We start from the raw sequence: 60,218 nt of genomic DNA, 5'->3' as shown, positions 1-60,218 counted from the left end.
GAATGGCTACTTCATTGTTCATCGCTTTGTTGAGAAGGGAAGTTCTGTAATCATCTGGAAGGAATTTAGTTTTGCTCAAGGGAAAGACTTGCATGTCTGTCTCTTTCAGAAACTAGTGATGCCTTTAGGCCATGGTGCTTGCTTGCCTAAGAGAACACAGATTTGTTTCTTTCTCCTTTCTTTTGATGGTGCTGACCACATACTGCTCACTTGGGGAGGGAGGAGGATTTTGTTTTAGCTGGTTTTCTCAGAAGAGCAGTTGAAGGAAAGGGGTTTTGCCTTCTGTTTTGATAAAGCTAAGCTTTTTGTTGTCCTCATCCATTGTGGAAATGGTCTCTGAATTTTTTTGTGTCCATCGTGGAAAAAAGCATTTGAACATGTAACTTGAAACTAATGGTTCTGTCACTTTAGAAAAGCAGTTTGTCCTGCAGGTAAGCCATTTCCAATGAAGAGTTCTAAAGATTAGGATGGGAGTGTTGAATTTGACCTGTTATTTAATGGAGAGTTAGCCAAAGGAAAACAAAGTAAGAGGAGATATGCTGAGTGACTGTGGCTGCTGAACATCTGCCTTGTCTTTCAGTCTGATTGGAGCCTTGAAGTCGTAGTGTGTTCAGTTATCTGCTCCATTTGAAGCCATGAGGCCTAAAGGTGAAAAAACTTGTGATCGCTGTGGTTAAGTCCAACTGTGGAAGGAATGGGACCCTCTGAGCTGCTCTGGCTTTCTGAGTGTTTGGGAAGAATGATGAATTCAGATGAATACCAAAATAGGTAATCTAATGTTCTGCAGGGAGATTATATTTGATACGGGTGATACTTGAATGGTGGTGAGGTTTTTTAACAACTCTTCTTTTTCACCAGAGCCAGCTTAGAACTGCTAGGGTTCAGCCAGCTGTTTAGTATCTACATGCAAATCTTACTTGCATCTTGGATACCTAGGAAATAGCTCTAGTATTTGATAGCAGAGGGGGATGTTAGCATACATAGCTTACATCCCAGTACATAAGCCACTCTATTTAATTTCTCCCAGTGGTTTTGTGGAGAGGAAGAGCAGGACGTTTTATGATTTTCTGAAAAGAGCTCTGAAACCAGCTCAGTGTAATCTCCATAACCCCTGTGAGGTGTTTATGGCAGTAACATCCCCAGTCAGGAGGAATCCTGCTTCTTGGCAGTTCCTGCATGGACTTGGAGGCAATTCTTGTCAAACCTCTTATTTGGCTTCCTGAGGAATTGGGAGGTTATGTTACAGATGGTAAGTAAAGAGGAGTTGAATAAATGGAGAGCCAGATATGGTGTGCTTCAAAGGAGACCCTTCTCAAAAGAGCTTTAAAAGGGAATATATCACAACTGAAAAACAGCAAAGAATTTAAGTTTGTTCTTATCCTACAAACCCAGATTGTTAGGAACAGCTTTGTAGCATGTGACTACGGAATATTCTTATACTTTATTCCTTAGCCTTCAGGTATGAGACTGAATATCTTGTGCTGGTTACTACTGCTTCGTTTGTCTCTATCACAAAAATTACTGTGAAAGAAGCTGCTCCTTTTGTGGCAGCCAAGTAAAAGATCAGAAGATACAAACGGGTACAGATAGTGAAATCTTTGTACTAAAAGTGTTTTCCTTTGTGGTTCATGATTATTCACATCAACAGGAACTTATTCTGTCAGAGGAGAGAAGAGGTTTCATTTTGCCAGTGCTGCTGGTTTGGGACTTTTATGGGAACCAAATGTATCTTAAGGAAATATCTGAGAGTTTCCCACAAAATTCATAAAGTCTTATTACACTTGCTTACATTAAAAGATCCAAATTCAGTTTTTTCACATGACGTTATCTGGTCTCACACAAAATGACTGCTATGTGACCTTTTAAATTAAAGTAGTATGTAATTGTGGACAGGTTAACCCAATAGACAAAATAGTAATAGTTACTTTACTGAGTAATTAAAGCCCCAAAAAGAGGAAAAATATATCTGTTTAGGTATTACCCAGCCAAAGAAAATAAGGACTGAGACCTCAACAGTAGCTGAGATTTATGGGATTCTGATGCTCACTGAAGAAAAGGGCTTATATCAACTATATACTAGCTTAAAATTAATTCAGCATTTGTGATTTTACATCTATATTGTAACTGTATTTATGTGCTTAAGCATGTTAATGTAAGACAGCTGCTGCAGCTTTGTACAGAGATGAAGACCACATGAGCTGGTTTTGCATGCAAGAGAGAGGATCTAGTACTATTCATACTTGAAAGTGTTGTAGAAAAATGCTGTTTCACCCACAGAACCTTGTCTTGGCACTAGGCAAGAAGTAAGTTGTATCTCACTGCAAGCTTTTTTTATTTCCACTGGTTTAAAGTTTGAAACTGTGGATGCTTATTACCTGCAAATTAGCAGAAACTGTTTACTTGCCTAACTGCAACTGGTAACACATGTGAAGATGAGAAGCTTATAAAGATTACCAAGGTGTCTATCAATGTATGCCCATGAATGAAGTCACATGGTCTTTGGAGTGGTAGTACAAATTCCTCAAGACTGCTGAGGAGCTGCCTGTAAACTAAAGCAGGCAGACATACTGCAAATGCATTCATTACAGGATTTGTTCACTAAAGACTGTGCTTTTCTACGCTTGATCTTTTGAGTTGTGTCATTTGCTGTCATGTAATACTTGCTTTCTGAATTCATGAGTTTGTTTTCATGGTGACAGACTTGTGTATGTGATGATCAGGTATTCATTAAGGATTTAATTCGGCTGAGTTCTGTGCTAATTTTGCTTGCTTTGAAGAGGCTTTTAACCACTGTGTTTTGCAAGAGATATTTGTCATGTCACTCATGAAACTGTCCCATTTGGTACTGGCATGCCCTCTTTGCTTTTACTGATGAAGTCCATAAATAAATAACCATAGAATTGACTGTTAGAAGGGGAGTTTTTACACTTAATGAATGAATCCTACACCATGTTTAATTCCTGAAATGCATTTATTTTTTTCTGCTGTTGCATTTGATATTTGGGCATTGGTAGCCTGAGCTGTGGGCTCTTTGTTTATAGTATTATCATCTGTAGTAGCAGTCATGTCTGCTTGCAGCTGCCTGGAAGCAGAGGGCTTTCTTGAAGTTGCAGTCCAAAACACCTCATTGTTTCAGGCTTCCCATAATTTGTCTTTAGCTCTTCATTTATTTTGCAAAACAGTATCAATATTTACTTAGTAATTTATTTTCATTGTCTTTGGGAAAGTTATCTTGGTGCTATTGGTTTGGGTACGGATGTCAGATGAACACATGCCAGCATGACTGCTCACATTTTATCACTGATACTATTGCTGTGGAATGATGTTATTTTCTATACTAGGTGTGAAATGAGCCTTGAAAAAGGCACAAAGTTGGCATTCCTTTTCCTTTAAATGCCAAGGTGATGACATGATAAAGCTAATGATAATTTGTCTGAAATTTCCCAGTCTATTGCTAGAATATTAAAATAGAGTATAATTCTTTGCAAGGAGAAAGATTAATAAAGAAGGGTAAATATACCATGGCACAGTTTGCTTTGTATTTGGTATTAAATATATTTTTATTAATTTCATAAATGAGAAATTGTGTAAGAGTGCTTATTTGTGAAAAATTTTAGTTTAAGAATTTGGAAATGCTGAAGATGCAATTCCTCTGTAATTAAAGGAGTCATTGAGACTGGAGGGAAGCTAGCGCAACTAGTAGTTATTTTTCATCATGTTGTAGATGTTACAGACTAAACGCGAGGACAGAAAGCAGACACTTGCTGGGAGGATTATAATGCTGAGAAAGAGACCTTTTTCTGCATGCTGGCCTGCATGAAGAGTTTTTCTTTTGTTTGGAACCCGCAGGTGGTGACAGTGGGGTTAGTTTCAAAATGTGTTGGAGTGCAGTCATGGTCAGTTCAAATCAGTCCCTCAGGATTTCATGCCATAATAGAGAATACTGCCTATGCTGGGAAATGGATTTTGACATACATTTTGCAAATGCCTTTGTGTGCTACTGTGATAGTGTTACTAAACTCCTGGATACCTCATGTTGCAGAACAGTAGGAATTCACAGCAATGTTGCTGTAAGTTTTTCTCTTCGGCACAGAAACTATCATGTTATTTTATAATTTTTATCTCTGTAGTATAATTTTATATTAATTCTATAGTGGAATTTTGTAACTTCTTTCCTGCCCTTTCTTTGAATTGGGTGAAAAAAAACCCACCTTAAATGTTTTTTCTATCATCTCCTGTCTCATGGCTTTAGAAATTGTTTTTATTTTTCTTCTTCAGAGGGTTTCTACAGTTTTCTTTTTGTCCTTTCTTTGGTCTCAGCTGAGGCTAGGAAGCACCTAGAGCTTTCGCCTAGTTGTGCTGGGAACACACAATTACAGCTAACGGAAACTGACTGCATCAACTCCTGCAAGCTATTTAAGCCATCTCCAGTAAAGCCAAAGGAGACAGATTAGTTAAACATAACTAATCCTTAAAAGACCCTTCACATCATCTCCTGGTTATTCTGTCACTTGTCCAATGCTAATACCATGATCTCATTTCTTGCATCCTTCTCCCTTTCACCCACTCTTCCTCTGCAGGATTCTGTTTGCTTTTCAATGGTTACCCACACAGGTTAAAGAGTAAAGGTTTGCAACACTGGCTGAGCAGCTCCTTTGGAAGCTGCCTCTCTGGCAGATGGAGAATGCATTGTAACTTCAAAAAAGTTTTGCCTCTTAATAAGAACACAAAGTATCATTTTGTCGTTGTTTCATTGTTGGTTTTTTTTTTTTCTATAGATCTCTTTACCTTGCTTACAAGTATTTCGGAGCATATTGCACAGCCTAGCAGGTAATTATTGTAATCAAGTACTTGGCAAACATCCTTTGCTGTCTGACAGCCCTGCCAGTTTCTTTTTTCCATGTAGGCTATTTATGAGTGTGTGTTAATGGTAAAGTAGCTCTACAAAAATTATTAAGGACAGGTCACTGTTCATGAGTTTGGGTGTTACTGACATGGTCACTGTGTTCAGTTATTTCTAGATGTACTTGAATCCATTCTGCATTCACTTCAAAACACACTCGTTTTATGTCATCCCACCTGTGCTCCTGGTGCATGACACTACCAAGTGTATGTTCAGGCAGGGCTGCTGGAGCATTAGATTACAGATGTGAAAGCAGCTCCAATGACAGAGTTGTGAGTCTTAATGGTGCACAGAGCATGGTGGCTATGTGGGGATCATGTTTCTGTTTCCTGTCACGAAAAAACGTGTCTGCAAAACACAGCAGTTCACTGGTAAAGTGTGCGGGCTTCTCTAAGTGTGCATGTGTAGAAGAGCTGCTGGGCCAGACGGACTATGCTAACTTTGTGGTAGAGCAGGTGCCTTCTCACCAAACCCCATCCCTATCAGCATAACTAATTCTTTCATAAATTTTTGAAGTGTCTTTTTTAACACGTCATATGAAGAATCACATTTAAAAATGTTATTGTCCTTCTTTTTTTCCTGTTAAGATTGGTCTCCTTTCTTTTAATTTTTAGTTTTCACCTCTTTCTGCAAAGTCTAGTGCCATGATGGGCTTTAGTTTTGTTGTTGTTTGTTTTTGCGCCTTCCCTCCCCCTGAACTGATGTTTTTAAAATGTCAATTTTTAATTTTAACTTTTGCAGTTAAGGCACTGTGTTTCCTCCAACTGCATTTCCCCCCTGCATCACTTCTCTTCTGGAGTTAATTTGAGCTGCACAGGTGCTTGGTTTAGGCCACATGTGCTCTTCCATTATTCCCTATTGCCAATTTGTATTCTTTAGCCTTTCTATCAGTTGATTTCAGTCCTGCTCTGTGCACCATTATTGCATCCTACCTTTACACCTGCACACTGAATGTGTCTAGCGTTACAGGAAGTGGTGTATTTCCAAATTTGAAATATCTGTCAATTAAGCGAGTTCCATACTTTATGGTGAAGTGAATCTCGATGTCAGAATTTGTAGTGGAGGTATGTCACAGTGGTATGTGTTGATGGCAGTTTCCACAATGATGAAAGTCTGATGAAGACATACCAACCAGCTCCATGTTCTTTCTTGTCGGAGGACTCTGGCACATTCGTTGGGGTCATTTTTAAGAGATCACCTGATACCTTTTCACCTTTTGTAAGTAAGTGATCATTATCAATGATTAGTTGTTAGTCATCCCCAGTGTTCCCACTAGCTCAAGAGACCTCAATTCCTGTGGACAGAAGTATGGATGGACATCAAGGATTAGTAAATCCTCATCAGTGGAGACAGATCTTTACCGGCACTGCTCCACCATTTTCTAGGACATTGTCAGAGGCTGTTTTCCCTTTACTACAGTGCTGACCAATACTAGCTTCATGCTCAGTCAAGGGGATGGGGCTTTTTTACTGCTGAATGATGGGAGTCTGCAGATCTGTTAGCCCAGCTTCACAATGCAAGCTGTGACTCATGTCAAATGCTTCTCATTTGCGAAATGGGAAATAGACAAGAAAGATTGGTATTGTTTCTCTTGGCCAGAAAATTAACAAAGGGACACATTAATTATAAAATAATGAATAGTTCAGACTAGATATCAGGAGTTTTTCACTCCTTGTCTAACAACATAAAATAATCAAATTGAAAAGGCATAAATTAAAAAAAAATGAGATAAAATTCTTACTGAGTAGGGAATTTGTAGCCATGACTTGTCTTGGTTATTAGCCTATTTAACTATTATACTATGTTGAATCCTTTTGGAAGGAGGGGGAAGGAGAAAAAAGGAGAGAGGTAAAGAGTAGTTTTATTGGTTGTGGGGTTCTTGCATCTCACTCTTTAGGCTCTGGCACTGGCCATTGTCCAGGACTAAAGACTCAGTTGTTCTGCTACAGTCTGGAAGTTTTACATTTTTATAATGTTCCTTCAAAAGCTACAGTTTCACTTGGGAAAGAAGGAAAGAGGAGAAATAAATGAGGTTTTAATGTGGCAGGACAAACTAGAAAACAAGCTCTGATTCTGTACAGTGGAACAAGATCTTGAGAATAAAATCTGCTGGTGTATTTACAAGCAAAGTGGAAGTCAGTGGTTGAAAGTGGAAAGAGCACATACTGTAGCCCAGATATCCCCATCTCTCTACTGAACACTCTCCAGTGTCTCTTGTGTGGCTGAATTATAATAGCTCTGTTGCGAAATCTTAGCTGCTGCGATTCCCGTTTGTGTAGTGTAACAGCAGCCAGGTCTCTTTAAGAAACTGTTTGTTTAAAAAGTTAAATGAAAAGACTGTTGCTATGTGTTTGCGCTATAGCTGCTGGTGAGGGGGAGCTGCCCCTCTCTGGAGATATGGGAAGGATGGGACCAGGGCTAGGAATGGAACAATTGGGAAAAACAAGCTATTTTTTTGGCCAGATGGTGAAAAGCTCTAATAAAGGCAGCTGAGACTAACTAACATCATGGACAGGTACCAATAATACACATGAGAGATGAAAGCAACTGAGAGCAGAATCTTGGTATTCAGCAGTTCCCTATTCTAATACATCTTTTTAGTTTCTGCAGAAGATGGAGGAACACTACACAACAATGAAAATTAGAGCTACAAATTTAGCACATAGATGTGACAAAACTGCAGGGATCCTTTTGGCTTAATAAGAATATCTGGTCTGTTTATAGTTTAAATACCATGCTACAAATGGTCTCGTACATTAGTTTGAGAAAAATGTAATGAGGAAATAGGGAGTGGATTGTCTAAAAGTAGCACATGTGATAAAGTGATTTAGTATTAGAGACATACTGTCTGAATATTCAGGGAGGCCTCAATCCTCCCTAAACATATGGATATACAAATTCTACATACACCAAGTTGGACATACACTTCTTTTTGGGGTAGCTATGTTTTCAATTTTTGGTTCTGCAGAGCAGATACTGAAGGATGCCTGTACTTGCCAGCACCATCTTGCTCTTCTGATCATTGAAGCTGAAATTCATTCCAGTTAACTGTTTTGATCACTGAAGGGGTTACATCCAACATGTTCAGAACTAGTCCCCAGAACACAGTATTTCCTTTTCCTAAGAGAAAACAAAAGACTTCAGAGAATTCTGGAGCTGAGCAAATGGACCAAGCCATCTGATTTTCATCATCTCCCACTTCAAAACAGCTCTGACTAACGCTCTGCAAGAAGTATAGGAACAGTGGACTCCAGTGTCCTGTTTGTGGGAGAATTCCTTATCAGTAAAAAAGGAATGCTTCCGTCTGTATCACTGATGTGGCCAATTTATACCCTGTCAGCCCTTCTCATTTCCTTCCTGGAACTTAATCCATCTGTTGCTTTTACTAATTAAAATTTGCTGCTAGTACACAGTGAGCTTTCCTTGGATGTTATCCTATAAAATTTAGCCTCATTCTGTACTCATAGATGTGCTTGAGCTACTCCCACGTACGATGCCCTTTTGTTACATGATATATTTTGCAAAGGCTTAAGGTTCTTCAGGTATTAGATCATGCTATTTAAAAGCTCTCAACACATACAACAAAAGGTATTGTTGAATAAAGTGTATGGAGTTTATAATATGTCAGATGTAATAAGTCATGATCCACTTGTACTGCAGGTTCATGGCTATAGTACTGGTTATTCTCTCCCTTTTCTCTTTGATTTGACTGTTAGTTGGCTCTGGATTGTTCTGGCCTGCAAACTTCTGTAACTTGGCAATTCTCAGTTTCTCAGCTGTGAAGCAGGACAGTCTGCTCCTGGGTCCCCATCCAATGAAGGTGCATCCATCATATTGTCAAATGAAACATGTATGTAATGCACCATCTGGTTGTGTATCCTGACTTGTGTGCATGTGATATGCTGGTTTTGTGGTCGTCATGTAATTGGGGTTGTGCACAGAAGCTGTATGAACAGAGACGGATAGAGGGAGAAGGAAGGTTGGTGCACCTCAGTTTCATTGAGACATCTAGCCTGGTCTGCAAAGGGGATGGAGGTACTTCTAGCCCCATAATTCTGAGAGGGTGTAGTTAATGGTATAGATGTTACTGTGTTCATTTGAAGATCTGTAGCATTTGAAAGGGTGTGTACACACAATCATTTTCATTATTGATAGGTATGGCTTAGTTGGCATGATGTGTGTTGGGTAAATTTTACTAACTTCACTGAATGGAGTTTTTGTTGTATACGTAAGTGTAGTTCTTGTAATACTAATTAGGATTCGTAGTTTGGGAGCAAGAAGTTATTTATGGTAAGCTCTGGTTTAGATACCGAGAGTATTTTTAGAACAGCTTGTGTTAACTTTAGAGTGGTGGTGACTGTGGTGCTTCTGCATATCATTGCTTAGACATCATGGCTTATAGGTGATATGCTTTAAATTTTTGGGAGTGGCTCTGCCACCTGCACATACCCAAAACTGGGCCATCTGAACTGTATTTGTAAAATTTATAGCTAACTTGAATTGAAAAATTTGCTGGTGTAGTTACACACATTTATTGTGCACTCGGTGGGTTTTGCATTTCAGATCAAATAAGGTACTAAAGGAATATTCTTTTGTTAGATTTTGCTTCATGTCATGCAGTTGAAGTTAAGATCTCGCATGTTCTGTGTCTTTTGATCTTTCTGATGACTGCTTATTTTTGCACATTGTAGTCTGCTGGCCTCTAAATTGTGAGTGGAGACTTGTATAGAGGAAAAATAGATAGAAACATAGACGTGCAGTGTTGGAGAGTAAGGAAACAAAATTGGTGTGTATATGAACAATTCATTTAGAAGGAAGGGAGACATGTCTCTACACTTTGTGTCAGGCTTCGTTTCTGCACCAGTTATTAGGAGATAATGCTCATGTTTTTGTCTACGATGAACAAAATACAAATGATTTTTTTTTTTTTTTCAAGTGCTATGAATAAATTATTCAAGTTGCGAGTTTGGCCATGTTTTAGATTTTCCATCAACGCAGAAATGAGCTAAGAGAGCCCTTATCTGCTTAGTTCCAATTATATATTGGCTATGATTTATAAGACTTCAGTTACACAAAATACATGCTTTCCTTAGGAGAGAGTTTATTCTTCTTTTTAACGCATAGGGACACAACTTTTACAGGAATAACTGAAAGTAGTGCAGCATGTAAATGAGCAGTGTCTGAAGACTGGAAGGCATATAATATTTATTAATATTTGACTGTTTGAGCATTCAGATTCAGAGTGTTAGAGGTGCAAAGTGATAGAAACCTTTGCCTAACTATGTTGACGTGACCTGTAAAGCCTGTCTTGAATTAGTGCTGTTGAACCTCACTTTGCTGGCCAAAGCAAAATGAGACAAACCAGAATGTTGATAGTGATATTGCTATTACCTGACCTACATTAGTACCATGGGCTACAGTCGTTACAAAATCTGATTTTTAACAGATGTGATAAAAATACCTGTTGTATGTGTGTGTGGGTGAGAGCAGGTAAATTAAACAAATCCATTGTCACTTAGCACTCTGACTCAGGCAGCAGTCAAAAGGACAAATACCTGTAAAAGAAGTATGGCTCGAAGGAAGCCCACCACTAATTGAGGAAATTGAGGAAATGGCAGGTCAAAATCTCATGTCATAAAGAATGCAGAAGAACCTGTTCAGCTTTGATCAACTTGCTTGTTTTGGTTTTATTTTGAGGAGGACTCCTTCCTGATTTATGGAAAGGTGGTGATCGGTCAACTCGCTGCTTCGGCAAGCACCCAGGTGCAATGCATAGATTTGCCACAGCTGTAATACAGGCATGGGAAGGATTGGGCTCTGGGTGGACCCTCTCTGAGGCTTCTCTGGGCTTTTGCAAAGCTATACGGTTTGAGGTAACCTGCTAGGGCTTTTTGGGCCAGTAATAATAACTCAAAGGTTGCTTCTCCAGTTGGCCTGCCATACTACCCTTTCCCCTATGTTAAACCACCGCATTTACCCAATGAGTGCAGCAATTTACAAGTGTATTTTTAAGTGCCAATTTAGGCAGCCCACCCATCATCTTTGTTTACTATAAAGGTGCATTAACAAACCTTTTTATTCTGACAGCAAAATCAATTTAAGAGATTTGTACCCTGGCTGCTCATTGATCCTTGCTAGTCTGACCCTCAAGTAAACTAGGAAAAGAATTCTTTTAGATAATCTGACTATAGGCAAATAAAGCTTCTTGGGTTTTATTCTGTTTTCTGTTTCTTTAAATGGGGGGATTAAGCTCTGCTCTTAGTTATCTTGTTCACAATGTGGTTCCGTAAATAGTTGTATCAGTCTAGCCAGAAGCACTGGCTGGAGTATTGTGGTTCATGAGCCGGAATTAGCAGATCAGATTGGTTTGGAGGCTTGGTAAAACATTTGCACAGACATGTATAAGTGTGCAATTTCAGCCTGTCTTAATTCCATGCCACTGCAAGATCATTAAAATAACATGTTCTATACAGAATATTTTTGTGTGATAGATATTCTAGATTATTAAACCCATCACTACTTGCTTTGTGCAATTAGCACAGAATAATTTTTGTGCTCTGCTGTTGCTTGGCAGGGATAGTCAGTCTTGGAGTTCTGTAGCTTACTCAAGTTAATGAATAAAAATGGATTTGTACTTAAAACTCTTCACAGTGCATTGCAAGATTGTAGCATGTTATAAAATCTAAAATTATAGCAGAGTATGCGAGCAGCATTAATGAATGGATGGAGCTGCTTTTACTGGAAAGTAGGGTCTTAACTTTGATGATAAAATAAAGCTTTAGTCCTGCAAATATTTGCTAGTTGCTACAGAAATCAGTTTTCCTTCTTCAAAAATACGTTCTCTTTTAATTTCTGTTCTTCCAGTTTATGTAGGCAGTAAAAACAAATGATGCTCTGTTTGGTTATATTTGCATGGTAAGAAGGAAGGCGATGTAGACCATATAGACTGACAGAGTAATTGGTCCTTTTAGTAGACATTTTTGATACTGGAATCTAAGTTTCCTGCTCCCAAAGCACATTTTATAGCCACCGCTCTACCATATAATAAGTAGGCATCAGCAGCACTGCTGCAGACATCAACAACTGTTAGTTACTTTGTAGTGGTCCAGATCCTGTTGGTGTCTTAAGAGTGATAAGGACATGCCTTCCAGATTGGACCTGCCTCCTACACTTCTGGATCCTGGCTAGCATCAAGGGGATTTAGCTGCTCATGCTGTTTTGAAGGAGGCATAGCAACAAAACTGAAGGCATGTCAGGAACTTTTGGGTTAAATAGGAGCGAATTCAGGCTCTGGATAGCATCAGAGCAGGAATTACAGATTACTATAAAGACTGGATTACCCAGTTCTTCCTGGATCTGGGCTTGGCTTGCAGGGTGATATCTGGTTTTCAGAATGAAAACATAATGCTGTTTTCTCCTCTGGTGATTTTAATCTTTCTTTCTAGAGACTAACTGAAAGCAGTAAATCAAAGATATGTCAATATTTCTGTTGGCAGGTTTGTTTATTGTCATCAGCTATATACACAGAAGAGCAGAGAAGGCTAAAAGCTAAAATCTTATAATCATTCATCAAGTAAAATATGTTTACTTTCAGTTACTTGTCTCTGGAAAGATACAGAATGTTATAAAAAAATCAATGTGTTATTAAAAAGATAAAAATCAGTGTGATCTTTTATGAGAGATTCATATGTCAAATGGGATTATTCTTACCTCATTTTAAAACCTTGTAGTTTATTGGGAATTTCTGTACAACTAATGGGTAGCAAAAATGCATTTGCTGAACGATTTCATAACTATTTGAAAGGCCAAAACCAAAGCCTTATCGTAATTAGGAAATTTGATGCTTACCTGAGGTTACAGTGAAATCGCATGTTCCACATGCTGTCACTGAGTACAGAGAGTGTCTGCCCTCTTTTTCTGCTTGAGTTTTGGCTTCTTTACTTTCATTTTAAAGGCTGTTGAGATATAGGTGGGACTTGACTGAGGAGCTTATAAGCACCTTTGGAAAACTGACAATGATTCTGGATTGACCTGAGGGAATTGGCATCTGCTGCAGGAGAGGTCAGTAAGGTCGTGTATATGTTATGCTTACTGTCAGTGGTTCAGCTGTGCTAGTCTCCATGCTGTAGTAGATCAAAAGAATGCAGAAAGATTGACATTAGTCAAGTGGAGATATTTTGCTTCAGAGCAAAGACAAAGGCTAACAATTTTACTGTTTTTTTTTCTGGCGTATGTGGTACCTGTGGTGCGTGGAAAAATGATCAACAATGCCAGTTGAATGTTCAGCTGAAATTCCAGATATTATTTTGGTTTGTGGCTTTCCACATGGGGCCCAGTTTGAGGATGAGGAGTGGGGCATTTTCCTGTTGTCAGTGCAAGTTCTTGTTCCAATACAAGCTGTTAAGTCCTCAGACAAACAGTTCCTGTTCTTGAAGTCAAGGCTCATGCCCTTAGGGCTTCAGCAAGTAGATCTGAAGCTTTATTCCTGTTTCTGTGCATTAAACCTACCAAATGAGGTAGATGGGGACTGAGCATACATGTTGAGACAGACAGATAAAAATCCAGAGAAGTAATGTATTTAGTAAAACTCTTCAGGTTTGGTGTCAGCATTTTTGTCCTTGCTGCCTCAGGCAGCTAGGAGGTAAAGATCATTGAATTGTATTTTATATATTATTTTCTTGCCAAACAGGGCTATAAGTGGGAACACTGAATTGAAGACATCTGATGATGTGTGCTTCTGGCAGCTCATGTGCTAATCTCACAGGTGCAGTTACCCCGAATGACTCTGAGGAATATCAACTACCAGTGTTTTTACTGTCAGTATTTCTGCAGTCTCATTTTACTGACAACATGCCACAGAAGCAGGCTGTTCCCCTCTGTGGCCATGGACTTTGCATGAAGATCTGGCATAGCAGATAATTCCGCAATACGGTGGGCAGCCATTTGGGTTGTGTTTGGATTAGCTGCACGTGGAATTGCAGGGCTCATCTGGTAAGGGTCTGCCATCAGGTGTGATTGTATTGCCATGAACAGGCCTGCTGTCCTTTGACCCTTTAATTGGAAGGATGTTGGATTTTGTGTTGGTCATATCTGTGGGACAGGACTATGCTTACACCATTCATCAGCAACATAACTCTATCACTGAAGAGTCTCCTTTCAGTTGCCTGGTAGTTTTCCTATGTCTGCATCCATGTATTTTGTCCTTTCTTACATTTTGATGATGAATATTTTGGAGTAGAGGAGTATGCTTTTATTTACCCTACATTCTAATTTTCTTTGAAACTGAGTGCTGGAGATTAACTTGTTTTTCATTATATCGGTAGAACTGAAAGAATTAAACACGCTTTTTATGCACAAAATAGAAGTCTGTCTTATGCTCTGACACTGAGTCCCTCCAAACAGATTTTATGAGCTATAAAAGCTGCATATTGGTTAGCTGAAATTAAATGGAGTAAACTTGACAAAAATGTGTTATGGGAGCAATTCTTAAACCATAAAAAATTGATTTAATATTTTTTTAGTCTCATTTAATTGCTGTCTGAGATGACCACTGTCATGAGTTATTTGACGAACTGTCTGCTCTTTCCCATCATAGTTGAATTTTATGCTGTTTATCTGAAAGCCATAAAATTAATTCTGGTCACTCACATGTGAAATTCAGCCTTGCAGAGCAGTCATCTTTCAGGCTGCATACTCTGAATTCTAGAAATGGTCTGTGTATAGAACCTTGATTTTTGATCTGCACAGTTAATAAGATTGTATTTTCTGATGTGGTTTTGTGTGCACAAGTGTTTTCTCCATTTTGCATATAATACGAAATTTTCCTCTGCTTTTAAGTGTATACTCAGTTAATATAAACCAGGAAATAATGCCTAGGAAAGAAAGTAAGGAGAGTTAAATCTGTAGACAGGAACTTTATCTTAATCTGTTAAAACTGAAGTGATCCAGTTAAGTATATGCTTGAGGATTTTGAAACAGTGGAAATGAAAAATAAATTAAAAAGGAGACAAGAACTTTGTTTTAAACTCTAAACCATTTTAAGAGCATCTGGGATTTAGGAGCTGATATAATTCTCTATAATCTTGTTTACTAATCATTTATTGGTAACACCGTTTCATGCATGTAAAATATGAGGACATATTGCCCGTTGCTCTGAGTTGTCATTGTTCTGCTGAAGTGAATGGGACTAGCTGAGGATCTGCCAAATGTTTGCTTTCTATAAGCTCTGTAAGTCTCTCCTTCCTCAGCATAGCACTGTCCTCAGCATATTTCTGTCCCTTCATATTTAAATGTATTGTCAGCATTTTATTCACCATTCAAACCTGTACAAGTATTATAGGATTAAAATGTACATTTAGGTGTCCTTAATTACAGAGAGATTCCTTTTATTTTCTTTTCTCTGAGATCAACCCCTTTTCCCATATGCAAATGGAAGGATCCATATTTCTGCACTTCCAACACTGTCTGATTTTCTTTCTCTCCTTATCTTCTTACACCCTTTGGTGTCTACAGGTTTCCACCATTTATTCTTCTCATACACTGGTTTGTTTGGGCGTCACATAGATAGATCAGCTTTTTTAAATTGTTTTCTGTAACATTTCTCTAGGTCCCCCTTTTTCCTTCTCCTGGGAGGATGTCTGCATTGTGGCCATTTATTACTTTATTGGTAGTGCCAACAGGACAGCAGAAACTTCCTTTTTCTCTAACAGATTGCAGTCTAGACAGTGTAAAAACTGTCTAAAGGATGTAGGCTACCAAAATCATGACTGACAGAAGCCCAGCCAGTAGCTATCCATACCATGACTTTTGTTGGCTTTTAAAAATTATTCTTGGGGAAGTACTTTGTCCTATAGTTACTTATTCCTAAGTTTACACTCTTTAGTAATATCATCTTCAACTTGGTGTATTGAAACTTGGTGTATTGAAACTTGGTGTATTGAAACTTGGTGTATTGAAAACATATTTAGTGAAACAATGAGAAAGGTCCTATGAGCATAGGCCTTCCTTTTACCCCCTTTCTTTTCTCCTAGATCTCAATCTCATATTCAGCCTGTCAGAACAGAGGTGTTACAGATTTGGTACTCTCTTGCCTCCCACATCTCCAAGGCATATAAATCCTTTCAGCTCTATCACCTCTGTGATATTGCTGACATACAACACCCTTGATCAATCCACCATGAAAATTCCTGCTTCTTCCTTCATTTCTTCCTGTTTAGACTGCTACAATTCGCAGCTTTCTGGCATTTAACTGCTGTGATACCCCGTCGGATTGATACTTAGTGCAGTATGCTATGATAACCTGATGTGTTTTAAACAGTGACTACTGTGTGCTATGATTTCTAAAATCTGTGTCTCAGCTGTATCAGAAAACTTGAATTCGTTACACATTTTCACCTTCTAAATCAGCTTTGATGATCTTGAGGGTCTTTTCCACCTAGATGATTCTATGATTCAATGATAATAGTTAATTACTCCCCTGACCTCAGGTGTAGTGCCATTCAACATCAGCTCTGTCTGCTAAGGTAAATTTTTCATTCACTTTTAATTCCAGATTCTTCCTTCTTCAGATCAAAGGTTCCATGGTGAGAGATCAAAAAAGGACTATTAAGTGGGCAGAAATTGAATGGACGTGAGGGACTTTTACGGGGAGAAAGATCATATTTTTATAATACAAAAATTGATGCCACTTTGTTCTGCTGCCTGAGAGCTAATTAAAGTAATTGAAGTTGATCACAATTAGACCTTCAAATTTGTATTGCTTTGAACTGAAACATTTTTATTTAAATTTGTTATTCATTATGCCTTTGCATGTTCTGTGCAAAGTCTGAGCACTGCATAATTTACAAGAAAAAAAAAAGTTGATGGGCTAAACTTCTAACAATACCCTTGAATTTCACACCTGTAATTAATCACTCATGCTCAATTGCAGGCATAAATGTTAGTGTATGTAACTGTGTGCAGGCACAGGGAGACAGAACCTTTCAGTATTGTCACCCACATTAGATTTCAGGCACAAGAAATAAATTGAAGTACTTTTCTTATAAGGGCCAAGTGGCAGAGTACCAAGAGCACACTAGCCTTATATTTTATTATTTTTTATGATAGAAATAACAAACTACAAGGCTGGTGAAATGTGTGTTGTAGACTTGATTTATATACAGCTGTAAAGCATTCTTAGGGACAAATCTTTGTTCCACTGAAGTCGAGTGTGAGTTCTGCTTTTAACTTACACAGAACAAGTGGCTGGACTGGGGTCAGGAGTGGCTGCACATTGCACCCTGTGCTGAAGCCATGGGAGGCAAGCTGCAAGGGTGTGAAAGGGGCATGAAGGGCTCTGCAAGCTCAGGGCTCCCCTGGAGACGCTTCCTATTTACAGCATCAGAAACTCTGCTGTAATGGTCTTCAGTGCTGTGTGAAAATGTTTTTTTTTTGGGTGGGAAGGATGCATTGGAGTATGTGGTGCAATTACAGTCACAATGATACCTCTTCTGAAATACAGCAAATCTCAAGCATCCCATGCAGAAGTGGAGAAGTCCATGGGGTGCTTAAAAATAAACAGTAAACCACAACAAGCAAAAGAATAAATGAAATAACATGTGCATCTTTGGGGCTAGCTGTCGTTTTTAATTTCTGATTGAAGTAACTGGTCTAGAGTAAGATTTAGCTTTGTAATTTGCCTTGGCACTGTTTTATATGGTTTCCCTTTTCCCACTTCTATGATTTTCAGACTTCCCAAGGCGTGTTTCCTTCATTTGGTTTTAATTCAGGCCCAGTTCAGTATCTTAGTGCCAAAACAATTCCTTTGTGGGCAAAAAAGTGAGTGTGCACTGAAGGCACTGACTGCTCTTTAAGGCCATGTTTGTACTAAGTAGAAGAAGCAGACAAAGGCTGTTCTGGGGCACTAAGGCCAGATGACCCGGCACAGCTTGTGTTCATGCATCTAAATTGATTTACATCCCAAAACAGGATGACCTCATCCAAACTTATTGCTAGCAATAGTCCCTAGCCTGTCCTGCTTGGTCTTTTTTGAAACTGTGCCAGACACTTATCTGTATGGGCAGTCATGTGCAGACCTCCACCTTTGCCCTGCCTGTGGTGGATGGCTGTGAGTCCCACCTTACCAGATCATGTGCAGGCAATGGCTGGCACAGACCTCCTCTGTAAACTCCCAGCACTCCTAACTCTTGGGCTTTGCGACAGTAAGGTATCCAAAGCTGTCTTAAGGTCTTCAGGCATTGTACTTCAGTAAATTGTACAAGTAGGCTGATGGAAAAAACACAGGATTTATCTTCAGAGAATAAGTAGAAAACAAAACTGAGAAGGAGACAGCCTTTAAGTACCTCCAAATCACAGTACTAAAAATACTGTCTCAATGTATACATGTTTTTATAAATTATTTACTTCCAAGTTGCTTGTAAATGTAAGTGAAAGTTTTCACAATAGAACATGCCAGAGAAGAGCTAAACCTAGGACAAAATGTTTCATTATCAGAGACCTTAGAGTCATAAAAGTGAAGGCACAATATACAAAACTATTCTGTTTATCAAGTACATATTTAACCAATCCACTCCTGGGTCAACGAGCAAGAGTTTCACACTCAAGCGTCCTGTTGACTTGACTTTTGGTGACTGGTGAAGCAGCACCATTGTGTTGCGGTGCTAGTACAGCCATTTATGATGCAGCATTTTATTCCTTTGCCCTGCTGGGGATGAAGGAGTCAGTGGGTGGTCTCTGCTGCAGCCTTGGCTGCTCAGGGCTGCATCCACTTGAGTCTCAAAACTCCAAGGATGGAGATTCCAGCCCCTTTGGGCAGGGAGCCTTTTCTAGTTCTGAATCATCTTCACATTAAACATTATCTTAGGTCTAGCTGGTACCTCTCCATCTTAGGGTTGTGACCACTGTTTCCCTCATCTTCTGCCCAGTCCCTGAGGACAGAGCCTGCTGTTGTCTTTATGGTAACCTCCTCTTGGGCACGGGAGGGCAGCTATCAAATCCTTCACCCCCTCTCCCCCAAACCTTTTCCAGCCTGAATAAGGCCCAATCTCTCAGCCTCTCCTTATGCAGGGCACATGTATATGGTATTGGCAAAACATAGTGCTACATAAACATTTATTAAAGTACTTCAGAGGTATATTGATTTCTGTCTCCCCCCATGTGTGTAAAAGAAAAATATTTGTGTTAGAAAAAAACCTTCCGGGTATGTTCTATATTAAAATTTATAATCATCTGATGGTTTTAAATTGCTGGTGTTTTGTCGTTTCTAGACTAGTCAGTGCCTTAATCATTCATTCAGTTAAAGAGCATGACCTTGTACTGTTCATGTAACGCTGTATGAATCTTTCAAAACTCATCCGAAGGAAGGTGATGCAGCATTTTGAAGGTGACCCTGAGTTTTCATGTCTTGTTAGGGGTTGACAGCAGAATTCACATACTTAGTATAGCTGAAAAGAAAAGGTGTTAGGCTTGTTTGTCAGTCAGCAGGTACAGCTACATGCAAGACTATGCTGGCAAGGTAATTAAGTCTCTCACAGGGCCTTGCTTCAGTCTGTACATCTCTTGCTTTATTCTGTGCGTGCATGTGATGATCATGTTTAGTTGTGTTGGTAGAGCTCAGGTTCCTTGGAGAGAGGACTGAAGATTAAACCACCCACTCCAGTCCTTAACTTGTATGGATCACTGTGCCACCAAGCCCTCTTTCAAATGAAAATTAAATTAAGCTCTGGGGAGTCTTTTAGAAAGTGTAAGAAAGGTAAGAATGTCCTGCAGCAGTTTTCTGACCTACGTGTGACATGGTTTTTTAAGATGTACCTCCACTGGTAAAAATAATGTGAAGGGAAAGTAGCTTACGGTATGGCCTGTTGATATGGCTTAATGTGTAGGGCTTTTCCAGTCATGAGAAGTTAACTTGACTGAGATAATTATTGACAGATGAACAAATCATTTTACAGACAGGTCTTATCAATCTTATACGCTTGTTGTGATAAATATGCTGTCAGTAGCTGAGTCACTATTTTACAAACTGCAGACAGACAGCTTAGGTAGCAGTGTGTTTGTATTTATTTGGTGTATGCACATTTGCTTTTACAACACAAGCAGGTAACTGCAAAACAAAGTATCTGTGATTTTCGAATGAATGAGTAATAGTTTCACTGTCTTAATTTTTTTTTATCGCTCTGGTTAACCTACAGGTCAAGGCAACAGATGCAGATGCTGACCAATTTGGTGAAATTGAGTATTTTCTTTATGATGGATTTCATTATTATGAAAAATCCAAAGCCTTCCAGATTGACCCACATACTGGTCAGATCTGTGTGTCTCAAGACATTGACAGAGAAGGAGATCCAGCCACTTATGATCTCTTAGTAAAAGCTACAGATGGGGTAAGTTTAACCTTTCCACACTGCCAGACTTTTGAATGCATTTGCAAATTTGGATAGACTGTATACTTTTAAAATGAGAATGTAATGAATGTGAAAGTTGCATGAATTTGAATAGAATTTCTTACCACTACAGAGGGCAGAAAGTGATACTTAGTGAACCATAAATTTTTATCAACCCAAATTGAGAAAATTGGCTGTGAAATCCACAATTACTCCTAAACAAGTTGTTGAAAACCATTTCTAGGATGTGTTAGTCCCTGTGGGTTTTCCTCCTCTTCTCAGGACTGGCGGGCTTCAAGTTATCTCTACTCCCTGCTTTCAAGATGACTGCAGCAGTAACAATCCAGTATCTTGTGCTAGAGCTTTGTGGCTGCCAGGGATATTCCTGGGTAAATTCCTTGTCCTTTCTAGCTAGCTGATGCCATTGCTGCTGCTGTGGCTGGGTACAGCCTACCTGCAATGGCGTGTCTGAAAGTTTTCCCCCTTTACAAGATCTGGTGCTTGGAAGTAGATAGTCGTGGTACAGACATGTCTGTAATTTTTACAGTAGAAATAAATCTATGTGAACATTTTGGAATTTCTCTGATTTGTGATTTTTGTCTTCAAAATTTGTTCTCAGCAAAATTTTGTAGCATACACCTGAGTACAGATACCCAAGCCTTGAAGAATAAAACAGTATTACAATGTATGACAGCAGAAAATTACGTCTTCTGCTATACTTGATCACTTCATTTTTCCTCTCATTCACGTTTTGAAGCTGTATTAACATAAAGAACACATACATGTATCTGGAATATCAAGATTAGTCTTATTAGTAAAGCCTATGTGAAAGCTGGACAACAGCAATGGAATTCTGACAAGTTTCTAAGTTATCTGGTGTGGAACAGAAGACTATTTTGAAAACGTAAAAGAAAATAGGTTCACATGAAATAAGCTTGATGCATTTTTTGGTTACATTATTGCTTTAGAGATAAGTCTTATGTCAAAAATTAAAGGAAAACAGCCAATGCATATTAAATACTATATGTATTAAATACTGCAGAGTATTTCTTTTTTAAATTGATCTGTCATTTATCTTCATTTAGAGACCTTGTGTTTTCAGAAGCTCAGTAATGAAGAGAGGGGTTCAATTTTTGATTGCCTTGTCTGTGACAGGCAGGACTTGATCTTTTTATTGGAAGTCAGCACTTTATAGGTCCCATCGATTTCTTTCTAAAAATTTGCTTATCTGACACTTAAATATAAGGCACCTAAAGTGAGTATTAGCTTTTCAAAATTTTCAGTATATCTGAATTCGTGTAGAGCCACTTTCCACCTTTAGTAGGTATTTTAGTAAGATATTTTACCTCCTGGCATTCCACTGCTGATTTTGATAGATTAAAGAAGTTAGGTGTGGGGTTCAAAGTAGATTTTATGATCAGGGGAGAAATGTGGACGGAAAAGACGGAGGAAGAGTTGAAGGGTCACTGTTGACAAAGCAGGGAGAGAGAGATGAAAAGGAAATAAAATAACAAAGTTAATTAGAAATGAGGAGGAAAAGAAAGTGTTTTCCAAGTGGTGCTCTGTTTATCTTACAGCAAAACTATCAGTTTCCTCCACCTGTTCATGCCTACTCCATTACATGGTTTTGGAGCTTGTTGGTTATGTCTTTTATGCATTGTGTAGAAAGTGTAATGGGAGAACTAAAACTGCACACAAAAGCCCATGGAGAGGCTAGATTGAGAGCTTGTGGGAGTACCCTCACCGATTAAGTGGGACATGACTGATGATAAAATTAGCATTAGCCTTTTCAGTTGGCAGCACCAGTTTTGATCCCAAAGTCACTTACTTCACATACATATTTGGTATTCCTCCTTGAAATGCTTTTATATGAAAAATTATGTGGCTAGGTTTATGGAAGGGTGTTTGCACTGAATCCCACAGCATCTGCATCTAGCCCTCTCCTTGGGTCTCTCTTTGAACTGCGACAGATTGAGAGCTGTTCCAGTAGTGAGGGTGACTATCTGGTGAATCACATGCCACCTCAGCCTGGGACACCCAACATTCAAACTACACCCTTGTGCACTTGTGACAGACCAGAAAGAGTTTCAGTTGGCATCTGGGGAGTCTTTGAATTTACAGTCAGTCAAAAATTACTTGTAAAGGTATTAAAGTTATCTTTTTTTTTTTTTTTAATTTCTCTGGAAAAAAAAAGAAGTCAAAAGGTATGTTGCTTGGGGAACCTCCACAAGCAGTTGAGAGTGATAAATCAGATCAGACATACTGTGAAATAAAGACCGGTGAAAGGAAAACGTGGAAAACCAGGGTAATAAAAATATATGCATGTTTTGAAAGCAGTATAGAGGATAAAATCAATACTTATTTTGTTCTTGAATATCTGTAAATTAGGTTTTATGTGTTCTAATTCTTCTGTTTGGTTTTTTTTTGTTTGCTTTCAGAACGTGACTGAAACGGACACTCCATTGTGTGTTCTTCCCTATTTGCTTGGGAGTCTCCAAACTACAACATACATAAATCTATGCTTCCTTTTATGCTTGTTTTATGTATTTCTGTCTTAGAGAGTCTTAATGTGAATTCACTTTCATACATGAAACATTGGTTTTGGTTTTTTTTTTTTTACAGCACACATTTTTGCTGCTGTATAGTGGCAAGTTTTATTGCTGTGTATCGTGCATAATTCAATCATTTTGTTTATTCACAAACTTTTGATGATGCCCATCACCCCTCTTTTTCTTTCCACCAGATAAACAGTAGACTGTAGTTGTTAAAAAAAATCTGCCATAATCTAGAGAAATTTCACTGGACTAATGCTAATTTAAATTGTCTAGCAGCATCTATACTATCTGCTTGCAGACAACAGTTGTCTGGCCTTCAAAGCCAAAATCCGAGTTGCACAGTCTCGAGGTTGGTGGGCAGTGAGGGTTGTTCAGGAACATCCCACCTTGCCTCTGGGAGGAGCTGGCCCACACAATTTTTCTTCAAAGGCAGGGCAAGATTAGGTGACCTAAGCTGTAAGAGCTGCTAGCAGTTATGGACCAATGCCAGCAACAAACATCTCTGTAGGCCACACAATACCAGTGTACCAGCTGTTTTCATCAGTGGGGCAAGAAGTTCCAGAAACTGCAGAGCACAATCAGGGCTTAAAATCATATCAATATAAGTTCTTTCCAGCTTAATATTGTATTTGACTCATGTGAGGGAATACACTGCTTCTTCAGGAAAGGAGGTTCTGTCTCCATAATAAAGTTTGGTTTGTCTTCTGAGAGATTTGGTTCCCCCATATACTTAGAATTAATAAATTTCCAAAGACTTTGCAGTCTTTACATAAGTCATAGGATAAATACAAATTGGCTGGTGAATGGTAGGTGGGATTTATTTTGCTTGGTTTGTTTTTTTTAATGTCTGTTTAGCAATAATGAAACTTGGAAGAAGCAGTTTAACACAAGTACTCATGAGATTTTGCAGATGGATTTAATGCTGTTCCAATCATCTTTTTGGATGCTTTTTATTCTTGACCTCACTTCTTCCTTGGCCCTGTTCCCTTAAAAATGCTGTGGAGCTACAGAGCACCCTCTGACAGTCAACAAAGCATATGCCTCTCCCCCACTCCGCCATCTTAGCTCCTGTGCAGGGATATCCTTCCTGTGGAAATCAAAGTATTGGGTAAGGGACTCACCATGAAGTGCAGTTGATGTGTTGGCCATGAGCCTGCTAGGTCTTCACATCTCCATATTGGCACAAGGTTCAGGGGTTTATGGCTGTTTCAGTAGTTCTGAGGCTGAAGGTAGCCCTGGTCTCCAGGCATGTGTCCTGGCTACTGGCTGCCTCTGCAGCAGTGTGAGCTCTGGAAGCATGCCTTCTTTCTTCATAAGAAAACACAAGCATGCCAGGAGGATCTGGGCCAGATCTCCTAGACTGCAGTTGAAACACAGACATGTGATGCACAAGATCATCTTAATTTTCCACATACTTGAGCCTTCATGGGCATGTCACTGCCACCCAGCAGAGATAATACTACTACATAAAAAATCAATGGAATAAAAAAATCAAAATGGAATAAAGGAAATATCCCCATGGAACTGTGGAATAGAGTGCTGATAGTATTTGTAGTTCCAAAGTAAGTCTGAACCTGTGGACATAATAAAAAAACCCTCAGAAAAACATTTTGGGAAGATTGTTATGTTTATAGGGCAAGATTAAAGGAGTAGTATCCAGTCTAAATCATTGGATAGTTTCATGAAGGTCAGGTTTAAAAATAATAGATAGGAACAATTAGGTTGCAGAAATATGCAGCCTATTTATTTATTTATTTATTTTTATATCATAACTCCTGTGACTGCAAAATTAACTTTGGACGAGCTCAGCATAACTTGTCATGTACACTCCAACATCCGATCTGTGTTTCTGTAAGTGACTGATTGGCACGAGCATAGCGCGCTCAGCGTGACTTTGAAGAACGCAGGATTCTTCCTCCATCTCTATCTTAATGTACTGCATACAGCACATGCAGGCTATACATACATGTGCTGCTTTGTGCCTCCATTATACATGTCAGTGCCCCACATTGAGCATTAGCTGTGCCACAATGGAGCTGATTTCTTCTAAAAATATTGGTGGTAGTTATGACCGTAAAATAACCTTGGAAATATCAACCCTTTGAAACTGATGGAGGGGGTCCACACGGAGTACAAGGTAGTGCCTCTGAGAAGTAAATTGTCATTTCAGTGCTTTGCCATGGTGAATTGTGATTTTGCTGTAGCATAGTTTGATAAGCCAACTTACAGTTGCTCCTTGTTTCTCCAGTTTCACTGCATAAATATGGTCCCATGGCTGCCCAGGTGGTATTTCAGGGGGCTCTTGGTGGGCATGTCTAGAAGGAGCTTCAACCATGAGGAGAGCAGCTCAGTGGCTGGGCTGAGATTGCAAAGAGGTATGGTGCCAAAGCTGCGACCAAGGCTTCACTCTTTTCCCAGCTCTTTGTGTAGGGACAAGAAACAAGAGCAGGGAAGTTGAGCCAAGGCCCCTAGAAAGTATGGTGAGACATCTTTCCCTGTAAAAACACAAATGTGCTGGAAATAATTCTGTGGAATCAGTTATGAATTTGACATTAACAAACTTGTTTCAGCTATGTTCTTTAGTTGAATTTGGTATTTGTTTTGTCTCTTTGTACACAAAGTGAATATGTGGATACATAGACAAGCACATGTGCATATACATAGAGGTATATATACACAGACTTACATATAAGCAAATAAACATATATGTATAGACATACATGCTGTGTGAGCAGTACTGCTTGAACCTGCCAGGGTGGTAAATTAAGGCTAGCTCTTGCAGGCAGGAGCCTGACAAATCAGCTTTTGGCTGTCCTGCACTCTCTCTCTGTGTTCCTAACCAGTAGGTGAAAAAGCCTCATATTCGCTGTTGTGATGCTCACACTTTTAATTCAGAAAGACTCATACATAGAAGTTATCCCCACTTTACTGGAGCACCACAATCGCCTGAGGGGCATGTGTTTCAGGGGCAGAAAACCCTGACTTTTATCTGTGAAGGAATAAGTAGTGTGTAGGTGACTACAGTAAAAACAAGTGATGTTAGACTAGTAAGGATTTGACACGTGTACTGCTCATTAGTATTAACAAAAATAACTTCATGTTCAGGCCTTGCCATTTTAAGAATTTGAATTTAGTGTAGTCTGTCAGCCCATTGGAGTTGTTCTGAGCATGTAGCTTGCCTAAGTGTAGTATTTCGGGGTATTATAAATACCATAAGTTGTTTTTAACAGACGTTTTCATTCCTTGGTATTACAGCATGTTCTGTTCCTAGTGATGGGCTGAAACCAGATGTGCATCATCTTATTGTGTACACTTTTAAAATTGACGTTGTTTTTTTTGGTTTTATCTTTTCTGATTTATCCAACAGGGTGGGCTGAGTGCCCAGGCTTTTGTTCGCATTGAGATAGAAGATATTAATGATAATCATCCTGTTTTTGAACAAGCTGTCTATGTGACGAGCATCAGCAGTCATACACAGCCAGGAACAGAGATCATCAATGTTGTTGCTACAGACAGAGATTCGGGAATATATGGTGTTGTCATGTATGAACTGGTCCCGGGAGATTTTTCTTCTTTTTTCACAGTGGATACATCCACAGGTATTGTATGAGTCTATGATTCAGAAAGGCTATAAATATACAACATATATCTTTTCCTTGATCATGCTTTTTTTTATTTGGAGTCATGTCATACAGTTGAAACTTATATTCTACTGGAAAATAATTCTAGAGGAAGATGGAGGATTTAGGTTTAATATAAAACCTTCTCATTCACAGAAATGAACAGGAGAATGGGAAACAGTACATGCCAGTACAACACAGAACAAGCAGATTGCCACTTATGCCCTATTTCCAGCCATAAATCTATTCATAATTGTAAGAAATAATAAAAACATTATTTTTTTGCAATAACATCTGAATTCCTGAAATGTTTAGGTCTTATTCTTGAGGAGCAATGAGAGACCCTTCAAGATACTTTTCCTTTCATTTCATCTCTCCATTTTTGTCATAATCTTCTTTCCCCATACTGCGCTGGAACGAGTCCCCATTCTGCTCACAGTCACAATGTCCAGCTGCCTCCCTGCTTGACTTGGTGATTAGGTTTGTAAATATCTTTTTCTGTGTTTTACTTCATGATGTTGCTCTTTGTCCTTCTGGTTTCTGGAGAGAAGTTCAATGAAGAGGAGATAAAGAGAGAAAGAAAACAATTACAGTAAAAGCAAATCTGGGTGAATTTTTTTGAAGACATAGAATCTCACAGATTGAATTACTTTTCCAATGGCCGCAAAGCAGCCCTTGTAGTCTGCTTTCTAACCTTAAGATAGTTATCAAGATCAGCTAGAAAGAACATGAGCAGTGTATCTACAAATGTCCACCATGTCTTTCAGGGAGTGGGTATCTAAACTGAAGCTACCATTTTACTTGAGAGCCAGCCTTTGCATGTGAATGTATCCTTCCTGATCAGAGGTTTTGCTTTGTGATGGTCATGGCACAAACGATTCTTTTATATGTTTTAAGAATTTTTGGGGCTGTTGTACGTGTGTATGTATTAGCTGTTTGGCATACGAAATGTTGCAAGGCTCTATTCTTTCAAAAGAGTGTCTATTTTCACTTTCTTACATGATCCCCAAAATATTCTGATGAACAGAAGAAATTAATCTTCTTAGGAAGTCAATCTGCTTGTCTTGGCTATTTCAGAAGTTACTTAACGGTGGACTTCTAACTGCCTGTCAGATCAGATTCTCAGGGGCATAACTGATGCCAAAAATATATAGGTCAATGAATAATTAGGGAGCTGGATCTCCACAGGCATTTAACTGGTCATTTTAAAACTGCCCCAGCAGGCTTGTCAGACAAAGTGTCTGTGGATCACACCAGCAGTGCTGGCTTTGCAGCAGTCCTCTCTTTTGAAAGGCTTCTTCCTCAGATTGTGACCTTACGGCCTTTTTTTCCAGTTTTGGCAATTCGTATAGGGAAAAAATGTCATGCTTAATCATGAGGACTGTATGTATTTATAAGTTACTATTGTCTGCAGATCAATCATGGTATTTTATCAAAGGCAAGCCAAATTCAGGGCGAAGTTGCTTGAGGTCATTATTGTTGATATTTCATGATGAGAAGAGCATTTAGGTCAGAGACAATTGCCAATATCATAGTGTTTGGAATCTCATTGCACTTAATCAGATCTCCTGGGTAATTCATGAGGTCAGACTGTGTCTGGTTTTTTTTACTTATTAATATTAATGGTGTGTGGAGGGTTTTTTTTCTGAAGAATACAGTTTCCTTTTATATACTTCCACCTCTACCTACAATAGTGCCTATGCTCAGTCACTGGCCAGCAGAATGATTTTTAAACTCTTAGAAAAAATACACATTATAAACAAAATAAATATTAAAATTGCCTATTTGTCACACAGAACTTCTGCCGTCTTTGTGGGTTAAATAGCTGCAAAACCAGTTCAGTATTCATAGCAAGGTGAAACAAGTGTCTCGCTATTATGGAACAGGGAGTTTGAGCTCTTCCTCCTTATTTCGTGTTAGGACAGTGACATTTTCTGTTTTCTGTTGTTCTAATGCTGCCTTTATATGCTCTGATATCTAGTCTAATTTAGATGTGTCTCCAGTCTGAAGGTTATATGAGGGACTTTAGTTATGTGGGCTGCATTTTGTGAACACAGGGCAATGGACAAGAATGACAAGAAGCAGGAATTCTTCAGGATGTGGATCCCCAAACCCATAAGCCAAATAAGATCATATTACAGTTTTTGTCTTTGGTTTCTGGTCTTGTGAATGTGCAGTTTGTTACTGATGTGTTCTACAGGTTTTTTTTTTATTTGCATTATGACATATTGTGGTTTATCTTTTTTCATTATTAGAGGACCTAAAAGGATGTGATGCTGTTGGAGTCTTCCATGAACTTGCCTTACTGCTAAGTTTAATTTTTGAATGATTAATTTTTCTCACTGACAGAACATTTAGAAATGAGCAATGAAAACCAGTGCATTAGTCTTTTTTGACTTATGTTCATTATAGCACTTAGCATTGTACATATAAGTGGACAGAGGTATTTCTGGTATGATGAGATATAAATCAATCAGTAGCTAATGGTTTGTCACATTACACTATGATACATTAAGATCATATGCAAGATGATGCTGTTCTCCGTGGCATATGCAGTTTCTATTTTATGGCACCCAGATTGTGGATTTGAAAATTTATGTCACTGTAGTTTTCTTTGGGGGTGTTTTTGGAGTCCTGCACTTAGAATTCACTTTTTTTACCCCATTAACATTTTCATTTTTAAAAGAGAAATGGATAAAAAAACAGCATAAAACCTGCAACACACATTGTTCACTGCTATGGCTTGCTCCTGGCTGTTGCTTTGTTGAAGCAATTGTATGGATGTATCAAGAAAGCTTTTAGCTTTGCATAGTGAGCTGTGTTTACAATACAGGATATCATATCAGCTGGTCAAACATCGAATGTACAGAATATATCAGTGGTACTTTTGATACATAGATACTATGAGATGAAGCCACATTCAAGCTCCTAGAAGGGGCTACATCTTTTGTTTCAAGCCCTCTGATGTGGATGTTGTATATAGATAAATTTGACAGGAGTGGGAAGGAAAAGCCTTACCTAAAGCAGATAGATATTCCATTTAGAAGTTTTTTGAATTCTAAGCAAGTCTTTATTAGTGATATTTGTTTGCTATTTTAGCTTTTATATTGTGCATTTATTGGTTTTATATGCTCTTGTACTAGTAAATAACATTCATTGCATTTTCCTTTGAGGAAAAATTGAAATGAAGTATTTCTAATTTGATTAATGATAGACTGTCCACAAGAAAAATCACTTTAAGAACTGTGTAACTAGAAAAATGTATGGATAGGAAGCTAAACCAGTTCCTCTGCTAGCTCGTGACTCTCGCTATCATTTGTTTCTAGTGTTGGTGTAAACAGCATCTTGGCTTCATTATGTTTCCTTCTGTAGATACCTAATACATGCATGACCTATGAACGGCACTCATGACTTGATTAGAACAGAGCACGTTGAAGAGCTCTTCTGGCTAAGAAACTGTTTGAGCTATGCTTGTTTATTTTTCCATTATTACCTAAAAAGCTATCTGAAAGACACCTTTTTATAACTATTTATAGTTATGGCTCAGCAAGTAATTAAAAATGTAAGTCACAGGATACAATCACAAGTGTGGCAGAAAACCTGTGCAGTGCCTAATTTTAAGACTTTGGGATTAACCGCTGAATTTATAAACTTTTACTATGTTACAAGCATTATTATTTTCCCTCACCCAAAGGCATATAATTTATTTTTACATCGGTCTTAATGAAGGCCTTCCTCAGAGCTGGATAAGAAAGATGTCCCTGGTTCAAGGAAGCTGTTTTACATCCACAAAATTAATAGTAGTCTTCGAAAGTTGTTTCAGGCCAGTGTGACTTCATGTGTCAGTCTTCAGGTAAATGACCTGTTTCATACTCTTAGAACAAGTGCCCCAGCTAGCCACTGTGTGCAGAGAAAATTCCTCTGAAGGATAAGTAAAAGGCAGCAGCCATTGGTTTCTGTTCGTTTGAAGATGTTGATGATTTAAACCTTGTATGAAAAGGATGTGGAGAATGTAGCATTTAAACAGTGTGTGTTACAGCAATATAAGCATATAATTTTGCTTCCCTGTTTATTTTGACTGTGTAAGATATTTAGGCTTGTGTTTCTGTGGATCCTATCTAAATTAGAGGCTATGCCCTTCCTTCTCTGTATTTTAATGAGAATGTTTCTGTGAGTGTGGTGGGTTGACTGTGGCTGGACACTAGGTACCTGCCAAAGCTGCTCTGTCACTCCCCTCCTCAGCTGGACATGGAAGAGAAAATATAATGAAAGGCTCATGGGTTGGGGTAAGAACAGAGAGAGATCATTCATCAATTATCCTCCTGGGCAAAAAGACTTGGCTTGGGGAAATTAGTTTAGTTTATTACTAATCAAATCAGAGTAGAATAATGAGAAATAAAACCAGATCTTCAAAACACCTTCTCTCTACCCCTCCCTTCTTCACAGGCTTAACTTAGAATCATAGAATGGTTTGGGTTGGAAAGGACCTTAAGATCGTCTAGTTCCAACTCCCCTGCCATGAGCAGGGATGCCTCACTGTAGACCATGTCACCCAAGGCTCTGTCCCTGCCTGGCCTTGAGTGCTGCCAGGGATGGAGCATTCACAACTTCCTTGGGCAACCCATTGCAGTGCCTCACCACCCTCACTGTAAAGAACTTCTTCCTTAGATCTAACCTGAACTTCCCCTGTTTTAGTTTATATCCCTTGACCTATTGCTTAGCCTTGGCCAGCAGTGGAGTCTTGGAGCTGTCTGTCATTGGCTGTATTGCATGTGGGGGAATCTTCTGGCAGCTGTTCACAGAAGCCAGCCCCCTACTACCAAAACCTTTCTACACAAACCCAATACAGTGAGGAATTTTGAGATCCTTCCATTGACTTGAAGATACTTGGATCAACCTTTTGTCATAATACATCTGTTACTTGTTTATACCAGAAAATACATGTTGACTACAACAGACAAGCCTTGTTACAAGAGCTGATTTAGCAAGAGCATTTTTAATGCTAAGAGTTTAGCATTAAAAATTTATTTTTGACACAATTACAGGTTTTTCTACAAAATGAATATTCCCCTGAGGAAACTTTAACTTTCTAAAAAATAATTTATTTCCTTTAAGATGCATTCTGATTTCTTTATAACTAAATACCATAGGATATCATGCAACTAAAATGTCCTGTAAGGGATGTAGAGCAGTCTAGGAGCTTAGTCCATTGGAGAAAAACAAAGAGAAGAATACATCTGAAGGACATACAAATTTAAGAATATAGGAATTATTAACTTAATCAGCCAAAACACAGATTTAAGTCCAACATCTCATCTCTTTAACAGTGCCTGACAACAGATACAAAAGACAGATTAAGTGTAGAGCTTGTGCAGAACAGTCGTTGCACTGATACGTTTTTCTTGCTTTGGCAGCGTGCAGTTTAGTGCTGTACTGCTTCCATTACTGTACTGTGGCACCATATGTAATGTGATTTAATGTCAAACTGACTTTAAAATAAACTTTTTGGTTCAGAGCACCAGAATAGATTCATTCTAGTTAAAGATGTTGACACGTTTTGTTGTGTGAAAGAAAGTGGAACTGTTGTTTAACAGTCATATCTTAGGAGATTTTCCATGCATGATAAAGTTTTGCTTTTTTTTTAGTACAGTACAGGTTGAAAACAAAAACTGAAATACCAAAATTTCTTCTTGGGAAAGAAAAAATAAAATCCAAACATTGCTTAATTCCATGTATTATACAATTTAATACATAGCAGATTGTAATGTGCATCAAAGTAAAATGGGGATGCAGCCTTTCTAAAGAAAACAACGCAATTTTTATGATGATTTATGATGTTCTCGTGTAGTTTTGTAGGAAAAAATAGCTTATTTTTAAACTATTTTTGACATTTTCATACAGCATGTACTACATTTGCTAAACATATGAAGAGGTTTGCATAAATAACATTTTAAATTAGGAGTGTTTTATTTTTTAATATTTTGAGGCAACATTTTTTTTTAAATGCAGTTTTTTCAGTTACTGTATTTCTGATCTTTCATATGAAGTTGATAGCATATTCAAAATGCTACAAATCAGAGTAATATGTCTGAGACATCAGTTTAGCTCACCAAGTTTTCACCTTTGAAGGATTTTGTTTGAGTTAAGTCACAAAGGAAAAATTAGCGGTCTCAGCTGAGTGATTTGTGGGCATTTCACTTCACTGAGATCTCATCTAATGAGAAACCTAACATAAAGAACACAGGAAACAGTATATTCTCCTTGAAGCACACAAAATTTGCTGTATTAAGTGCCAGAGTGCAGATTTTGGCCCTGAAAGTAAGCTGTGTAGGGGAACAGCATGAGAAAACATCCCTAGTGCCAGCACTTAATGTATGTGTCTCTTTTTTCTTTCACAAATAAAATCCAATAGAATTGACCACCTACAAAGAGAAGAATTCCTACTAGCTATGTGCCAAATACTCAACCGTGCAATAGTGGGGTGACATGTGTACTTGAGTTTCATTGTACATAATACAATGCAAATTATTTGCAAGAATACTCTAGCCCACCTCCCTTTCCTGTAGTTTAAGTCTATGTCAGACCTCAGAAACACAACAACCCACCAGATGAGACAGAGTGAACTCCTTTGGCACAGATGATGTGGGCTGCTAACAAGAAAAATGGAGAAGAGCAAAAACAAATATGCCAAAACCTCCCCTTTTGGAGGAGGGGAGTAATGTGAGATTTGTACAGTAAAGTTCAGGCAATCAACACTTTCCTTGGATAGAGACTATATGGGTCTTAAATACAGATGTATTTAATGTACTTCATGTTCTCAGTTAACATAAAGAAAAGAAGAAAGCGGCAGGTCACACAAAGAGAGCAGACAGCCTTGGCAAAATGCCTTCACACTGTTGGACTTAAAATGAATGTAGTAGGGGAGTAGCAGAAAATCAATTCATGAGGATTAAGATGAGCGTCTGGAACGTTTTGTGATGCTTTTAATATAAAAACAGCAAATATATCTTACTGGTCTTATATTAGGCTTCATTCTGTATCTGTGCTGGAAACATGCATCTTTTGTACAGTGCCTTCAAAGAAACAGCATCTCCAGTTACCGTGGCAGTCAAGTTGTGCACTGAGCTATTTTTGGATCTGCAGGCTGGCAGCTTGATTGAAAAGGTCCTTGGTTAAAAAGATGTTTTGGGAAAACTTCAATAAGCTAAGCAAGCAAAGGTGACCTGGTGGGACGCTGCGGCAGTGTAGATTGTGTGGTGAAGGCTTTGCCTTTGTCTTTGAAAATACAGTAGTTCACCAGACCTGAATCCTGCCCACTTACTGCTGTATGCTTTGATTTTTGGTGGGGATTTTTTTAATACTTGTGTTTTATGTGGAAGCATTCTCTTTGTATGCAATCAGACAACAAGCATGCTCTGAGTTACTATTATGTCAGATTAAAGGAAACAAAACAATAGGAAACACAAATTGTGTTTCTTTGGTTATATGCTGCTTTACTGACAAATTAGTGTTTTGATTGGTGGGGGTTTTTTTTGTTAGGGAAGAATTATTTAAACATTTAATAAGTCAAAATAGAGAAAGCTACATCAAAATACTCGGTTTTTCTGTATTAAGTTTTAATTTTGATGTCTTAAGGTGAATCATAAAACCCTTGTTGTACTAACATTAGTGTTCTACTAAGCAAAAAAAATCCCACCAAACCCTAGTCCTATCCTGTGAGTTTTATAGTAAGTTGAAATAGTGAGACAGCAATAGATTAGTATTAGGTCTCAAGTTGGAGAAATTCATGAAGAATCTCCCATGGGAGAGACTCCATGGTGGGACAGGGTAAGAATGTGAGGAGTCCTCCCCCTGAGGAGGAGGGAGCAACAGAGACAACATGTGATGAACTAACCAAACCCCCATTCCCACTCTCCTATGTTGCTGGCAGGGAGGAGGTAGAACTGAGTGAAATGATCTCATGAGATCCCACTTGCAGTACTGTGTGCAATTCTGGTGTCCTCTATGTAAGAAGGACATTGGAACAAGTCCAGAGGAGTGTCATGAGGATGATCAGGTGGCTGGAGCACCTCCCATATGAAGACAGGCTGAGAAAGTTGAGGCTCTTCAGCCTGGAGAAGAGGAGGCTGCATGGAGACCTCATAGCAGCCTTCCAGAATCTGAAGGGGGCCTACAAGGATGCTGGGGAGGGACTCTTCATCAGGGACTGTAATGATAGGACAAAGAGTAATGGGTTTAAACTTAAACAGGGGAAGTTCAGGTTGGATATAAGGAAGTTCTTTATTGTGAGGGTGGTGAGGCACTGGAATGGGTTGCCCAAAGAAGTGGTAAATGCTCCATCCCTGGCAGCGTTCAAGACCAGGTTGAACAGAGCCTTGGACAACATGGTCTAGTGTGAATCATCCCTGCTCATGGCAGGGGAGTTGGAACTAGATGATCTTAAGGTCCTTTTCAGCCCAAACCATTCTGTGATTCTATTATAACATAAAATCATTCAATCATGCTAGTACTAGACTTGTTCCCTCTCTTGCCCAACATTAGAGGCTGATGCTCAGGTGAATAATGGAGCTGCCCTACTTAGAAATTAATGTTTTGTGTGTTGATGAATATTTCTTCACTCACTAAAGTTGTCTTCAACCTGTGGTATTTAAAGTAATAACAGATGCTCCAATAGTAGAGAGCCACTGTGTTAAAACTGTTAATTACATCTGTACATTACAGATCCAGGTACTGGTTCCTTATACTGCAGATTACCAACCTTGTCAGATTTGGATGAAGTACTCTGGAATAGACTTTCATATGCTAAGCAAAGTCTTGTGATTAAACACAGTATCTTTATATAGTATTGATTGCAGATACTAAGCTATTTTATTTATATTTCCCTTTCTAAGAGGAAAACTGTGAGGTTAGCACAAAAATCTGCTAGCGAGGGACCGCTATCAAAAGCATCCCTGGTGCAGGCTATAAGGCTTCTGTAAAATACAGATGTAGACAAGAGATCAATACCAGTTGAATCATTACATTACTACAAAAACATTAAAATACTGAACACTTTTGAACTTGAAATCGTCCTCTTATTCACTGAAATGCAGAACAGTGTTTGTGCCATTAAGATTAACCTTTTTAAAGCCTTTTCTTATGAGCTGAAGTTGTGTGTATTACAGCAGGTAGGCTGTAAATAAGAATGTAATTCCTCATTAACTCTTTCCTTTCCCCTAACAGTTATTAAATCAGCTCTTCGAACAGTACATTTGGCAGTGTTGTCATGGTTACCATCAAGAATTCAGCTTCACTTAAAAAGGTGCATTTTAAGTACAGGTTAATTGCTAGAACAGGAACCTAAATGGCAACCTAAGATTAGAGTGTAGGCAACAAGTCGGGTAAAGTTCAATAGAAATGTCAAGTAGAAACACTGTTGTTCTTCCCTAGAACAATGTTGGTTTTAATGTTCATGCAAAGTCTATGCCTCCTAACTGCATCCAGCTCCTGGAGGATCACGCTGCCTATGCTCACCCTGGAAAAAAATTTCCAACACATAGCAAGCAAAACTGTATGTGTGTCTCTGCACTGAGAAGCTGGCATGCTAGGTTGGGCAAGGCATGCTCCCAGCAGATCTGTGAGTCTGCACTGACATACACAGTATTAAACAGCAGGTCCAGTGGCCAGCTTTGAGGGTGAATTGGGGTGATGAACTGTGCATACCTTTTGCCATCTGCTTACTGTCTGAGCTGTGTCAGGTCATACCAGCTGACCCATCCTAGGATATTTGGTGAAGAAACACTAACATCATTTGAAGTTGTTAGGGTTGTTAGTTGTCCAGTTTTGCGGTCTTGGGGGACACTGTTGATAATTGCTGATTTTGTTCCTCTTGCTGTGTTCTAAACTGCTTTCTTATTTCATGAACAATGAGAAAATATTGGAAGCTATTTAGACGAGTATGTGATTTTATACAATCCAGACTTATTGAAGTTAGTGTATCCTGATTTTTATCTTTCCCTCTGCAGTGTTTGACTAGTGGAAAAAGCTTTGTTTACCTACAAACAGCTATAAATGTAGGGGTGGCTTTTGCTTTGCTTACGTGAAGACCCTGTGGAAAAACAGGTTTTCAAAGTGGTCAGCTAGAGGTTATGTGTGGAAATCCTGTTGGGATAACCAGTATTATTTCTGCTGTACAAAAAGTGCTGTTGGTGAGTGAATCTACTTAGGTGATGGATGCTGTTGTAATGTTAGGACTGAGGACTGAACACAGAATCATGAAGATGATCTGAAATATATTTTAAGAGAATCATTAGATGTGAGTGCCTGTCTCCTGTCTTTATTTCTTGAGAAATAGCACTTAGCATCTGACCCACCTGTGGAGTAGGGTACATCTCCACAAAAATAAGAACAACAAAATCCCACGAGAATTGCCAGGAGATGGCAGGTGCTGCAAAATCCTGCCTTTCACTAATGTGTTTGCATGTTCTGGGCAAGCATTGGCTTCTTTTATCTTTCACTGTTAACAGGCACAAAGTGGAGAGCAAGAACTTCTTGGAAGCTGGTACCGTGGCATGTACAGTGAGTGAGAAAGTATGAAGCAGATAAAAGAGTTGGCAGTCATGATGCTCTCACCATACATTGAATCCCCAAAACCATTGCAACAGTTTATGCTAGCCAGTGAGCACAGATTGCTCTGCAGCAAAACATCTGTAAATTCTAGCGTGGCTGTGCTGAGCTAACCTGCCCTGGAGCCTGCAGTGGCAGTTGCAACAAGCATTGCAGATTCTATCTTAAATGTGTATGTAAATCATGATGGGGAGTCTCTGTGTCATGTTTTTGATTTATAAAGGTTGGAATCTGCAGTCAGTTATACCCATGCAGATCTAGTTAAGAAAATGAGATTGCCAAGGTGTAAGTGAGGTTGGACGTTAATGCTTCATCTGGTATGTAATTATATGATTGTTCACCTGTGAAGCACGATTTATTCCAGCTCTCTGTTGTGCAGAATGAGAAATTACTAGAGGTAAAATCTTCAAGGTACTGCAGTAATATAAACAATAATTTTTTAAAAAGAGAATTAAATGCTATTAAAGGCAGCAGATAAGACTGTCCATATATACATATGGGGAGCCAAGAAAGAAAGTGGCATTTTTCACACAGTGACTTCTTAAAGCTGAACCACACTTGTGTCTGTGTGGTCTCCTGCTGGGATCTTTGGTCTTGGTAAAACGTTTCTCACAGAGGAGCTGTCTCATTATTCCTATTCCATTGTCAACATTTCTAGAAACTGTTGTATGAACTGTTATTCATAATGGAAGAATACATTCTGTATCATAGCAACCTAATTGTCATTTAAGTTTCCTGAAGCCACAGATTGCAGGCTTCAAATGACTATGGTAATAACAATAGTAAGCCACTGTATTTTCTTAATTACAGAACAGGAAAGGAAAAAAAATGTGACTCTTCTTCAGCCTGTTATTTAGTGAGGCATACCTCTGTTGAGTTTTCACACACCAACTGTGTGACTTACACAGCTAGTTCCTTGCAGTTAGCCCTGTGTTCCTGCCTTTGCAATGTAGTACTAAGGGGATCTCCTACACCTTACTTCAGCAGATCAAATATACCTAGCCAGCCTGCTCCAAGGTATGCTGGCAGCTACTTTGGACCCAAACAGTCGTGGCTGTTCATTTTAGTCATAGTCTGATGTTTTTACCTACCCATGTAGAGAGTAGGATCCCAGATGCCACTTAGTTCTACAGCTTCTTTCCTCTCATATAGTGCCATAATAGAGCCTAATGTGGCATGTTATCAACATATGGTAGAGCTGTCTCAAATATCTGTATAGATATCACCAGATGCAAAGCTAATGCCCAGTCCTACAAATGCTGAAAGAAACAGAATGTATATAATTAAAAGTCAAACTGGGTTATAAAATTTCCTGCATACTACAGTTTTGAGGCTAGAACTCAAAACTGTATGGAAAGAATCATATGGAAGACAGGTACTTCTTACTTGGAATCTGTCACTGTTTTTAAGGTGTCCCTGGTCCTGCAAGAGAGGGCTGATGTGAGATGTACTTGACTATTCCCTTCCCTCCCTAGGACACACAAAAAGAATGGAGAAAGCAAAATCTTTAACCCATTTTTTTTTCCCTGTCTGCTTTCTGTTGCTGAATTTGCATGGACTGTGCTGTAATCTGTCTAGGCCATCTGAGAAGGAATTTTGATTCTGAAATATTTCTGTTCCACTAGGTCTTCAGAGTTCCTGGAGTGGAGCACTATTTGCTCCCCTCTTTTCTAAGGGATGTTCTGAAGTCATTAGTTACTGCTTTGAGAGTACGAATTTCAACGCAATGCTTTTCTGTAGAAGTTTTCCAACTCTTTACATCTTGAAGTATCCAAAATGGGAATGAGATATTTTTGGCCTTGTCAGTAGAAAAATACCCAATTGGTCAAGTTAGTAAAATACAGTCCATTTGATTGATTTCACTTAAGTTGACAGCAACAGTGTTTAAAATCCATGTTTATATGTTTAACCTCTGGAAAATAAAAGGTTAAAGCCCTTTTTCCTTCAAGCTAGAGATGCTCAGATTACCTCAGGAAATGCCAAAGTATATGTCTAACTAATTGTAAAACTCAATCTTCAAAAGACAAAAAATAAAACACGAAAAAAAGGGCCAAAATAAGGTTGATTCTTGGAAGTGCATCAGTTATTGGCATAGGAGCTGAATCAGCAATGAATTCTGAATCCATCTGTAGCTCTGTTGTGTTTTTACTGTGGTTTGTCATACTGGAATGTGTCATTTGTTGTTAGTGGAAAGTATTCTTCCTTCATCCTGAAGACTCTGTGAATGCATTTTAAGCATGTCAAGACACAGTTTGTTATCATAATGTCCTGGCAGTGTAATTGGAAAGTATACCACATGCATATTTGAATATTTGTAAGGATTTTATGTATTTTCCATTATTCTGCTTAAGAATGTATTGTAGCAAATTAGTGTTGTGGCTTCACCAAAATTTTGAGAAGACATGTTGTAGTTGAATAATGCACTGATTCTCCTAAGGCACTTTTGAGTTAAATCTAATTTTTACCCTGTCTGACAAATAGGACAATTAAATGTCTGACTTGAATACCAAACAACATTCCTACTAAACCTGTCTCAGGAGCCAGGAAATTACAAAGGTAGCTCAAAGTTTAAAGGTCGGGTTTTACTGAGCTGCTTGAAGTTTTGTGTCTCCACCAGCTTCTACAGAAAGAGTAGGTGATCTCTTAAAAACACCTGTTGGGATGTAGAAAGTTGTCTCCATTGAATCACTAGAGTTTACTGCAACCTTACTACTTAGCTTACTGCAATTTTAGCATTTAGTGTATATTTAGTTTTATTCATTGGTAAGCATTTTCTTGCATTTGGTCACTTCTCATTTTCATATTCAAAAACATACTTTACATATACATACTTTGTACAGCAAAATCTGTGACCACCAAAGAATATTGATGGATTTTTCTCACCTCAAATAAAGTGCAAGTGTTCTTCCTTCTGGTGAGTGGTAGGAAAGATGCTGGAATGGATAAGATAAACCAATATTAATGCTCTCTAGGACATAATTATGTTTCCTTATTCCATCTTTTAGCTGGCTGTAAACAGCTGATCTTCAACTGTGTGCCTCACATTATAATTTGTAACACTTAATGATGAATTAATTTGAAATACAGGTTATAATTTAGTTATTTATGAAATAAAAAACATACTGTGATCTGCTGTATTACTCTCTGATCTAGTGTTTACCCCTAAATTTTTAACTATTTATGTTTACTTCATGTGGACCAGACATTTCATAGTGCTCTGAGGGCTAATGATTTATTTGTGAGTTTATATCTTCATTTATAAATCCTTAATTTGCTTGCAAAGGACAATGACTGACTCTCTCACAGGACAATTAACAAGTATCAGTTTTGGATAATTGTGGACTGTTATGAACATCCCATAGAGACCTGTGGTTTGAATGTAATTCTCATTGCTGAGGCTGAAGTCTTTGCTCAAACAAAGCTTTCTTTGAAGTTCATACAAGCTTTTACTAGTAGAAGAAGATGGGATAGGATTCCTGCCATGTTCATTCTTCCTACTCATACTACCATCTTAGGTAATAATAGTTAGATGTGGGTTTCTATAGTTATATGAAGAGTACCTGCAAATTGGACATAATTATATAATATTACTAAAGACTTATTTTAGCAGTCAGAAGAGAGTGTATTTGGAGACAGCCAGTCCCATTCATCACAGTTAAAGGATGAAAAATGTATTTATCTTGAGGAAGGGACATCTGAAGTGCTGTATTTCTGGACGGAGCATTGTGTTTTCAAATAATTGCTTATCTCATATAGTTTATATAAAATGTAATTGTTAGCAGCTTGCAAATTCAACAGATGTTACGATTCACTATTAAAGGGTGTTTTTTGAGAAACTTGTGATCAGGCAGCAAGTGATTGCTTTCCAGAAGCTGTACAAAAAGTGCCTATTATCTCACCTCCTCTAAGAGTAGAGGTTTGTGTTGAAACTGTTTTGTCAGCCTGCTGAATTTTAACTTACTTCATTGCTCTTTCATTTCTGTGTACTTTCAGGAATTATTTACCTGATCTCAGCTCTTGGCCACTTGACGCATTCTGCGCTCTTCCTGACTGTTTCTGCGCAGGATGGGGGTGGCCTTCCCTCTGCCACCAATGCAGCCATCACAATAAACATCCTTCAGACTGCTTTGGCCCCTGCCATATTTGAGAGATCCCGGTATACATTTTCTGTTCCTGAAGATACACCTGAAGACAGCCCAATTGGCACTGTAAAGGCCAGAGAGCCTCCAAGTAAGTTGCATGCTCAGCCAGAGATTACATTGCAGTTTGGGGTTTTTTGTGGCAATTAACTGGAAATACTTACAAATAATTTTTTTTAAACTTTCATATTATTCATTCAGGGTGTCAAGCGTTAAATAGTATTTACTGTTCGTATTTACAGCAATTGATGTAATCACTGCTGTATCAGGATGCCTTTTTGAACAGATTGAGATCCATGATACTCTCCTTGGTGGTGCATTTTCTTCCAGTTGTATTTCTGTAATTGCAAGTGGAGAGACTGGGAGCATATTGTAAAAGTGTGAGGAAGGATTTGTATTATGGTATGGCTTCTGTTAAAGCATTAGCTATGCAAGAAGAATCTCAGAGCAATACTCACGATGAGAGAGTATTCAGAAGCTTCAGAGAGCCCTGACAGCCATATATATTTGTTTCCTATTCAGAACAGTGGGAGCCATAAGTCCACATGCCAACCTAATAATGGATCTATACATGTAAGGTGGTAGAGGCAGAGGTTTTATATAAGTTTGATTAGTCAGGTCCTCCCACTAAAGGACCACTGTTCTCACGGTAAGGTAGCATCTGCAGGGCAGCCTTGGCAGTAAGCTTTTGCTTTAGGCAGCATCCGATGTATAAGGGTGATAGCAATGGTTGTCCATGAACAGAAAGTTCAGTAAACTGAAATTTGTTCAGAGAACTGCCAGCTGTTTCATTCCTTGCTATAGTGAAGGTCTGCGTGTAGTGAAATTACTCCCATAAGACTAATTTATAGGAGTGTTTTTTTCTATATTTTAGATCAGGGAAAACCAAGAGGGTATTATACTATTTTCTCAATAGAGTTTTATCATACCAGTGGATGAAAATCAAATGACACATAAGTGGACAAACTGTATACAATCATGTTTTACTGAGGAGTTCCAGCGACAGGAAAAAGGAAGCATAAAAAGCCCAAATATCTGTGTAGCTTACATTTATTCCACTGAATTTAACAGCATGCCTCCTTTACAGATGTTCTTTACCTACACTAATGTTATCACTTTCGTATTTTTTTACTTTTTTTTGTGGTTATTTCCATTTCTAGATTCTTTAGAAGTGGTTTCTTACAGAATTTCCTCTGGTGATCCACATGGAAGATTCTCTATTGACCCCCAGTTTGGCATCATCCGCACAAAAAGCCAGCTTGACCATGAAACTCAGTCTGTTGTGGTGCTCACTGTTCAGTCACAGTTGGGTAACTCCCCTGTCTACAGTAGCACCCAGGTCAACATATCTGTGATAGATATTAATGACAACCCCCCAGTATTTCTTACCAGATCCGATAAGGTAACTATTTCACATACCCAGCCTCCTGGCACTGCTGTCTACATTGCTCATGCAGAAGACAAAGACAGTGGCTTAAACGGGGCTATCAAATATAGTATTGTAAGCAAGCAGTCAAATCCTTTTAGCATTGATCCAAGCCTTGGAGTGGTAAACCTCACCAGGACAGTGTTTGGAATATACTCTGCATATAGTAGCTGAAGACTGTGGGAGTCCTCCTCTGACTTCTTTGCTGATGTTGACAGTGATTATTGAAGAGCAGAAGATGGGCCCTACTTTGGTTTTTCAAAACTTGGTCTATCAAGTAGAAATCAGTGAAGCTACTTCTCCAGGTGCCCGAATCCTTCAGGTTAAAGCCCATTCACTTGATCTACACAGTGGTACCTCCAAACTGACGTATTCTTTAGAGCCTAGCATGGATTCTATTGCATTTGGAATCAGCTCTGATACTGGTTGGCTTTATCTTCGGAAACATTTGAACTATGAATGTACACAGATACTAAGTTTTAGAGCACTGGTCAGCACCTCTGAGGATGAAAACCTCAGGCAAAATGCAAGTACATCGGTAATAATTAATGTCCTGGATGAAAATGATAATCCTCCTGTGTTTATGCATGAGAGTTACTTCTTTGAAATGGAGGAAAATCCGGTTCCTAGGGGTGTGGTTGGCACGATTACAGCTATTGACAAAGACTCAGGAAGAAATGGACGACTTTCCTATTTCCTCTTGTCTGATGGAAAATATTTCAAGATGAATTCCAACACAGGTAGCATTTTATGATTTGTGATCTGCTTAATAGTGCTTTTGGAAAGCAGCCTTCCCTAAGGGAATGGAAGCAAAGTGTAAAGCTTTCAGGAACTGCTGTGAATCTCTTGGGTTGGTATGTGAATATTCTAACTCAAGGCTTCACTATTTGGGGAATGAAATAAAATTAATACATATTCATGAAGAATGAACTAACCCTTAGGATTTTTTTCATTACTCCATTCTGGTCACTTGGTCATAAGTTTTAGTGTTTGACTGTAACAGATTAAAAGAAGAAGTTTTGAGCTACAGCTTTAGTAGTTCATATGACGAACTTAATTGCCTGTGATCAAGTACAGTTGAAAAGTACAAATCGGCCATAAATAACTATAATGGGAACTATGACATTTGACAGTTACAGTGATTTAAATACTTGTGGAAAGTTCTGTAACTTACATCAAAACCGAGTTCATGTTGTACATGGCACCAAAGAAATCAAACTGGCTGAGAAAATTTTTTCATGGCACATGGTGTACCCAGCAGGGAATCCCAAATGTCTTAGTAATAGGTACTATGTCCACACAGCCCAACAATACTGACCACAGCATAGAGGGCCCCGAGGAAGGGAATCCTGTAAGGAACACCGGAACTGTAAATAATTCTGTTTAACAAAATGATACGTAGCGAGCAAAGATCTGCCATTTAAAATTCCTGTTCCCAGATGTCCTGTCCTCATGGGAATTGAATAGGCTTTCCCAGAATTTCTCTGTGTGAGTCTCAAAATAAAATTGCCATTTCAAAGCAGGTTTTGGTTAAGTATGTTTATGGAAGTTTAAAGGCAAATAGTGTACTAGGAGTTAATCTGGAAGATCTTAAAATAATGTGTGGTTATCTATATGAAGGACTGTGGTCAACCACAAATCTACAGCTATATTGAATATGGCTGAGCAGATGGAGAGAAGATTGGGTCAGATTTATTCAGTGGGTTTACTAGAACATATAGGAGACATAAGGGTTCCTGATTAATATAGAGAGATTGTATTGAGAACTTCTTAACCTGGGGACATAATAAAGGCCATTTGTCAGCAGTTAAAACCCTGTGCTCCTGTGCTCCTATATTGTTTGTCCTGAAGTGTGGTGAAGAACAGGCCAGATGAATTTCTTTGGAAGGCCAGTGCAGTGGTTTGTACCGTATTACACCTTCTCCCTGGGGCATCCACAGTGCAGTAAAGAAAGTAACATGGTGCTTAAGTAGAAGGGCAAACTGTGATTGGCAGAATGCTTCTATGGAATGGAACTTGGAAAGCTGAGGTTTTAATGTCAGCAGTAAGGTGTATGAGAAGACATGTATCATTATTTCACATTAAATTGAATGTATAACTGCATGTAGTATATACCTAACTCCCTTTCTACTTCATTTTCTTTGTTCATTAGGTGAAATCATCAACTGGGTTGCACTGGATCGTGAAAAACAAGCTCACCACCAGCTTACCGTGCTAGTGACCGACCACGGGTCACCGAGGCTCAATGCCACAGCAGCCGTGTACATCACCGTGAGGGACCTCAACGACAACAAGCCCTTCTTCCCTCAGGCGGCACCGGGGCAGGGGCTGCACCTTAAGGTGGGTGCAGCCGGCGGGATGCGCTGCCTTGCTCCGAGCACCACCCTGTGGCAGGAGCCCAAATCCCCCGTGCTCTGAAACAGAAACTGCATTGAGACTTGGGTATATTTGGGAGTTTCAAAATTTATCAAATGATTACAAAAGATTGGATACTGGTAGATGTAGAGGATATATACATGTAATTTTATTTATGTATGCATTAGAATATCTTTTAATTTCTGACCTCTGAGCCTGCTTAACTGAAGCTTTTTGAATTAGCATTGAATATATGCAGACTATAACAGAAGACTGCTGTATTATTTAGCCACTTCATGAAACTCTCTTTGCACTGACTGTAAATATTAATGAAACTTAAAACAGAGCAACAGCTAAACTCTTGTGTTATGGCAAGGAATTTATTTTAAGACTCACAGTTATCCATTGTGTATTTCCAAATTATTTATAAACTGCTTGATGACAGGTTTTGGAAGGGCAGCCACCAGGGACACTTATTACCACTGTCTTTGCAAAAGACCCTGATTCTGGAAACAACGGTGTTGTGGTATATTCAGTAGAATCAGGTAAGAATTTAAAGTGTTATTCATAAGAAAAGATACATTGAAGTAGAGTTTTAAAACTAGGGTATACAGGATGTTATGTCTGTTTTGTGTCTGTTTGAATGAATGTGTTTGTGTAAATAGGGGTCAGGACATCATATGTCTTATGAAGTATTTAAGGAAGTGCAAACAGTTACCTTTCCTCCCTTCCCTCTCTGCCCCATCTTCCTAGGGCTTTGATTGCTTGATTGCTGGCTGGCCAGAGAGCATTCAAACAGCACTTAGGAAAGATTAGGACCATGATCTTGTACTGTACAGTTTAGTATTTCAGTCGTTTAACATCTTAAAGGAAAAATTATCTCCCTTTTCCAATGACTAATTGAAAATTTTCCTGCTAAAAGAATGGTTCATGACAGTCTGAGACAGGGATTGGAAGGATCAGCACATAATCTGGGCAGACAGTGAGGCTTGTGGGTTTTAGCTCATGTTTCACCCTTTGTTTAGCATTGTGTTAGCCTGACATAGTGTGGCCACTTTAAAAACACTTCTTCTCTATAGTTTTCCCTGTAATTCCTACCTGTAGTAGTTCACTTGTAGGGTAAGCTATGGGATCCAGTTTTGTATGCAGTGGAATCGATAACAGAGCAGCCCTGAATTAGAACATTAGTGAGACTGGAGCATTAATGCGGGTTAGAGATATAGATGTGATCTCTGGTTTTGCCACATACCACTTGCTAGTTTTACACAAGAGATCTCCATCTGTAACAAATGAGGAAAACATGACTGTTACTCCTGCCCTGCTTCACTATTGGCTTGAAACAGCAAGAGGTGCCAAGAACAGAACTACTTACTTAATTTTGGTACCTGCTTTCTTTACAAGCTTACTGTAATCAATACCTTTTAAGCTTGATGTTTGTGGTAATTACACATGGAGCATACTGTTTCATTAGAGCAAAAAAGCATTTCTGGTATTTCCATCCACTCAGTGCATTTTCTCAAGTGTTCTTTTCTGTGTAGGCAGAGCTCAAATACGGGTAACGAACAAAATACTGCAAACCTACATTACTCCTCACTCTTGAAGAGCAAGGGAATCTATAGCCTCTTCTTTCCAAGGCTGAAATTACCAAAAGAATCCCATGAATTATGTTACACTATATATTTATGTACCCTTTCGACTTCTGTGGAGTAATGGAAGGACTTTAAGATTCAACTAACTCTGCTCTCTTCCAACAAAAGATGCTTAAAAAAATGAGACATTTAACAACTCTAGTAAAAATTTTGCAGTTGAAAATATTTAGATAATAAAAGATTGTAGGGTCAGTTTATGGCTGTGCTATTATTCCCTTAATTTGGATACAAGTGACTGCCTCTTCCAGAGAGAGTTGGAGAAAATTATACATTTCTGCATTGTGAATAACAATATTTTGCACAGAATGATCCCCCTTAAGAAAAAGGGAATGTGTAGTATGCAATCCTTTGTTTGAAGGATGATGGCCAAACAAAAAGGGAAGTGTTCTTCAGGGGTCTCTGCCTGTCTGTATATCTAGCTATATCCCCTTTTTCCAAACAGCACATTGGATGTTTTTTACTGGCTTCACTGTAGAGCCCCAGAGGGGGGAGTAAGTAGGAGTTCAAATTATAAAAATGACTAGCAACACAAAATATGACTGGTCTTGTAAATGCTGTCTCTAGAAAGAACAAAAGGATAAAAACAGCAGCAAAAAAAACCACACTAGAAGAGCCCTCTCAGCCTTGGAACTAGATATTTTCCTGATAAACAAATCCAGAAACAGCTGAGCTTCTCTGATACTAATTTTTGTTGTTGTTGTTGTGAGTTGGCTCACAGCCTTTAACATCTGGTCTTCTGTTTCATGGTGAAGTTCTTGCCTGGTTTGTATTTAAAATAGTATTTTTAAATTCTGGGACATTGTTCAGTACTAACATATGAAGAAGAAATATGATCTGATTTGCAGCCGTATTTGTTAAACACAAAGACACCAGGTTAATTGGAGGACTGCATGCAGACCAGTGCTCTTTTCAACAGTTGAGGCACTGCCACAAGACTAAGAGCTGTGAGTGTCAGTGTCAGCTGTTAAGCTTGTTAGAGTCACTGGGTAATTTTTAATGTTCTCGAGACCTTCAAGAAATGCCAAGATAGCAGCAATAGATCAAGCTATGCAGGAGGGCTGATGACTGATGCCAACAAATGACATAAGGAAAAAATCTGTGAAAGAACTCTGAGGTTTACACAGCCGATGAATTTTAGCATTCACAGAAGTGTTTCCTTCAAAATGCCCCTCCCTCTTTCCAGAAAATCTCATTCCAGAAAATCAAACCAAATCCTCCTTACACATTCATATATATGGAAATGCATAAACAATGGCCATACCTCCACTTTTGTGTTATCGCTGAAAGAGTAACTGAATTCAGAGGGAGGTGAATCTCAGCTATGTGTACTATTCCTTAGTGACGCTGGCAATTGCAAAGTGATTTGCCTGGACTTCTTTGCGACTCTCAATAGGCTGTACATGTATAACATGTTTTGTTATACATGCGCATGTATAACAAAAATCATTCTGTATTTGTAGTGCATTATAAACTATTGCTTTGTATGTTAAGACTAGCGCTGGCAAAGTAGAGGCTTTTGCAGTTTTATTTGGACAACTGTGTGCATACATTGGTACTTGACCACCAGAGTGCTAGGAGAAGTCTAGTTTGCCCTGCTAACACACATGAATTGGCAAGTGTTGAACGTATGTCTGTGGAGAAGTACTTGTTCTCCAGGGTAATTTGCAAGCAGCATGCAGGGAGCATTTCTAGACTTGCAGAAGGCTGTGTTTCTGCAGCAGCTGCATGGTATTGAAGTTCTTTGGGAGCCATGGATTCTTATTGCAGTACCAGACAAAAAAAAAAAAAAAAGATGAAACACTTTCAAAATGGAAGTCCCAAGGGATTCTGGTTTTACACAATATCTCTTTCCAACATTATCAGATTTTTCTGTCACTTTCATTGCCACCAAAATAAGCACAAAACTGGCTGTTTCATGCCATGCTAGGATTTTAGTGGAATTGTGGGCTCTGGTGAGTAACATTATTGGTAATTTCTGACCAGCTCTCTTTATATTCAGAAATCTAGATTCTGACTGTTTCTTTTTCCTGTCAAATAAGCTTCAACCATTTAGAAGCACTATCTATGTTCTGCTACATGAAACAGAAAAACAAGTATTGGTCTTTATGCTAAGAGGTACTGACTATCCTCATCACTCCTGAAACAAGGATGAATCCTTATAGCCTCATGCTCAGATTGCAGTTATGTACTGGGAATGTTTTTGTTCTCTGATTATGATGTTTTAAGCTACTTTTTATTTTTGGTTCAGTTTGGTAACTGTAGCTTTATTTTGGTTGAAAAATTAAGGGAATAGTCTTCTGTTAACTGTTTTCTTGCTAGTTCTCCCTATCAGTTATTTTAAATGTCTGTTTTAGCAAAATGTTAAAATTCTGTGCATGCAATTCACATTATGTGTTCTGTTTTTCATATCTCCTCTGCCTTTTGCTTAGCTGGGATTTTGTGCTGTGAAACATTATATGGAACAAAATAGCATATCTGTGAATGTAGACACACTGTTGGGACCTAAATCAGGAAAGTAACCAAAAGCTATTTATGAAAACAGTAATATAGCAGCGTTAATATTTTGAAACTCTCATGAAAAATGCAGAGTGCGGGACTGTCTCATCCAATATAATTGTGTCTACATATTATTTCCTTTGTCGTCAATTTCCTTGTTACGTTCCAGACTGCAAGAGTCAACCCAGAAGGGACTCATGGAGCATTAGAAACTTATAGTCAGTCAAACCCAGCAGAACGATATTCAAAAAAGCTCTCCAATTTGTTGATTGTGAACCCCCTGGTTTGTGACTGGACTGCTCAGTGTTGTTTCCAAATTGTACAGGTGCAAATATTTTGCAGCTGCAGGTGAGGTGATTGTATACAAAAATGAACATCTGTATGTGCAGCTAACTAATTTGCGTGTGCAGATTTGGAGAACATAATCGGCTTCATGCTCACTTAGGTGCCTATGGAAATAGAGTTCTTTATGGATGTTTTGTGTACTACATCTGCACTGAATTTATTTTTACCACTGTTGCATATTAGGATTGCAGCTGTTATGCTGCATGACATTGTTTAACTCACTAGCACACCTTAATAAAAATCCATGTAACAAAAAGTTGTTTGCATAGTATTCTAAGAGGGAAGTAGTTATAACAAATTCTATTTTCTCAGTTTCTGGTAAGGTATACCAAGTAATAGATACTTTCCCATTTTACTAAAAATCGAAGAGTAATTTGTGTTGCATTTCTTGAAAATGAAGGAGGTGGGAGTCAGTCTCTTTCCCAGGTAACAAGTGATAGGAGAAGAGGAAATGGCCTCAAATTGTGCCAGGGGAGGTTTTGATTGGATATTAGGAAACATTTCTTCATGTAAAGGGTTGTCAAGCATTGGAACAGGCTGCCCAGGGAAGTGATTGAGTCACCATCCCTGGAGGTATTTAAAAGACATGTAGATGTGGCACTCTGGGACATGGTTTAATGGTGGACTTGGTAGTGTTAGGTTTATGGTTGGACTCAATGATTTTCAGGGTCTGTTCCAACCTAAACAATTCTATGATTCTGAGTCACAAGCAGCTATTTACTCTTCTGTGGTAGAATTTTTCTTTGCAACTCTAGCATAAATGTAGTATGATGTAGCTGCAAGTAGTAATTTTAACTGGAAGTTGCTTGTTACTAGCATGCAGCCAGTCTTTGATGAAGGATGTAAGCGTAATTTCCAATATTCACATGTTGCTCTGCAACAATATACTGTAAGATTTTAGCTACCACCAGTTACCTTCCAGTTCAGAGCACAGGCAGGGCAGGTGGCATCACTGCGGTTATGGTGTCTTAGAAGTGGCTAGGGCTCTTTGCTTATCCATAGTCTATGAGGGACATGAGCCAGCTGTGTGCCCAGCATTGTTTACTTGACCATTCATGCCATTTCAGAGACTAAGACTTAGTTTTCATTCTGGCCCTGCCTGCCAACTTGGGTTGGAAGTAGGAGTACCGATCCTGAGGTGCCTGCTGCTCTCAATGGTGTGAATAACAATGGTATAAAGTTGAGCAGTTGCTTTAGTACTCCACAGTGTTTCTCTCTGTAGCTTTCTAAATCCAGAGTAAGTGGTTTATAATAACTGCTTACTTGATGAAGGAAGAAAGGTGAATCAAGTGAGCCACAGACAGCTACCATGAGTGCAGCAGGTTCCCTTTCCTCTGTGTCCTTCTCTTTCTTACTGTTGATTACAATGTTCAGTACTATAGGGGCAAGCTGAAGAGATCTGCAGTAACTCGTACCCATTTTATCCCCTAGAACAGGATAAAAGATACTTCCAGATCAATGCTGTCAGTGGGGAGTTAAGAACAACCCGGTCTCTGTCACATGCTGAGAGATCAGACTACAGAATGATGGTCACAGCCAGGGACCAGGGGATGCCTTCACTTCAAGGACATGCTGCTGTTTACATCCAGGTGCTTATTTATGCTGTACGGATAGAACAGTTATGTTAGATACTGAGTTTCTTTTGGAAAAAAAAAGTAAAAATTGGGGGGAGAAGCTAGGGAAAAAAGAAGTTCAAAATTAGAAGAAAGGAAGAAGTTCAAAATTACAAGCACCTTGTCTTATGGTAGTTTAGCTGTTTTTCTGTTGAGGGAAGAAGCGAGAGAGCAGACTCATTTTGATTTGTTAAGAATGCACAACAGCATTCTGGGTTGTCTTGCAAGTAGGTGATATTTGTGCTTTAGTAGGAGGTCATTATGAACACTGGAAAAGAGAAGGAAAATACTCTGTCTCTGTAACCCAGTATGAGGATAGCTCATTCTTTTGTGCCGGTTTATACAGGGCTGCTCTGCATGGGAACGTGAAATCCAGCATGTGCTCTTTCCACAGCCAGCCGCCTGCTGTTCATCGAGCCGCAGAGGGGCTGCTTTGTCCAGGCTGCCTGTGTGCTCCTTTATCAGAGGTTGAATGTCATTGAGGCTGCTATTTTCTTGCACCCAAAAGGTGGTTAACTTTGGATAGCTTGGGGAAAAAAACCCACAAACTTCAGTCAAGACAAAGCAAATGCAGATCCCACAGCTGAAGAGATTCTTTCCTTTTAAAGCATTAACTTAGAACACTTCAGCAATCTCTAATGAATGAAACCCTGTAATGGTATAAACAACCCTCAAAGAACCCCAGCTATCTCTCTTTGGCAAACTGCATAATGTACTATGCTTTCTTTGTCACATCTGTCCCTGTCGTGCTGTCCTATGTAGAAAGTCAGTTGAAGTGTTTCAGAGTAGGGGCAGAGATAGTAATATTCAAGCAGTCTGTCTTTGGACCCTGTGATGCAAAGGGTGAAAGACAGTCTTGTCCCTTTTTTTTTAATGTAGGAATGAAAAATAGTTATAGAATGACTGGCCAAGGACAATTTTAACTTCTGTGGAGCATGTTCAGTTTGTTTTCTGGCTTTGAGGCATACTTAGGATAAATATAATTACAAATAATAAATTACTACAGAAAAAGAAATCATTATACTATTCGTAATAACAATGGCAAAATATTGTAGTCTTTGTGCTTTTGTTGCAGGTAATCCCACTTCCCATTGGGAGATCTGTCTTCTCTCAAGATTTCAAGCACTTTGTCATACCTGAAAATTTTAGACCTGCGCAAGTGTTGAATTCTCTGAAGTGGCCTGATAATCATCTAACTCCCAACAGAAAACTGCATTTCAGTATTGCCAGAGATGATGATGATGTTCATTTTGAAATAGATAGCTTGACAGGAGACCTTTTCCTTTCCAAGGAACTTGACTACGAATCAGCTTCACACTTCCTTTTGCAAGTTATTATAAAGGATTATAATAATAATCCTCCACAGAATAGCACTGTCTTCCTACGTATTGATGTAGAAGATAAGAATGATCATTCTCCTTTTTTTCAAGATGACTTTGTAGTGATTGGCATAGAAGAAAATGTACCTATTGGCACTCTCATTTACACATTCAATGCAAAAGATGGAGATGGCAGTTTCCTGAACAGCAAAATACAATATTCCCTAGAAATCAGTAACATGGATGAAAATTTATTTCATATTCACCCTTTGTATGGCACCTTGACCACAGCTTTTGCACTGGACAGGGAAATTATTCCCTCTGTGATCCTTACAGTGTCTGCGACAGACCAGGCAATAAATCTGACTGATCGCAGGCTTGATTCCCTGGCTGTGAAAGTTGTTATTTTAGATATCAATGACAACAGTCCCTGTTTTACTTCTTCACATTTTTCCTATGTCATGGAGGATGTGGAGGTGGGCTTCCTTGTGCACCGCATAATTGCAAAGGATCCTGATGAGGGAAGAAATGGACAAGTTACATACCACATTGTTTCAGGCAATGAAAACAAAGCATTTGTATTGGATAAAATCACAGGTACTGTAACTTCTGTTCTCTGGAGTTTCTTGTACTGTGCTTCTCATGGTAATATTTGGGAGTACACACAATGCCATGTGCATGAAGTACCATGTTTTACTACGATACTCTGGCCAGGTGACTTATCATCCTCAGGGGTGATAACTTTGGGCAGAGCACCACACAAGCATGGCAGTACTACGTGCAGTAGGCAAGCTCAGTGACACTCAGCTCAAAAATTCTGCATGACACTGTTACTGTGTATGTAGATGTATTGGAGCACCTTCCAAATAGCACTTTAAGGAATGTGGGAAGAAAGTGTGTGCGGTGAAATGCTTCCATTCTCATTTTTGCATGATGCACCCATATGTTACTATATATAAACACAAGGAAAGGCAAAGTCAGGATCAAGGAGTGTGCATTACACTGTGATGGAACATGCTTGGTGGTGGCTCAAAGTGCTAATGAATTTCATTAGCCCTCTGAAATTTTCACATTCCTGAATGAGTTGTGCAACTATTACACCATCTGCACACAAGTGCAGATCTCACCCTAATAGTTGCAATATTTGCTGGTTCTTGCTCTGGTTTTGAATACATTAGGGGATACAGCTGATGCTAATTCATAGAGCTCCTAGTTGCATAACTTACGGGCAAATGAAGACAAATATTTAAGTTAAGTAAAACTAAAAAGTTGAGCCCGAAGTTAAATAAAAAGGAATCTCTGAACTTCACTTGAACATTCTATGAATCCCAGTTTCCCTTGGTGTCAAAATCAGTATTTCTGGGCAAATTGTCACTCTCATCACAGGTAATGATTGACTCCAAAATCTGGAAGCCTTGCCGCAGTGGCACAGTATGCACGGTGATGCTACATTGAAGCTGTGAGTGCTGGAACAACTGGTATCCTAACCTGGACCAGAATACTTTTTTAATACCTTCAGAATACTTTGTAAATAACTTCTTTCTTTATAATAGGACTCTTAACTACAGCCCAGCTTCTGGACCATGAGACTCAGGAGTGCTACAATTTGACAGTCATGGCTCTTGATGATGGCAGCCCAGCTCTCTCTGCCACACAAGTTCTAACCGTCATTGTTGTCGATGTTAATGATGAGACCCCGATATTTCTGAAGCAACTCTACGAGACTGCAGTTCATGAAAACCAAGATCCAGGGCAGTTTGTCATAAAAGTGGAAGCTGTGGACAGAGATGCAGGTAATTTCTGTCTTTTGCTATTAATTTAATGTGGACCATAGTAGATGTATCAAATCTTGCTGCCTGTTCTGCTTGCTCATACAGCCGTTGTGCTTTGACCAAGGTATATATCAGTTTTGAGTCTCAAATCATGGCCTTTGGTTCAGACCCTCAATCTTTATTCAGGTCTTGGAGGTATTCTGACTTGCACACTGGGATAGTTTCAGCTCTGACTGGTGTATTAAATGTATAACGTACACTTGCATGATGAGAGTAGCTCAGCGTGCAGTAGCTTTCATGTGAAGGTAGCCGGCGTGCTCTGGTTATAAATCAGCAAGCACTGCTCAACTCAGTTAAAGTCAATATTTGAACGTTTTGTTGCTCTCAATCAGAGCGTTTTGAATAGTTCTAAAATGGTTCGCGAAACAAGGGTCCTGGTTTCGTAAAAGACCCTGCAAATATGCACTAATATTTTCTGACCAGAGAGGGGCACTGTCATCCAAGATTTTCCAGCCTGTTGCTCTGTCGCGGAATCGTGGAACAGCTCTGGATTCCAAATAGGATTTTACATACATAATAATGTTAATACACTGCTTTTCAAACATATGCCGAATAGATGAATAAGAAGAGGTGGTTCATACACTATCTGAATCATAGGTAATGACTAAACGTGAGAGATTCTTTGCAAAGCAACAAAAAAAATCCCTCTGTTTCTACAACTACCTGCTCTTTGGAAATATCTAAAATGCATATGATGTTACAGGTAGTCTGTGTGCTGGAGAGAATCTTACCTTAAGTAATACCAGGTACAGCACATACAGTTGGTGTAACATGAAGCAGTTACACAGAGTCTGTGGTTTGCAGGGAAGAGAAAATCTGGAAAGAGAATTAAATATTACAGTACTGCTGCAATTGGCCCAAAGGTGGTCTGAACTCTGTAAATTACTGTCTTTTTACTGTGGGTTCACTTTCTGCACATCTTTATAATTGTTTACAATTGTGTTATCCAAGAAATAGATAAAACAACAGATCTTGTTAGCAAAATAATTTTCTGTATTCAGTAATATTTGTGATTTTAATGTAGAGCATCTGTTGATTGCAAAAGGCTGATGTGAGCTCAGTGGAGTTGCTATATAGAAGAGACATTTCGCCACAAATATGTAAAGTATTTAGAAAGTGTGTGTGTGTGTGAGCTCTGTCAATGAAAAACCTCGTGACAGCTGAGCAGCATTACAGTCTACCTCTGTACCTTGCTCTTCTGAGTGTTTTCCTTCTTTTGTGGATCACACTATTAAAAAAAAAAGTGAAGATAATAGAGAAAATAAGTAGGAATTTGTTTTATTTCCTCTTCCTCCTTTCTCTGTCCCTTATATTTATTTATTTATTGCACATCTTATGGGAACTACAGCAGAGGGAAATCTGGGGACCTGCTAGGAAGAGAGCATGGGGCTGGTTTGGCTGGGTGGAGAGGAAAGCCATTCCAAGTGTACTGGGTGGCACAGTGTGCGCCTGCCTGCGTAGACACTTTGGGCTTGAGCACTGTTGTGGCTGATGGCTCCTTCCTGCTTTTTTTAAATACATTTTCCAGTAACCACAGTTCTTCTGTTGGCTTTTTTTTCCCCCACATTTGCCTGATTTGGCCCCTGTCATGTGCATGTAGCAATATAGTTCCAAACAAATGCTGAAGTGATGCTCATAAGGTAAGAAAATAGGATTTATATTGGTGTCATAGATACAATGCTGCTCACTTTTCTTACATTTTTGGAACTGAATTTTTGAATGAGATGACTCCTCTCATGGTGGTCTTTATTTATTTATTATTTTTTTTTTACATCCTATTTTTTACTTTTGTTTCTCTTTAAATTGCAGTTCACATCCCGGTAATGTTTGCATAGTTTCAGTGGAGGACTTTCCTGCCATCATAGATCTTTTTGGGTTTTTTGGCTTCATATGTTCCTTGACTGACCACAGGGAGGAATCATTTTTACTGTTAATATAAGCCTTGTTCTACCACTGTGTAATACAGGTAAATGGTGGGGGGAAAATGCACAGATAGATATCTGCAGCACATTAAAGATAGGTCAGGGATTTGTCTTGAGATTTGTCTTTGCAGAAGCTCTGAATGAACTGAACTAGCATTTGTCAAGGTCTGCTTTTGAGCTGGTGTGCACCTCTGTGGTTTAGTAGTTATGTCTGGAGCCTTAGGAGGAAAATCTCAGAACGATAATAGGGACTGCTGACTTGCAGTTATGAGACAGGGCATGCTGCCATTCACTAGACATTTTATCTTGCTCAAATTCATGTATTAAGCATAGCCTTAACAACACTCATATTATAAAGATGACACTTGAGCCTAGATTTGGGACAAGAGAGACGTTTTTCCCATTGCTTCTTCACTGGTGTCGGCACAAGACAGATCTACAATGTAATGCCACAGCTGCTGCTTCTGAGAAGCTGTGGGAGCACAGGGGCTGCTGGTGCTGTGGCAAGGGAACAGAAAATGGGATGAAGCTTTTCGCTGGCTGCTGTTCAGGCACCATGCATCCGCCCTACCATTTCGCCTGCCCAGAAAGGGGTCCTGCCCGGCTGGTGGCAAAGAAGGAGCTTAGCTCCAATTCCAGCTTGCAATGCAGGGTAAGAATTGTTTGTTTGCCATTTCAGTGTGTAATTTCATTTCGACCCCCCAAATGTGACTAGCATTACTGAATAATTAACCAACAGGTTGGATCAAGTGCAGACCTGTCAGCTGTTGTGCCATGGTATGTGAATGCACAGAGTCATCATGCTCCTCTCTTGGGCAGGGTGCACAGCTTTCTCCTGCTGCTAGATGTACTCTCCTAGCAGCTGATTATGAAAAAGAAGGCAATAAGTGCTTGGTAAAAAAGTCCAATTAAGGTGTCACATATCTGTGTCCTTGAAGTGTTAAAAATGTAATTTCAACAGTGTGTGAATGGTTATCTTGAATGGCACCTGTATGTTTTTTTAGCACTGTCTGTAAATAATGGCCCTTGTGAAATCTACCAGTGAAGGCACTGGGTTGAAGAAGTTCAGTTGCAGCAGACCAAAGGCTAATAGTTAATATCAGCTCTGCAATGTCATGTGTCTTTTTTTATCCCCCATCTGTAGCATATTGGTGATTAAGGATAGCTAAATGCAGGCAGAGTTGTAAATACATTTTTAAAAATAGCTGAATGGTATCCAATACGGGTAGATCAGAGTGCGTGTTGGTAACCTTAAACTTTCAAGACATTCTTCTTGATTGTCCTTACTGCTGTGATTTTTCTCCTCTCTGCTGGAAAGCTGGAAGGATTTCTGTAACTCATTTTTCCTTCTGCTGTGTACTGTATGAGTATGTCTTTCCCTTGACTTCATTTAGGCACAAATGCATTTACAGTAGTAATTCTCTTAATCAAATTTTGAGTAGTGTTGTCAACTATTTAGCAAAGCTATTCAAAGGCAAACAAAGGAAATCATGAATGTTAAAAACTGTAGGCTCTGTTTCTTCTCTCATGCTGGTATTTCTCCACCAATTCCAGTACAGATTGTCCTGTTTTGACTGCAGCAGATGAGAACAGGCAAGCAGTGTTTGACTCTGAATAGCAGATTTCGTATGACTAAGAGTGCTGTAGTTTTCCAGGTGCACCAACTGTCCCTACTCTACTAAAAGACTGATTGTTGGTTGAAAAAACACGAAATGATTGGATGAAACTTAGAAAAATTTGAAAGAAAAAGAAAAGAAAAAGCACAATAGTACAAGACCTTCAAGTATAGTGTAGGATTAAACTCACTAAAATTAATAATAAAAGTGTGATGGAGATGACATTGTACTTTCCTCAGGAGGGTGTTGAAACTAGAAGGAATATGAAAGAAATTATTTTATAACCGTAATAGGTAAGAATGTGGAATCATACTTCTTATTCAACTCAGTCAGGCAACTTTGAAAGAAAGGTTTTCAAAAGCCTGTACAGTTTTAGCCTATTTCCTAGAGAAAGACAGGAAGGCTAATATCCCTGTGCTATATACAAATGGTAGGTATGATTAAGAACTGAATGGAATTGGCATTCAGAAAAACCTGGAGGGAAGGAAACTATTTAAGCCTTCCCTTCTGGAAATCCTGCACAATTTTATAAAACCAAGCAGTATCATTTCAGAGACTGGCTACAAGTGGGAGCAGTCTAAAAGGTCTGAGATGAACATTCCCGTAGCACACCAAATTGGCTTTTCTCTTGAAGACAACTAGGAGCTGGCTAGCCTGTGAGCCCTGATGGGGCTTAGGCACCTGCATGCTCAGTATAATGAATGTTTAGAACTGGTGGTCATGCCAAGAAGTGGATGTTTTTTCTGAATGTTTATACTGTTCAGTGTCATACTGTATAGAGATACTTGCTTTGGCTCCGAGTGAAGTTAAGTGGAGAACCAGAGCAGCCTGGTACTCTGCCTGACATCCTGTAGAGAAATAAACTAACTACCTTGGGAAAGCAGAAGACAAATGTATGGATTCCACTAATCTAATGCTCTCTTACATCATGTTAATATGTCAGCTTGTTTGGAGACATGTCCGGAGTGCCTAGAGATGTTGTTGGGGTCACTTTGGTTAGCTGGAAAACTTAGACACAAAGCAGCATCTGGACAAGGATTTTGAAGAACCAGATTTTAAATTTGTATCTTGTATGCTGATGAAGAAGCAGTTACTCACTGTATTAAAAATAAAATCATTCATAACCCACTTCTCAGGGAGAGGGAGAAGAAAGAGGTAAATCTATAGACCTGAATGTGTGTCTGTGTTCTACTAAGACTTCCATTCTGCTTTTAAGGACTGAATTCCTTGCTTCGATATGAAATCTTACCAGGACCTGACTATGAGAAATTCAAGATGAACTCAGACAGTGGAGAACTCATAACAACTGCATCACTGGACAGGGAAACCCAGGAGGTTTTCCGTATTAAAGGTAACAGTGTGAAATATCTATGAGTGCCTGTAAAATAAGAAGTGAGCATGGGTGTGGTGTTACTATCAGCATTACCCTTTTTCGTGCCATCTGAAGATTTTCAGATACAGAAGAGAACTTTTTGCACAACACGAAGAGCTCTCCTATTCTGCTATGATTAAGGAACATCTATTGCTGAGCCTGCAACCACTGTATAAAATTTGGTTTCTTTTTATTAATCTTAGTTTTGGTTCGAGATAGTGGATCCCCGTCACTTTCGAGCACAGTGACAGTTATCTGCACAGTGCTGGATGAAAACGATCACTCTCCCGCATTTCTTCTTCCCACCTCTGAGATTTGTATTCCAGAGAATCAAGAGCCTTCTGCCACTTACATTATCCGGGCTGTAGACATGGATGCTGGCAATAATGGAGCTCTAAGATACAAAATAATTGGTAAGTTATACTCCATCATTTTTGTTAGTATAAAGCGGGAAGTATATAAACAGCAGTATCCAAGTTTTAGATTTTACCAGGCCTCCCTAGCTCCCATCTTGTCCGTGTGCTTATTTCATGTGGAAGAAAAAAAGATCTTTCACCCCTTTGTTAGCATTAATAAGCATTTGCCAGGCTTTCTGGATTTGAAATAGTACAGAAAAGAAAAACAAAAAAACCCTACCAAATGCTGGAAGAAGGCATTAATCATGAGGGCATAATTTTGTCCATTTTGTTACAGTTATGGAATTTCTGAGTGTAATATGCCCTTGCAAACAAGTACAATAATGAATCTAATTTTATTTATTTAATTTTGTCTATTTTATTTCATGAGAGCTTCTTTCACCGAGCAATTAGTAATGTCATACTTGGTTTTCATGTTGCTGAAATCTCCCCATGTCTGCTGTGCCAATGTAAGCTCCACAGCTGTTCAAAACCTCCTGTAATATCTTTGCGCAAATACAAGTTTGCTGCGCTTACTCTGGTTTGTGGCTCTCAGCAGTATCTCAAATGTAGGCAAATAGCTACTGTGGTAATAGCCAACATATTTTTCTTTGAAGAAACAGTTATAAATTCCTTTATGTTTGGTTGGATTTAATTTCACAATCTTTTATGATTC

General features: G+C 38.8%; 1 protein-coding gene across 1 annotated transcript; it reads left to right on the top strand.

Annotated features, from left to right (window-relative positions):
* Positions 1-17,966: 17,966 nt before the first annotated feature.
* On the top strand, positions 17,967-59,560 carry LOC104408957 (protocadherin-23-like; the record flags this gene model as incomplete). The annotated part of the gene is given in 14 exon segments (XM_010018708.1): positions 17,967-18,102; positions 18,209-18,255; positions 20,098-20,283; positions 26,206-26,437; positions 41,057-41,293; positions 42,363-42,762; positions 42,764-43,368; positions 44,781-44,968; positions 45,429-45,528; positions 50,905-51,062; positions 52,162-53,002; positions 53,959-54,198; positions 58,992-59,126; positions 59,351-59,560. Coding segments are annotated over 14 exon segments (3,715 nt in total), but the record flags the coding sequence as incomplete, so codon positions are not given.
* Between the last annotated feature and the right edge of the window lie 658 nt (positions 59,561-60,218).

Source organism: Nestor notabilis, unplaced genomic scaffold (assembly GCF_000696875.1).
Source record: "Nestor notabilis isolate BGI_N333 unplaced genomic scaffold, ASM69687v1 scaffold21247, whole genome shotgun sequence".
In the NCBI taxonomy this organism is placed as follows: domain Eukaryota; kingdom Metazoa; phylum Chordata; class Aves; order Psittaciformes; family Psittacidae; genus Nestor; species Nestor notabilis.
This window is presented reverse-complemented; position numbering and strand designations above follow the sequence as displayed.